Raw genomic sequence first — 72,089 nt, forward strand, 5'->3', positions numbered from 1 at the left:
TTTAAAGGGGTGGAGGGTGGGAGGTTGGGGAACCAGGTGGAGGGTAATGGAGAGGGCACGTATTGCATGGAGCACTGGGTGTGGTGCAAAAACAATGAGTACTGTTACGCTGAAAATATATAAATTAAAACAAACAAACAAAAAGAAATAATGGTAGCAGAAACTGCAATTTTTATCAAAAGCAAAAACACAGGGTATTCAACATTATATTTGTGTTTCTCAGACTGGACTACTAAATTGACAAAAACTGATTTTTACACTGAAAATATAAAGATCTGAGACTAATTGGAAAAATTTTAAAATATGAGTAGTAAGGCACACCAAACATTAAAATATATTATAAAACAAATTAATAAAACATGTTAGTATTGGCTAATAGCCAGATAATCAGAAGACAGAAACAGATCAGAAGATAGAGGCAATAGATATATCAAATATTTATAAAAATATAGTTCAAATACAGCACCATTTTAAATTTATGTAGAATAGATTAATCAAAAACCAGTGTTACAAAAAATGGATAGCCATTTGGAAAAATATAGCCGGATTTCTTCTTCCCTCAATCCTCATACCAAAATAAATTTTAGACTGATTCAGCATTTTAACATAATAAATGAAAACTATCATGTGCTTGAAGAAAACACTAAAGATATTTTTAATACATGCTTAGAGTAAGATGACCCTTCTAAGCAGATAACACAAAATTCAAAAATCATTAAAGAAAAGATCTGATAAATATAACAACACACAAATATAAAGTTTAAAAATGAAAATAAAAATGATTGACAAAAGTGGTTTAAATTAATAAGGAAGTGTTAATTTCTTAATTAGAGTAGTATGTTATGAGTTCACATGCAAATATGTACAAATTCATGAATACATACAAAGACATGTATATCTAGGATTGTAAATGCATAAAAACTTAGTTGAATTTATAAAGGGAACTGGAGTCAGAGTAATATACTTTTCATCATATATCTTTCAAACTTCTATATACTTTTTCATTGTCATCATGGGTTACATTAACTCTTCTGAATAAAATACAATTTATAAAAATAAACGTGTGACCTTCTGGTTCCAGCCATACTAAAATAGCTTGTTTTGGACTAATCCTCCAGCACAAAACATCTATAAAAGCTGGAAAATTTTATAAAGCATGGATTTGAAGGTTTTGGAAAGCATCCAATGTAGAAAGGGCTTGAAGAGCTAATCTCCTTAAGAGAAGGGAATGTATAAAATGTGAGATTCATATTCTCTCTGGCCTTCCTTGTTCACTAGAGTCATTTTCCAGTCTCAGACGAAGAAAATAGAACATAGGCAAGAAGTGCAAGTCTTGCTGCACTGAGCAGAATGACGGCAGATTTTGAGGCTCCCAAACTGCCTGCTATTTAAAAGACAAATACCAGAGGAGAAGAAAACCCCACAGATAGAGTTCAAAAATTAGTATACAAATCTCCCCTAAATCATTGTCTGACTTCTAAACTGCACTCAAAGAGTAAGCCTTAGAAAAATCTTTTTAAGTCTTAGTAGAGACAGCATGTGGGAAGCTGAAATGCTAAAGCAGAGATGTGGGAAGCTGAAATGCTAAAGCAGAGATCACAGCAGCCACATGGTATTGGGAGAATAGCTGGAGTTCAAACCACGCCAAGGTGGGTGGCTTTGGTAAGACCCAAAGCTTTAATCTGAGCCCCCAGAAAGGCAATGCTATAATATTAAGGGCTATACCTTAGGAATAAAGACAAAAATAAAATAGCTCTAACAATGACTAAAACCAAGTTTTAATAGGACCAAGGGAATCCACTAGTCCCCTGGCTGTTTTTCAAAAGAAAATTTAGCCCACCTGGAGGAAGACAACATCATTTTGAATTTCTACAATTTTGATCCAGTTCAAAGTATGAGGCATGCAAAAGGAAAATAAACAAATGACCAAAAATCAAAGAAAAATAAAGAAAAAGAGAAATCTATAGGTGATTTCAGTATTTTAGTTACTTGTTATTAGCTAGGTTGCCAAAAAATAAAGAGAAAGAGAAATTTTTAAGAGCAGCCAAAGAAAATCACACCTTGCTTACAAAGGAGAACCAAAAGAAAAAAAAAAAAATTAAAACTTACAACTTCAGGATCATCATTAGTATGGGAGGTTGAAGACAATGGAATATCTTTAAAGTGATCAAAAAGAAAAAGACAATTCGCCTAGAATTCTAACAAAAATCTTTCAAAAATGAGCAAATACACAACCAGTAGGCTTCACTACAGAATATGATAAGATAGTTCCTCATACTAAATAAATATAACACTATACGGAAACACAGAACATCAGAAGTAATGACAAACATTGGAAAAGATAAATGCAAATGAATATTGACTACTTCAATGAACAACAATAATGTCTTCCAAGGCAGATCACAAGTACAGAAGTAAAATTTACCACAACAGAAGCACAAAAGGCAGGAATGGGGTAAACAGAGTGAAATTGTTTGAAGGTGCTTGCACTGAGAAGTAACAAATGTGCTAATACATAAAAAATGCAAATTATATTCTCTAGAAACTACTTAATGGAAAAGGCAAAAATTGGAACAACGAAAATCAATTTTAAAAAACATTTAGAAAAGAGTCAAGAGCCAGCATGGCACTCTCCTGCCCTACTATTCAACTCCAAACCCAACAGGAAAGTTGCAAGGCCTTATTACTTTAGCTACTACTTCATTACACCAGCAGGAGGAAAAGATTCTTTCCTTCCTCCCACAGCCCAACAAATGAGAGACAGTCCCAGCTCTGTCCATGAAAACCCCCTACTGTATGAACTCCCAGTTTACTACAATGGACTTTTTGTTTATAACAGCCCTCACAATTTCCCCCTTTCTTCTACAAAAGAGTGTTCCGCTCCTTTGATCTGAGGACTTGTCTATGGTTTTGCTGTAGCTTGCTTGTCCCAGATCACAGTTTCTGCTACTTCCAAAATAAACCTTTTTTTCTGGTAAAATAACTGGCAGTTGTATTTATTTATTTTGTCTTTTTTAAAGATTAATCCATTTATTTATTTAGAGAGAGCTGTGGGGAGGGACTGAAGGAGAGGGAGAGAAAGTCTCAAGCAGACACCCTGCTGAGCATAGGACCTTACTTGGGCTCTACCTCACACCCTGAGATCACAACCTGGGCCAAAAAACAAGAAACGGAATCTCAATCAACTGTACCATTCAGGCACCCCAATTGGCAGTTTTATTATTAAGATTAACAGAATAATTAAATTAAACCTGATTCATCCAAGAGTAGACAAGAAAGGAGGAATAAATGAATAAAAAACAGATGAGCAAAAGGAAAATATATACTAACCATAGTGGGTAAATATATTTCAGAGCTGATCAAGGAAAAAATATATAACCACAGATGGAAAGAGCACACACAAACTTTATTAGACAATGAACACTTTGACTTGTTTGCATGTGGGGGAGATAGCCCTCATAACATGAGACTGATCAGAAGCAAACAGGGGAGGAGAAGACAAGGGAACATAAACAAAGGGCCAGGGGAATGCATGAGGGACTTACATGTCTAAGTGATGTCCCTTAGGAGCCCAGTGGGGCATTTGTCTGGTTACTGGAAGCCTCCTGTGCAGTAAATGACTTCTTCAGGGCGTTTGTTTATGACAAAAAATCTTCACACTTCATACTTATTCTGAAAAAAAGATGTTTACATAAAGAGTTTAGACTGTCTATACACCTAACATAAAAGATGCTGGCTATGGGAGGGGAAATAATTATTTAGAGCACAGAATCCAGAACCATATTTAACAGTTTGAATCCTGGCTCCAATATTTATTTTATGGGTGATTTTGAGGAAGTTACTGAACTCCTCTTGGCATCCATAAAATGAACATGATAATAACACTACTCTCCTCACAGGATTATTGTGGAATGTATGAATTTAGGTAAAAACTACTTATGACAATGCTGGCACAAATAAGCACTATGTGAAAAGGGCTATTATTAGTACTATTTTTAAAAAGCATTTGATAGCCTTCTAGTTCATACAGAAATACTCTTTGTCTGGTTGCTTTGTAATGTCTTTGGGAATATATATTTGGTAAAAGATGTATTTTACTTTTTAAAAAAATAAGTTCTCATGCAACAACTAAATATGCTCCTAAACTGACACATTTAAATACCCAATTAGGTTTATTTCTTATTAGTGTGGCACTCACCCTTTCATGTATAGTACTGGATTGCATTGCTATGACTTTTGATATTTTCTGAAGTTTGTGAGCAAGTATTCAAAGTATTTAGGCATCAGGACTCTAACATTTGGTTTGTGCTCTTATTCCTGGCTGTATCTCAGGGAAATATAGAAAATATGATTGGAAATATAAAGAATTTATTTGAAATTAGTCACAGCTCTATGTGACTTTGGCCAAGGTAGTGCATATTCCATTTTTTTTTTCCATCTGCAAACTGAGAGAATAAATGGTAATTAGATGAACTCTAAGACATTCATCTAACACAGCATCAATCTGTAACAAATGTAAATTTTTACACACACATAAACTCAACACACAACACAGGCAGAGGTATTCCAACTATAGTTCTCAATGAAACCTAAGATTTTTTGTTTTGTTTCGATTAAAACCATATCAAAGTTATAGGACAATTTCCAGCACATCTGTTCTGGATAATATTACCATAATTATTTCCTTCCACTGAACATCTCAGCAGTACCGAAGCAATAAGCCAAGTAGGAGCAAAAGTCTTATTATTAGGCAGTAACAACAGTCTCCAATTCTTTTCTTCCTCTAAAGTAAGATACCTGAAGTCAACTAAACACTTCTGGTGGAATTCTTCGAATTAAAATAAAGGTCATTCGTACTTAACAGCTATAAATGAACACTCACCTCTCAGCTAAGCACAAACACAGGATCTGGCTTATTTTTATTACTCAAAGTCCAGTCTGCACCCCATCTGGGTCTGGGCAGTGGAAGATAGAGCAGGCCACAGGCAGGGACTTCTGGGGAACGCACCAAGCTGCCAAGGTCCAGAATGCCCCAAAACAGAGCTGTCTGTTCCCCCGCTGCCAGATCTCACGGGAGCTCCATACTCTCCATCCAGGGCACTATAGGGTATCTGCTGAGGCACCTCGGAGACCTGACTCCCACAACGCCCACAATGCGCCCGCCCGGCACCTCTGGCTCACGTGACCCTCCACACTAGGCATGAGGAACTGAGCAGGAGGAACCATCAGCCCCAGAAGGATGGCTGGCGAGGCTGGGGTGGCCCCTGTTAACCCAGGCCTAGAGTTCCAGGATGCTTAAAGGAAGACGCTGGGACAGTGAACTCTGCACGCGCGGTTCCTGCTGACTTGGCATCCAGCTTCCTGAGATCTTCCAGAATCTGGGTGGCATAGAGCTAGGACAAGCCAAAGGCACGGACTTGTCCAGAACATCCGGAAATACCAGGGTCCTTTCTCCACAACAGAATTGCTAAAGCGCGAAAACCAGATCTCGCGATACCTCAGAGCCAAACCTCCCGCGATCTCAGAAGCCAGGGCGTGCGACTGGGGGTAAAGGAAACAGAAGGCCCCTGTGAATTACACTTGCGGGGTAGGCCTTACGTCAGCAGGACGTTATGGAGTATGATGTAATCACCTTTCCAGACTCAGAATCCACGAGAGAGTGGGCCTCCCCTAGTGCCTTAAAAAAATTCAAAGTGATCTAATTTAGGCTTGCATTCTAACAAGTTAATGAAAGGATCACATTATTTGGCTAAACTATTTTTTCAGCTCCTGAAAATGATGGTGCCCGGGTTGAAATATCACCTCAGATAAGTGTTTTTTAAAAATGTGAACAACGATTCTTTATGCAGTAAATTAGTTTGAGTTTCAAATCTGAAGTTTGGTATGTTTTCAGAAATGAGAGCTGTTTTGTTCACTATATTCTTCGAAGGTTTACAGTTCTTTTAAAAACATTTTAGAAATGCTAGAGAAGACAGTATTTCAAAATGTGATATTGAATAGAAAAGCATACATTATAATGAGCCAATTATCTAACAGATTAGGAGAGAAATCATTTTGGAGCATTCTGCTTTGCTTGAAATAGCCAGATCAGTGTTATTAGATGCAGGACATTAAAGAAATAACACATGGTCTGGTAAACTTTAAAATAATGTTAATACTAAACTTTGAAATGTTAATACTAATACCATTTTATAAGCATTGACCTCTGTTTTATTTATTTATTTTTTTAAGATTTATTTATTTGACAGAGATCACAAGTAGGCAGAGAGGCAGGCAGAGAGAGAGAGAGGAGGAAGCAGGCTCCCCGCTGAGCGGAGAGCCCGATGCAGGGCTCGATCCCAGGACCCTGGGACCATGACCTGAGCCGAAGGCAGAGGCTTTAAACAGCTGAGCCACCCAGGTGCCCTTGACCTCTGTTTTAGATGCACATTTAGAATGTTTATCAATGATGGGGCGCCTGGGTGACTCAGTGGGTTAAGCCTCTGCTCAGGTCATGATCTCAGGGTCCTAGGATGGAGTCCCGCATTTCTCTCAGGAGGGAGCCTGCTTCCCCCTCTCTCTCTGCCTGTCTCTCTGCATATTCATGATCTCTGTCAAATAAACAAAATATTTCATAGAATGTTTATCAATGATCTATCTTCATTAGCTATGGTGTCTTCTGCTGTGATAATATGCAACAATATTCATTTATGTCCTCAAGAAAAAAAATTAATATTAATTATAAATGAATATTTAATGTAATATTCATTCAGCAATACTGACCAACCATTTATAGAATGTAAAAATCATTGAATCTCTCCGGTAAAGAGATAATGTCACAGTTCTCAAGGAGCTTATCCTTAACTTTAAAGAACTAAATATAATACAAGTCAAAAATCTAAAAATTGGTATGGTCAAATTAAAAGGACATATTAGGGAGCATTACTTAATTCTTACCAAGAGAACTGTAGGAAAATTCCTAAAGGATTTCACATTAAGTGCTGATGGATCAGTAGTATAGCATAGCAGATACATAGTTACCCCAAGGTAAGTAACAGAAATGACTATATTAATAATAAGAACATATGTTTACCACAATCTATATGTTTGATGTTAAGCATGTTATATATCTCAGTTCTTAGAGCAATCCCTATGAGTTGTTATTCATCCCATTTTTCAGCTGAGGTAATTAAAGTGTAGAAAGTTAAGAAATTTACTCAAGGCCACACCTTGTGTAGAAAGGATAGGTAAGCAATAGGGAGCAAGACTAAGGAGGTTCATAAATGTTTTTGTAAGATGATTTGGTTTCCTCAAACAATGGAAACTTATGGAAAAGTGTAATTCCAGTGAAAAATTTAAAGATGGATTAAAAAGGAACGGAAAGAAACAAAATGAGACTCCAACTGGGGACATTGTAATAGTACAGGAAATTGATGGTGAGTGTCTAAACTAGGGACAAATATGAGAGTCTTTATACTGACAAGAATAAAACTACTGGGGTGAGGCTAGAAATGGGGAGCCAAAGATGAATCTGAGTAACGTTTTCATTTCAATCATGCTATTTAAGAAGGTATGTGTCTTTTGGGAAAAAAATGTTGCCACAAATCTGATTTAAATTTTGGTATTTTTAATCGACAAATGCTTAAGTTTTGACTACCTATATTTTAAACCACTTAATTTCTGGCCAGTGCATGGTAAGTGGTCATAGTATTATTTTCTTTACCATTTGTTCTCCAGCAATGGTCTATATGAGCCTCTCCTTTATTGCTTTTCTATTATCCAGCTCTCTTGATTTTCCAGATCTCTGGCTATTATTTATCTCCCCTTTATCTGCTCCTAAATACGTAGTCATTTATTTTCTGAAAATATATGAAGTATTTACTGTCTTGTCAATTTTTTATAACTACTTTATATCCTTCAGATTCTATCCTTATTTTATTCAAATTTTCCCTTGATACAATGTTCCCAAATATATGATTGTCTCCTCTTTCATATACAAATACCTACTCAAGTTGACTTTGCAGACTTCTGGTGTTGAGGATGTTATTTGTATTAACGTCGATAACCCAAATATAAAAGACTTAAAATAATTTTGTTAATTTAAAATGATTTCTTGATCAAAATAAGGAAGAAAGGGACTAAAAATAATATTTTGAAACATGATTAATTTTAATATGTTTACAGGGAAAGAGTAAATCCACCAGCAAGAAAAAAAAAGACCATAATTAAAAATAAAATACCATAATCAACATTTTACAGGTTTTTAGTCTCAAAGCACAATACATTTTTCATAGAAACAAATATATCACCATCATAGGTGCCATAATATGGCAACATTTATAAACAAGGCCATTTACCATTAATAAAACCAGTGACAATGGTGATACAATACATTAGTTTATCTTTGTTAAAATTTTTGCTATTATACTTCCTGGCCTGCAGGAGTATTTGCCAGGATACAAAAGAAAAATGTGTGACCTCACTTTGAACAATACATAGAAAGCTCTGGCTGCCTTTGCTTAACCCTATATTTACTATATTATCACTAGGAATGTTTTCATACCACTACTCTACCATGGAACAATAGTTCATTCCACTTACTATTAAAGCCATTCCCAAGGAATCAAATGTTTTAATAGATTCATTTGGAGATTAAGGAATTATTTTATACAAAATAAGAAGTAAAATATCAGGACATAATATTTGATATGCCTAAACTTAACAGAGGAGAAAAATTATACCAGTATTAAGTGGAAAACAATTTCAGATTATTTGGAGTAGGTAATGGCAGAATATTGAACTGGGGAAAAATGTGATAATATGGTTCCTTTCATTTTTTAAGAATTGATTATTTTTAAATGCACCAGATGATTTTCTGAAGTCCATTCACATTCACTGTTTAGATTCATTTTATTAGTGGCATATACAAAGCACCATATAAAATAACATGTGAAATGTAGAACAATCATGACTACGTAATTAACTATAAGAAATAACTGCTAAGAAAATATAGCAATATTTAACACAGGATTTCTAAAACCATTCCATATTCATTACTTTCCCATAGTTAATAATGTCCCATGTTTAATTTTTACAGAATTTATCTATCAAGATTTATAATGCATTTGGCACTTTTTGGGGGGGCTGAAAATAGTTGATATCTTCTGTACAGTAATGTTACAATTTTATACAAACTTCAGAAATATGACATTTGGAATACTCTTTATGATCCTCTTCCGAGTGCTCCATTTCACACAACAGCAAATACTCTGAATGCCTTTCCTCCTGGAGGATTCTGTAAACTGCAAAAAAATACAGAAAGTATATTGATGTCATCTCCACATATAATACTCCAAATAAATCATGTTTATTTATGACAGTCAAGAAAGCGCTCTATGAATCCAGATGGCCAGCTTTCTTAGGCTACTATAATTCATAGTTATTGGAAAGTTGAGTGAGGATGACATAATTCTTTAAATCTTGGTTGTATGATGGGCTGAAAGTTTACTAAAATTTAAGGTGCACAGTGGTAATAATAGTATTTTATATGTAATGTAACAGATTCCAGATCACGTTTTCCTGTGTTACCACCTTTGATTTTAATAAAGCAGAGTTAGGCAGCAGTTATTCCATTTTTGGGGGGGAATATTGAGATCCAGGTTTACAACTGACCAATGTGGTTAAAAGTTAACTGCGAGTTAAGAAGACAGTGATACTTGAAAATAATACTCTAGAGTACTATTATTTTTGAGCACCTACTATGAATTTCCCAGACCTATAACAGACGCTAAATGCCAAGTTATCTTTTTAATGAAAAATGGCACTCATATGGCTATGTGGAAGGCAATCTACCTTACATAGCACCATCACTGGGGTCATTTATAGAAACCTAACTGTACACGTGAAACCTCCATTGGCAATTTTAAAGAACCCGGTAAATGTCTAAAAGTTAGGAACTTTTCTTTATCTATACAATATACATGAGAGTTAATGTTTTTTCCCGAAGTACAAATGATTTGAAAAAATCACTATAGGTTCTTGGCTCTTAACTTTTTTTAATACTTGATAAAGAAAGTCACATTAATTTTCCCAAACCACTAAAATATATACTACTGATGGACTGAATAGTATAAGACCAGAAGACCTTCATTTATGTCATACAAGGTATCCAACTTCTAATCAAAAAGAATTTGTTTTTTTGCGAAAAATCAGACCATTAGCAAATACTTTGTCATATAAAAGGATAAGAGAAATATCCAGTGCCGTTCTCAGCTAGAAATAATTACATATAAAAACAAATATAGAAAATCCAAGAGGATGAAAGAAATTTCCTTATTATAAAATCAATTAACAAAAGAGTGATTCTGACTCATAATGATATTCATGTTGATTTTTATAAGCCTGTAGGAGACAGACATCTCTGGTACTGTAGCTTCTCCCATCCCTGGATGACCAACTAATACAGAGTGCAAAGGAAACACACTGGCACGGCCACGGAACTCCAAACCCATATTAAGGTGAGCTGGTTGTAAAGCAAGTGTAAAGGGGAGTGTGTGTGTGTGTGTGTGTGTGTGCAGAGAAAGAGAGAGGAAGAGACTATAAATATACAAAATACAAAATATATATGTATACATTTTAAAATTTACCTTTCTGAGAAGATTCCATTCTGAAAAGAAGCAGTGTAAGTCTTTCTTTTGTCCACAGGCATGACATCAACATAACCACCGTGGTTTCGAACCACTCCAGCGTGTACAGCTGCTCTGCAGATACTGGACAGCTGAAGGGACAAGGAAAAAACCCATTGTTATTAGGAAATTCCTGCTGAAATTATCCAGTCTACTCTTCTACTGGACTGAAGTCGGTGACACCTGTCTCTATACGGACATTCAGCGGTTACAGGTTGATGGTTTGTTCTTAAAGGAATGTTTCAAAAGTCACAGGTAAAGCCAATTCCGAGTGAGTATGAGGCAGATCTTAAGGGTAGCTAGGACGGTAAAATCCCTTCACCATTAAATCTAACAGACACTTGCCTTTCCAAATAGCAGGCTTTGGCTATAGTGAAGCAATCAGATGCAAATTTACTCCTTTTATCTCTTGAAGGGCCCATTTATCATTCTTAAATTTCAGCTTTTGGCAGTCCTTACTGGAGCCACTCTGACCAAATATTCACAGCTTTATTATCTGTACCTCTCCTATGTTCCATTTTGACTTATAAACAAATCATAGATCTGTATGTCTTTACAGTCCCTTTTCCAAAATACAGGTGTATATTAAATGGGGAGCTTTCTTCTATTAAGTAATGTAATCTACACACAGCAAATTTGTTCAAGAAGAAAAACATAAAGAACAATCATAGCTTCTTTCCTATATTTGCAATGTCTATCACTTTGGTTTGAATGGTCTGACGTGAAGTGCTAGGAAAGTGCTATGATTACATTGTACCAGTTATTTACAGTCTGAACTGAACTGGATTTCTATGGAAGAGAAAATTATTTTCAGGCCCAACACTTTAAAATTATTAACTATGGATTTCTAGAAGTCAGCTCTTTTCCTTTGTCCCCTTAAAGTCTTCTCCAGACTCTGACATTTGCTTTAATCCCAATGTTCTGCCAAAATTTGTCAGTAGCTGCATACAGCCTGAGGAAATCCCACAAAATAAAACACTTGAACTGTTTCAAGATAAAACAATCCCCCTCATATCTGAGGGGTCTTTTCTGATCCCACTGGTGTGTTCTTTTTTTTTTTTAATCTCTATGCACATGTGAGCGACTTAATGTGGTTTTTTAAGTTCACATAAGCATGTGCATCTTACATGACCTTGCTTTATTACTGTGCTCTGAACTTTGTGGCAGCAGTCAGAACTTATTAGATCAGAGAGCCTGAATGCCAAGCTGTTTAATCCTTTTCATGTTTTTGCTATGTCACAAAATACCATATATCCAAAGCTTCGTATCCTTACTCCAAAGAGACATTTTATTCAGTTTAAAGTCCCTCATTGAATTAATGTTTGTATCCAATATGGTTCATAACAGATGAAATTAAAAAATAATTCTGTACACATTTCAGTATTTATCTTGTTCTGTTAAAAGAGTATCATCAGCATTTTCCTCAAGGCAATAAAAGTGCTTAGATATAACATTCACTAAATCCAAGCACTTAATATGTTTTGAAACTATTGTTTTGCCCACAACTATGCAGTCAGCAGGCATTCCTATTTCAGTTCAAAGGTCAGAAGAGATTTTCTTTTTATACCCACGCTTCATAAGAATTAATATATCATGAAATGAAAAATAATTTATCTGTGAAAACAGTGGAATATTTTTAATGGATGCAGAAATTAACTTCATTTGTAACAAATGAGAAAAGTTCAAAGCAATAAAATGTACAAGTTGTAGCTATATAAACAGAAAGAGAGAGACAGAGAGACAGGGAGGGAGGGAGGCAGGAAGAGAAGATATCTTTCCCTATCTTGTATTTAAAGAGATGATGTATTTTGTAAGGGGTGGGAAGACTGGCAGTTAATGCTTAAGTCTCTGACTCTGCACTAACCTCATAATAGTAATCTTTTTATTTCCAACTTACTTTTAAAAGGATCTACAATAATAATACATAATCACCTATATTCATTGCACTAAGGAAGATAAAATGATCTCAGGATATAAGTTCTAATAAAACATTAACTCTAGAAAAATAGATGGCTGATGGATATAGAAATGTATAGGGTATTTTGAAAGATTTTCACCAAACATGACTAAAATGAAAAGTTTTCGTATTTAAACAGATAATCTAAAAAGAATAATTTCTTTTGAAATCTTTGATGATTTTTTTTTTAATTTTTTTTAAGATTTTATTTATTTATGGGGCGACTGGGTGGCTCAGTGGATTAAGCCGCTGCCTTCGGCTCAGGTCATGATCTCAGGGTCCTGGGATCGAGACCCACATCGGGCTCTCTGCTCCGCAGGGAGCCTGCTTCCTCCTCTCTCTCTGCCTGCCTCTCTGCCTACTTGTGATCTCTCTGTCAAATAAATAAATAAAATCTTTAAAAAAAAAAAAAAAGATTTAAGATTTTATTTATTTATTTGACAGACAGAGATCACAAGTAGGCAGAGAGGCAGGCAGGGAGAGGAGAAAGCAGGCTCCCTGCTGAGCAGAGAGCCCAACATGGGGCTCTATCCCAGGACCCTGAGACCATGACCCGAGCCGAAGGCAGAGGCTTTAACCCATTGAGCCACCCAGGTGCCCCGAAATCTTTGATGATTTTAGATAGGCTTATTCATTTACACTTATTTATTTTTTTCAACAAATATTTATGTATAAGATATTTGCTTAATTTCTGATGTCCTGTGTGCTCTACGTTTGTTAAGGCAGGATGTAATTTTGTCTTGTTCACAGGTTGGCACACATCAAATTGTTGATTAAAAAACGATGCATGAATTACCCAGCTCCCACCCTCAAGGAACTTCAAAATAATAAAAGAGGTGGAGAAACAATCCTAACACTAACAGAATCAGCTAACTGCTAAAAGGGGGAAAATTAAAATTATAGGGGCTGAAAGAAGTGTCACATTACACATGTATCAGGAGATCCCCCAATACACTCCACAGGGAAAGTGTTAATAACTTAGGATGTGAAGAATGACCATGATTTTAACAGACAGAAATATAAGAAGATAAGCACAAACATGAGGATCAAAGTTAGGGTACCAGTAAGACATTTAAGCTGTAGCTAAGAATAGTGCAAAGCTGAAGCCTGGGAAGGACTCAGAAGCGGAGAAAATCTCAGAGCTAATGCTGAACTTAAAAGAAACAAAAACAGGGGCGCCTGGGTGGCTCAGTGGGTTAAGCCGCTGCCTTCAGCTCAGGTCATGATCCCAGGGTCCTGGGATCGAGCCCCGCATCTGGCTCTCTGCTCAGCAGGGAGCCTGCTTCCCTCTCTCTCTCTGCCTGCCTCTCTATCTACCTGTGATCTCTCTCTGTCAAATAAATAAATAAAAATCTTTAAAAAAAAAAAAAAGAAACAAAAACAAAAACAAAAAAACCTGGACCTCATTGAACTCACCAATAGAAATAAGCTGATCAATACTATTTCAGACCTCTTTTCACAAGCCTATTTCCATAATATTTTATTGAATATGTGTTTCAAAAGTGTATTATCTGAACTTGTTTTTGCATCTCTCTGGCTTAGAAACTGTCGTGATTTCTAAATGTCTGCCACATAAAATCTGAACTCATCAGCATGCATTCAGACTCTACAAGGACATGTTTTAAGAGCCAGATCCCTCCATCCCTCACACCAAATTGGCTGCAGGCCCTTTGAAATTCAATGCTCACCTGTTCAGAGACAAGCAAACCTATATGTTATGCATGCATCTTACCAGCTGTCACCTCCCCATCTTTGTAGATGCTGTTCATCCCACCTAGATTGTGTCCCTAATCCAATTTATCAACCCACACTTGAAACCTGGCTCAAAGAGCACTTGCCCATATGGAAGCCCTCCCAGCTAATAGTCCTTGTCCAACCCAGTAACGTTGTCCATTATAACATCCCCTCAAGTGGTTTCCTTTTGTAAGTATTTTCATGTACTATCTGTTCTTGATTCTATGATACTTTTTAAATGTTCCTTTGCCAGCAAAAGATATTGTTCATACACCTGATAATTTCTTAATTATCGAGTTTATCGAGTTTACACTATAAAATACTGAAGAACCAAAAGGAAGATTTAAAAAAGAAAAGTCAATTTTCCTTCAAAAGAATGACTCTGGACTACTTCCTAAGTGTCTTATATACAACAAATGGGTAAGACATAAAGAAAAATTTAGTAAAAATAAATTATTATGCATTCATATGTGCATACAGATAGTCATTTTTTAGTGTTATTGCTGACTAGCTTCTCTGAGAATATGTATATCCACATAGAATCTGTTCCCTTATTCTATATATAAATGTACATGCATTAATGTGTGTACAAATATATACATGAATACTGAGAGTTGAATAAATTAAGATACTTACATCAGAATAAACTCGAGTTCCAATTACACGAGCATAATGCGGATTTGCCTGCATACAGTTACGAGGACAATAGACTCTGAAAAATATATATATAATATTAAGTATTTGGTTACTTCAGTCATTCTCACTAATAAGACCACAGACAAGCACACACAACAGTTAACAGCATTCTCAATCCTACTCATCTTTTTTTCTTTTGAAATAGATCAACTGTATAAGCCAGGCAATAGATGCAATTGCTTCTGCTTAATTTACTCACTTCCAGCTTTCGGCACAAATGTGTTCTTTTCTTTCTTAACTTAGCCAAGAAGCTTTCTAAATTTCTGGATTAACCAGAAAGAAACATCAGGGTGCATCCCTGAGTATCTGGGAATTGATACCCAATGTGTCCGTAGAATTTAGTAAACAGATAACTTGAAAAACAAGACTCATTGCCTCACACTTCTCATAGTTTGTTTCTTCTATGTTCACATCTTTGGTATCTCGTCTAATTTCATGGTTTTAATCATGATTATAAATTGTTGATTTCCAAATTTCTATCTCCAGTTAAGACTACTTAATTCCAGGGGCTCAGTGGGTTAAGGCCTCTGCCTTCGGCTCCGGTCATGATCTCAGGGTCCTGGGATCGAGCCCCCGCATCGGGCTCTCTGCTCGGCGGGGAGCCTGCTTCCTCCTCTCTCTCTGCCTGCCTCTCTGCCTACTTGTGATCTCTGTCTGTCAAATAAATAAATAAAATATTAAAAAAAAAAAGACTACTTAATTCCAAATTTTGTATGACCTATTGCTTATTCAAGATCTCCCCTTAACTCTTACAGTTATTTCAAACTTAAGTGGGTTTAAAACCAAATTCCTAATCTCTTCCTCTGGCCCCCAAATCTGTTCTTTCCTACAATAAAGGGTAACTCCTTTACTCCAGGTGCTCAGGCTAAAATCTCTTATTCTAGCTTCGATACCTCTCTTTATCTCACGCCTTACATTCAGTCCCTCAGCAACTTCTCTTGCTCATATGTTACAATCAGAGAATTCCTCAACACCTCAGTTACTATAACCCTAGACTTCACGGTGTCTAGCTATCTGTTCTCCTATGACCTCCCTGTTCCCAACATTGCCCCATCCACTCTTTTGTTCCCCCACTTATATAAAAGCATACAAGTCCAATCATATCATTCCGCTGCTCCAAATACTCCAGTGGCTTTCCATCTCTTTCAGAATAAATGACAAGATCCTGACAATGATCAACAAGCCCTGCATATCTTGTTCCTCCCCACCATTACCTATCTGATCTTATATCCTCCTCTTCTACTTTCTCGCCCAGCTCCAGTCATACTTGCCTCATAGTTATTTCTCAAACATGCAAAAAACATGCTCTTCCTCAGGGCCTTTGCACTTCTCTTTCTCTGTGCCTAGAATATTCTTTCTCCAGATAGCCTATTGCCTTACTCATATATCTGATTGGCCTAGCTCACCTAATAACATATCCAAAAGCCCTTTATTTAAACATCCAATTGTATTTAAAAATACAATTATCACTGTTCAATCAACCATATGTTTAAAAACTCCACTCCAAGAGTTTAAGAAACTTTCAATTGGCACTTTTTTTTTTTTTAAAGCAATGGATTCTTCAATTCACACACATGCACACACACACACACAGACACTTGTGTACTAAAAGGAAATTAAAAACTAAAACTGGAAAAAAATTCATTTTAGTAAATAGTAAATCAGAATCTCAACAAAATGACTATATGAAAATCACTGTCTGATGAAAGAATCAATGATTTTCCTAAAAGTATTCTAAAAAAAACATTTAATTGCTACTACCTTTACCAATTGAAGAAACTCCTTCTTAAAAAAGTTCTTAAGAGATAGCTGCATTTCTTATTTCTGAAATCTATATAACATTGTACACTTTAGAGTATACCTGTGAATTATAACTTCTAAAGTAGAACCATTTAAATATAAATAATAAATGAGTCTGAGTTTTTATAACTTTAAAGAGCTATTTTTATAAAAGATGCCATTGGGGATTTCTAGAGGAGGAAAGTTGTCCCCACTGACTGCGATATTTTCCCCATGTGTTTGAGAACAGTTGGGCATCCACTGCCCATCCTATGGCAGTAAAATCAACTCCTCTACCTTTAGGATCACACTGAAGGCTCTACCTTGACTATATTTAGCACTTGGTTTGTGGAAGACCAAGGTCAGTAGCTCCAGACTGAGTTAGTGTCGACTTAGGCAAGTTCAAGTCAAAGAAAGACTGAAGGAGGTTTTTACTTGCTTGTGTTCTGATCTCTGGTTTTAACACCTTGTTATGTACTACTGAGAATGTAGATTGTGACCCGGTTGGCATTCCTTTATATACAATTTAGTTATAAGCTTTGAATAAAAATGTTGACACATTTTAATGATACCTGCTTTTACATCTTGAACATTCAATTGGTTTCAAAGACTGAGTCATTTGTAGATATATGTAAATTAGGATATGATTTCTGTCCTCCACCTCTGTGGAGGTCAGGAAAAAAAAAAAAAAAGGATTTCTAGTAACTCAAACAAACACATGATATTTACAAGATTATGGAACTAAATAATAGAGACTGCTTATCTGGGACTATTCTGCCTGCTATGGAACCTCTCAATGACACAACGGTACAGGTAAATATTGTTTCTTCACGCTCATCTTGAGCTAATTTCTTTTTATTTATTTGTTCTTGGCATTTTCTCCAGAATAGATTTATGTCTCAACTTATTTAAGTCATATGATATTCTAAAACAGATGTACCACCCACATGGTTCTTTAAAAGTTATAAAGTGTTATATAAATCATACCATTATAGCATAATTTGTGCAACTGTTAAAAAATTGTATGAGAAAAGAAAAGACAACCCTTTGTTTAACTAGTCTAAAAGAAAACTGCAGGGGGAGGTGGTTTCCTGACTACCTAAGGTCAAAATTATGTATAAATCATTACTTCAACCAATTTGTTATGTTGGTAACAGTAAAAGGTAAAATTAATTTTTTAAAAAGATTTTATTTATTTATTTAGAGAAAAGAGACGGAGAGAGTGTGTGCACAAACAGGAGTGGGGAGAGGAAGAGAGAGAATCCCAAGCAGACTTCATGCTGAGTGCAGGGCTGAATCTCAGGACCCTGAGATCATGACCTGAGCTGAAATCAAGAGTTGAATGCTTAACCAAATGCCCACCCAGGTGCCCTGGTTAAATTTAATTTTAAAAATTTCTCTCATGGGGGAGAATTTCCCCTCCCTGGAGTAACCAAAGAAATAGGAAACATTTATTAACATTTCACTTTAGTGATTTTTATTTCTTTTGGAAAAATATTGCTAAATTATTCTGCAGATATTAAAATAACCATTTACCGAGCATCTACTAGAGGGATGCTTTATGCTGGGATGCTCTACAGAAATTATCCTCACTATTTGGTCCTCATAAGCCTAGTCACATGGCTGAGATAGAGCTTAGCATAGTACAGTAAATAGTGAGTATTTAACAGGTATTCATAAATGGATAACTCTAAAATTTTTGTTTTTTCTATCATATGTCATATGATAATGGCAGAATTTACCAGCTTCACCTACCTTAAAAGGTAGCTAATTCTTATATCATCACAGTCTTTTATTACCTTATGAACAACGCATCTCATTCTTTAAGTGAAATACCACTTTAGTTTTAAAAGGTTAAGTGACAAATCTTTTCCAAAACGAACTTTACCATAAAAAGTAAGCTCCCTCAATTTTTAGTAATTACAGTTTGTCAATTACAATTCTATCTCTAAATCTTATTACTGGTTTTTAGAATTAACATGTGATTACTTTGTATTAATGGAGGAAGAGTGGATAGAAATAAGACTGGAAGTCATTTTTCCTATGTGTGGTTATAACTTATGGCCGTAATACTTCTAACAGTTTTCACCTTAGTGTGGTCAAGATAAATGAAGTACTTTTTCATTATTGTATTATAGATAAATTCCATTATAATTTTCAAAAAGATAGTACGCAAAAAATAATAAATAAAAGAAAGGCAGAAGATGGGCTTTTTGACTTAGCAATCACAATTAGATTTATCCAATTTAGAAACTGGATGGCAATGTTTAAAAATACGTTACATCATTATAGTTTTTGTGGTAACAACTTGTTATAGACTAACTGTGTCTCTCCAAATTCATATGTTGAAGCCAGCTCCCAGTGTGACTGTATTTGGAGATGAGCCTTTATGGAGTTAATTAAGGTTAAGTGAGATCATCAGGGTTAAGCCCTGATCCCAGGAAAGGAGAATCTCCTCTCTCTGTCTCTGCCTTTGCCCCTGTCTATCTCTCTCCCCTTCCCTACCTCTCCTGTCTTGTGAGAACACAGAGAAAACGCAGCCATCTGCAACAAGGGGATAGGCTTCAGAAGAAACCAAACCTGTCCACACCTTGATCTTAGTCTTCCATCTTCCAGAATTAGGTGAAAATAAATTTCGACTTTTAACACCATCCAGTCTGTGGTATGTTGTTATAGCACCTGAGCAGACTAAGACAGAAGTCTTCACGGCACATGTGAACACACAGAATTCACCCAGCAGCTCTGGTATATGGAATAGCCAAAAGCACTCTGGGCTTTGGAGAAAGCGCATGAGGAATGCCTAGAGTGCAAGTAGTTTGTCATGACCCACCGCTCCCTTCGGCTTCACAGCGCAAGACCATGTACCTTTCAAAGCCTGCAGACAGCCGAATTCCAGGCAAGAGCAGTTATCACAGAGTAAAAGCCCCCGCCATGTATGTTCACTGGTCAAGAATAATGAGAAAATTCAGAAAACATTACCTTGGGCAATGTGAAGCAGGCTTATGAAATGGACAGAGCTGTTCCACCGTTGTTTCACAAGTGACAGCCTGGACTGAAGAATTAAAACACAACACAATAAGCACATCTTTGGCAACAATGACATGCAACCTAGTCATAACAAAATAAGATTTAAAAAAGTGCCAACCTGTTACTTTGGAGACTGTGAAGGAATTAGCAGACTGATATTTGCTGAAGATAAAAACATAAACACGTCAATCATTTTTTAGATGCATCATCATCAACATAATTCCCAGTACTATTTAGGTCTATGAATACTTTGTTTCCTCTTAATTTGATTCTTATTTAAATATCTAAATAAGTAGTAGTGTAAGAATACATCCTCTATTTTATGTTAAATCCATATTACCTTCAAGTATGAACAAAATCAATACCAATCAAATTAATCATTCTTGATATTGGAAAATGGTCTCTTCTCATGATCAGTCTCAAAATATATAAAACCACACAGATTTATATCTATATATTTGTTTCCTATTAAAATTAAAACTCTAGGGGCACCTGGGTGGCTCAGTGGGTTAAGGCTCTGCCTTCAGCTCAGGTCATGGTCTCAGGGTCCAGGGATCAAGCCCCACATCGGGCTCTCTGCTCAGTGGGGAGCCTGCTTCCCTTCCTCTCTCTGCCTGCCTCTCTGCCTACTTGTGATCTCTCTCTGTCAAATACATAAATAAAATCTTTTAAAAAAAATTGAAACTCTAAATATATTAATCCCCTGTCACCATAGAACCAAACTATTTAAGCTCTCACAACAGTAAATACAAGATAGTATTGTAAAAAGACTATTAAATCATAAGTATGTTAAAGGAATGTGTGTTATTCATTTTTGTCCCCACAACAGTAAATACAAGATAGTATTGTAAAAAGACTATTAAATCATAAGTATGTTAAAGGAATGTATGTTATTCATTTTTGTCCCCCCAAGTATATAGTAAAATGTCTGTAATGAATGAATTCCTCCTTATTATATGCTTCATGCATCATTAAAAAGCAGGAATAGAAGAATAGGTATGCCATTATATATCAAAATTTTAATTGGTTTATTTATACCCAAATTTTCAGAAAAAAACTATTAAAAAAGATAAAGCTTATTTGTGATAGTATTTGAATGACACATCTTCACATTTCAAAAGAGTTTTTGTAATAAACATAATCAAAAACTAAGTTCAAACAGAATAGTAAATAGGATAAATGTTGTTTAATCCAACACCCAGTATTTGGTTTACTAAAGGTAATAACTTCTATTATTCATTTAAGGTAATTAATAAATATCTGCTGAATTACTAAGCTAATCAATACATGCTTCTATACAGCTTTTACTTGAGAGTAATTGCTAATGACTGAAAACTACAGATAAAACCTTTGAACAAAATTATATACAGAGAATGTTATTCTACCAAATTTGCAAAGGTTTTGTGCTCGCTTCGGCAGCACATATACTAAAATTGGAACGATACAGAGAAGATTAGCATGGCCCCTGCGCAAGGATGACACCCAAATTTGCAAAGGTTTTTAATAAATTCTTATCATTATGAATCCTCTACTGTGGAGTTTCATGCAATTCTATTGTTACAAAGAAAAGAAACTATGTCATATATCTTAAGAAGAGGCATTCCGTATGAGGTTTAATTTTTGTTTTTTTTACATAGTAGTAGGACAGTAACAAAGTTATTTCAGGTCACGTTTTTCTAATTTCTATAGAGTATATATCAAAATATATAGTCTTCTAAAATAAAGTTTCATATATTTAATGTGAGAAACATTTCAAAATTTAATGCTTTTATGTTGAGTTAAATTATGTTTAGATGGACAAAAAAAGTACATAATATATTACATATTTAGAGAACTTTTCAAAATGTTCTTTTACCTATTAATTGAATTTGTCTTATTAATGAAGTTACTGTTGCATGAAATAAACCATTTTCCATAAGCAGAGAAGACAGAATATGCAAATCAATTAGACTTCTCTGCGGTATTTTTCTTTTATCGCTGAAAAAAAATCTGTTGCTTCACATCAAGAAAAACTGTAAATTTGTACATTCTCAGTGAAACTCCAGAAAATGTGGAGCTTTAGCACGTTCTTTATAAGTAAAACTGCTCAACTTTGAATTTACATACTTCAGCTCCTTTTTGTCTTCAGAAATTACTGAGTTCAAATGAGCCTTGACAATTACCAACTTCCATATAAATCCTTCTATGCTGGGCTCTGAAAAAATTTGTCAATTTATTATTACAATTTAAAATGATCCCATCCATAAGATCATTTGTGTACTTACCCAATTGTTTGAATACCATTTCTATTGGATTTGATGAAATAATGTTTTCTTCCTTGTCTAGTGATATCTACCCAACCGCCATCATTGTCTATTATGCCATAATGAATTGCAGCTCTACAGATGCTGGATTGCTTGGAGAAAAAAGAAAGGAGAAAAGGATATTAAAATATCAAGAGTTCTCCATAGGATATATCTAATAACTAGTTACATGACTTTAAGTTAAACATATTTGAGCAAAATATCTATATTTATATAAATTGTTATTTTTGCATTTAAAAAAATCAAATATTATGTAAAAAGATCCTATTCCCAAATCATGATATTTATAGTACTTACCATTTCATAATGTACACTGCCAATAACTTTAGCTTTACTATCCAAACAGCCAGCCGGACATTCATATCTAATGAAAGTAATTGAGAACAAAATTCAGTTTCTCTGAATGTCAGTGCAAAATGAAAAAGTCTCCTATTTTTTCAGGTGATTTTGAGAATAATAACAAATATTACCTATTGCAGGTTGTTCCTTTGCACTGATCTCTTAATCTTACTTCACAAGAAACAATTTGGGCTGAAAAAAGAAAAAATACCAAAATAATTTAGATAATGTAAAAGCTGCTATAGTTCATCACATATGCCTAATGTTAAGCTTCTGCCATTCTCAAACTGTCCCAATTAATAAAATAGAGTTGCATATGCCATTTTTGTAAACTTTAAAATTTGTGTAAATTATGCAGAGGTCTTACACATTTGCTGTGTGCTGATCACTTCATTTCTGTTACTATCATCTGCTCTTGTCTGAACATGGGTGTCACGGACTTGTGACTGCTGCCGTTCAATTTCATTTGTTTCTTCTTCTCGAGGACGATAATACCTGTCTGATCCTTCTGTTAGAGGGAATAGATTGAAGAAATATGACCCCACCTTAAATGTACACAAATTATCAAATAATAATAAACCATTAGATGCCTGGGTAACATTTAAAACTAGAAAACTAAAAAAATCTGGCTTAAGGTGGTGATCTTATCTACTGCATTGGAGTAAATAAAATAAATGTATAAGGCTTTGAACTCTTGATTCATTTATGCTTCCATCTGGCTAACATTAAATAGAGTCATTTCTAAACTTGCTTTATATTTGGGAGTGGTATCAGTGATTGCCTTTCATAATGGAACCATGAAGTCTACACTGTGATCTAATGATGTAAGGGCTTAGTGTATTTGAATTTGTTTTCCAAAATGAAATCACATTTTTAAAAGAATCACTTTTAAAATTTTCAAAAGGGTCACATTTAAAATTCTCCCAAAAAGAAATTCAGCTTAAAGAAGGCATGCCATGCCCTTCTAATTTACTACAATGTCAATTTCCATGGAAATGTTTTTCTCTTTTAGAAGGAAATCCAATGTGCAGAAATTTAAACTTAACAATGGAGAATTTAATTTTTTTCCAGGTTGACATATCAAGGGTTTAACAGTGGCATAATTTGGAATGGTGTGTTATTTTCATGTATGTCCAAGAACTCAGAACCTAGAAAAGGAAGTATGAGTTCAGAGGAGAGTCAGTTTTAAATAAAGTAGTGGTCACTGGTGAAGGGGCAAGTAGGTTGGAGGTTTAGAGATGGAGAAAATGGAAAACAGACTCACACACAATGAAAATTGCCTCCAGGAATGGAAAACGGCTCATATAACAGAGTGAAATAAATCGTTACTTCTTGTCTGCTCATTATAGTAATGAGCACTCAGTCATCAGGGAAAAAAGACACATCTCTTTATGAGTACTTAAAAAGAGCTGCATTAATTCATATTTTCTAAAACACTTAGTCTACATTAATCTTCATTCAGTCATCATTAAGAAAAAAAGTACAAGGGAATAGAAATGTTCACTTGGATGCCCCCAAAGAGTAGGATTTTCACAAAGCTTTATCATACAATTTTTCTCTTCATGTGCTATAAGCAAGACATCAAATTTATATGTACATTTTAGCACATCAAGTGCATTTCAGAGCACTACTTTTAAAACAGTCTTACAATACTATGATAGCTTTTATTACTGGTTATTTTGGCATGAGAATTCATATATTCTGCAGTAAGGAGCACAGAATTAGTATATTTCTTTGAGCATCATTTAGTAAGATTCATGGATAGGTATTTTGGCAAAACCCCTTAAAATGTTAAAAATAAACTGTATTAGATTGCTAAATCCTTAAAAAATTAAGACACTTATAAAAGTAATTCTAGTCAATAATATATTAAGGTGGCTTTTAAAAAAAAAAGATTTATTTATTTATTTGACACGGAGATAGAAAGAGAGAGCACAAGTAGGCAGAGCAGCAGGCAGAGGGAGAGGAAGAAGCAGGCTCTCCATTGAGCAGGGAACCCAAAGCGGGGCTCGATCCCAGCACCCTGGGATCATGACCTGAGCTGAAAGCAGCTGCTTAACTGACTAAGCCACTCAGGCACCCCTATTAAGGTGACTTTTTAAAATATAAATGTGTACTTGTCACTCTGAGGTAATTTCAAAGTAGAATTAGAAGTGGTTACCTGAAATACAGATGAAACTTTCCTTTAAATACATATTTGATATAACAGACTTATTAATATTATACTTTTAAAAATATTTATAATGGCTTCAAATATTTTAAATAGAGTTCTGGGAATTTTTAATGTAATAATTAAATATGCTTTTTGCCTTTTAAATACAAATTAATGTAGAAGTTGGATTAAAATATGAAATTGAATATTATGACACAATATCACATACCTTTGTAGCACAGATTTTCTCTACAACCGCCTCCAAAGCTAGGTGGGCAAGCAGAACAGGGCCGTCCATGTTTATAGGGCGCATGACCCCACCAGTTTCCCCTTAAAGAGATGATCCACTCTATTAAGAGGTAGTCTAATACAGTATAATTTATAAGACACTGTAAAATTTGCTATTTTCTAAGTAATTATTCTGGTGTATAGATTTAAAACATTTATCTTTCATCGCAGAGTCCCTTCGGTTACTAGGTTTATATATGAACTGCTGCCTCATTCTTTTGAAAATATTTTAAGTCATTTGTTATGTATATTGTTAAAAATTATAAAATTAAACTGTCATAGAACTACTAAGCTCTGTTATGAGATATTCATCCATATTCCATTTGTTTTAATGAAGAGAGTTTAGAGTTACATTTGTCCCTATGTAAAGTTGTAGTATTTTCAACATAGTTAGTCAGTGGTCTTTACACAGGTGAAAATATATTTCTCAATTACTCTATAGTTTTTCATTTCTAATAGATTTAAATTATTAAAACTACTTATGTAATATAACATAATGAGTAAAACTGAAGACTTAAAAATGTAATTCCTGTCTTCACAATGATCATATTTTCAATTTTCATATTCCTTTTATGCACTGATTTTATTCATCAGGCAACCATAATTGTTGTCATATTAAATAACCGGAGTTAAAACAATATAGTTGATTCAGTAATACCACTGAAAATGAGAAAAAAAATCGGGAATATAAAGTTACTTCATGTTGTTGGGAAAATTTACATATAAAAGTAATGTTTTGTCTACTTACTTTGGGGAGTAATTGCACACCAAGTAGACAGCTTTGGGCCATATCTGTCCCCAGATGTTCATGTTATGACACAAATTAATGGCACAGCCTATTCTGCTACTTGTTGCCCACACCACCTACATTAGAGAAATGAAAAGAAAGGCTCAGAAAAGGTAGGCTGAGACAAAGTAAGACAACAACATATCGCAGAGAGAGATGTATAAAACTGAACTCGATAAATGAACCTTTATCATTCAGGATGAAATAAAGCAATGTCAAAAGGATACTTTTTCTGAGACCATGGGAAGTGCTTAATTCAATTTAAAGAAGAGTGCTACAGGTAAATAACTCTAACTCTAAAATGTAACCATCTTCAAAATATACATTTACTAAATAGTTCAAAAGTTACACCCTCACAAACCAAACCCTGTGTTAATGTGTCTATGAAGAGCCTTACCTAAAAAAGGAATGAAATTTCTCATCTTAAACTGTACTGGAACAAAAATGTAAAGACTCAGATGTCTTATACAATGTGTACTTTCATAGTATGACTGCTTATTAGGGAATTCAGTGCTGATTTGCTCTTGTCACATGCAAAGGCAGACAGAATAATTTGCTCTGTATTCACTAATAATCAGCCATAAAGATTCTAGTAACTCAGATCTGTTGTGAGATTTATCTAGTTGAATTTACCCTTAGCGGTTTGATTTAGAGGTTTACAATTTATCCAATACCAACTGTGGACACTGAATAAAATATATATGATGTATAAGGTGTATATATACATACAATGTATAAAATGTATATACATAAATGCTGCACACATGTAAATATTGAGCATCGTGGTAAATAAAACTATATTTTTATTCTTTGGAAAATAAAAAATGATACCTGACTTTGAAGATGGTAAATTTTTCCATGTGCATTTGCTGGGGCCAGATTAAAAATGTTTCACATATAAAATAACTGAAATAATTTTTTTTAAATTGATGTTTGGACTTTTCCTAGTAATTACTTTTATCATTTATAGAAATTGATGTCTATTCTACATAAATCAATATCTATGTTTTTAAATAATCACACCAAATTATACAAGACACACATTCAGTAGCTTAAATTCTGCCACAGTTACACAAACTCAACTTAGAAAAATGAAGTATAATATACCCAAAACATACCTGTGTATAATGAGTACACACAGGACCAGAACATCTGAATGGACAATATGGGTTGCATTCATGTTCATAAGGGTAGCTGAAGTCTCTCACTTCATCATACCATGCTTGTACATGAAATGTTGGGGGCCTGTATCTATTTGACAGACAATAACCACCAAGAGTAAGTAAAGTGGGAGAAAATGTAAAACCAAATATTGAAAAATAGATTGATAAAGTTTAGTAGAGAGATATTCTTGCATAAGTTGTTAATGTTAAATATTATGCCCATTACATTACTACTAGGTCAATGATTTAAACAAAAAATAAGACTAAAATATTGCTGATATTCTGTTATGACATTTGTTTTTTGTTTTTATTTGTATTGGTGTGATCATTTGTTTTCCTTTTAGGCTCTAACACTTTGAAATTATTCAGTGCTGAATTAATAAGTATTTCAAGCACTTACACTATCAAAAACAAAAGTTACATTTTACACTACCTTCCCCAGTGTGCTCCCAAGTTCTGTCCAATTGATGGAAGCAAACTTGCAGGTCCATGTTCCCACAAACAAGTTTCAGCCCAGGATTCTGCAGATCTTTCCAGCTCTACATCCCATGTCTACAGTTTAAAATGAAAACAACACACAGATACAAACAGGTAATGTATTTGTTTGGTGTTTGGACATTTCTTCAGAATATAGTATGCTTCAGTTCACTTTCTTTCATCCTTACTGCTTTACAAAGTCAGCATCTTAGTCTGGGTTCCCACCATCTCTCACCTAGATTTTTGCACTAGTCTCCTAACTAATCTCCTTGCCCCCATCTCTTATCCCTCCAATCTGCTCCCACAAGTGTTTAGAATTTCCTAAGTGAGTACAAATATGCTTAGGTGATTTCTCTATCCAAACACATCCAACAAATTCCCATACACATGAAGTCCAAGATCCCTGCTCCCGCTATTCCTTATCATAAAACATGCTATTTCTTACTCTTGCTGGCATTGTTTCCTCTGTCTAAAACATCATTCTTCCCAGCTATTTGTCACACAGACCATATTCTTTTTTCACAGTGAAGCTTTAGATAATACATTTTAGACACACTTTTCCATTTCTTTCAGATGTAGGCTATTCTCTCCTTGGAGCTGTTAAAACTTTGTAACATTTCTTCATTTAGCAGCTATTACAATGCAATCTTGGTATTCATCTACAAGTCGGTCTCTTTCACAAGGCTATGAGTTGTTGGGAGGCAATCATTTAATTCACACTGGTATCTTTGGCCCATTTTTGTGTTTTCTGTCTATCATATAGACAAGGTTATTAATAAATGCCTATTGAGTATACAAATGATGAATGAATCTGATTCCTATAAAAATGCATATGTATTTTTAATGCATATAGACATTATAGGCATTATAGACAACATTCAATGAGGGTGATTAATTTGTAATTTTAACATAATTTACAAAGAAATATTTAAAATTACAAAATTATTACTGAAATTGTTTTGTATGTCCTAGGTTTAATGTTCAATTTGTTAAGTTGAAAAACAGGCAGTGTAGTAGGAAATGTGGTACACAGCCTAAGGTGATAACAATGAAGATGGGGAAGAGCAGACAGACTGAAATCATGTTTCAGAATTTAAATTCCTAGAAGTTGACAGATAACTGAAGGTAGGTTGTGAAGGGGAGGGGGAAGATGAAGATGATGAAGGGTACCAAATTGGAAGAAGGAAAATACAGAAAGAGAAATAGATTGTTCCCATGGAAATATGTTTTATGTTTCTCAATGCAAGGTGTGCCAAGGAGACAGTGGAAATAGATGACTGGGGTTCTGGGGAAAGAAATCTGTACTGAAGATAGGAATTTTGATGCTATTCACCCAGAGATGACTTTCTTTAGGAAGGTGATAAGAAAGAGAAGAAGAATGAAAAGAAAATTCTGAGATTATCAACCTTAACTGGGAGAAAAAACAATGAATTAGTAAAATAAACCGGGGAAAATGGGATCAGAAAGGTGAAGGAAAAACTGTAAGAGGATTAAATTATAAAGCAACAGGACAAGGATTCCATGCATAAAGAACAGGCAACAAGATCAAATGCCACAGAGATTTCCAGAAAGACAAGAGCTGCTAAGTGTTAATTCATGATCAAGAACAATTTCAGATCAATGCTAGAGAGAAAATCAGGACACATGGGCACATACTCAACTGGAAGGAGAAAGTGAAGACAGCAAGTGTGTGTTACTTTAAGACTTCAGAAAGGAAAAAGAAATATGTGCAAAAGCTAAAAAAAAAAAAAAAAAAGAAAGAAAGAAAAAAGTAACCTGCCAGGTTCTAGGGAGAATGTGTTTGCTTGCTTTGACTTTTAAAGGGTGGAAGAAACCTAGTTGTGACTGCAGGCCAAAGAAAGCACACTAGGAAAAAAAGAAGCACCAAAAAAATTTAAAAATAATAATAAATTAAATAATGGCTTGAAGTCATTGTGATTTTAAAACAATCTTCCCCACAAAGGTGGAGTTGAACTCCCTCCTCCTTCCCTTCAAATTGAGCTGGATAGTAACTCCCCACCTCTTTTAAAATTATTATATTCAATTAGCCAGTATATAGTAACTCCTTTCTAATACATAGAAGGACACTGTGAGACTTCTCAGGCTAAGTTAGGAAATACAGTCTCTATTCTGTCGTTCTTTCTCTTTTAAGACACACATTTTGGGGCACCGAGGCGGCATAGGCAGTTAAACATTCGACTCTTGGTCAGGGTGGTGATCTCGGGTCCTGCTCTCAGGGTTGTGAGATCCAGCCCCAGGCTCTACGCTTAGTGTGGAGTCTCCTTGGATTTCTCTTTCCCTCTCCCTCTGCCCTACCATACACACAGAGAGCGAGAGGAATTTCAGTTCTGTGGTTTTCCTAGCCCAGGTATGAGGCTGTCAGTTTGCAAGTCCAGGTCACTGCAAACAAACATTTGAGAGATCCAAGTATGAACCACCCAACTAAGCCCTTGAAAAGTGACAATAGGATCCTTATTCAAGGCCAGTCTACTCTTGTTTTATACATGACTCTACAATCTCAAATGTTAGTTTTTCTGATGAAATTGAAGATGGATGCTTTTTTTTTAAGATTTTATTTATTTATTTGACACAGAGAGAGAGATCACAAGTAGGCAGACTGGTAGGCAGAGAGAGAGAGGGAAGCAGCCTCTCCGCTGAGCAGGGAGCCCGTTGCGGGGCTTGATCCCAGGACTCTGAGATCATGACCTGAGCCGAAGACAGAGGCTTTAACCCACTGAGCCACCCAGGACCCTCGAAGATGGATGCTTTTTAAAGAGGGTAAACAATCAGTTCCAAATTCACAAATTCACAAATATGTTATATTGCAAAAGGCTGTTTACATATCTGTTGTATAGAAATTGAAATAAAATAATTTAAAACATATCATTCAAATGCTTTAGGCTAAGTTTTCTTATTTGCGAAATGAGAAACAGAAGATAACTCAGGTCCCTTCAATGGCTAAAAAATTCAATTATTGAATATGTACTATGGATAAGCTGTTTTTTTATGACATGGCAAGTTTTCTAGGTAATGCACTAAAAATGGGGGGGAACCATATCAAATGAACTATAGTAATGCTAAAAGGACACATTATTTTAATATAAGAACTGAAGCAGAGGAGCATGCAACTAAAATTTACTATTAATATTTAATAAATATTAATTAGTGATAATTTTTAAAGAAATTATCTATTTAAAGGATGTAATCAAGAATAGGTGTTTAGGTAAAGTTCAATAATACAAATCAAGAGGGCTTTTTAAAAAAAACTTAATGACAATATAGCTGTTCTAGAATAAATACTGTGAAAACAGCATGGAATGTATATTTGTAATGCCACAACATTATATTACATGTTTTAAGACCACCAATAATTCATACCCATCCCATTTAAATTTAAGTTAGTCTCCACACATTCTATTTTTTTTAATTTATTTATTTTTTCAGCGTAACAGTATTCATTGTTTTTGCACAACACCCAGTGCTCCATGCAATACGCGCCCTCCCTATTACCCACCACCTGTTCCCCCAACCTCCCACCCCTGACCCTTCAAAACCCTCAGGTTGTTTTTCAGAGTCCATAGTCTCTTATGGTTCACCTCCCCTTCCAATTTTTTTTTTTTTTATAAACATATAATGTATTTTTATCCCCAGGGGTACAGGTCTGTGAATCGCCAGGTTTACACACTTCACAGCACTCACGATAGCACATACCTTCCCCAATGTCCATGATCCCCTCCCCCTCTCCCAATCCCACCTCCCCCCAGCAACCCCCAGTTTGTTTTGTGAGATTAAGAGTTATTTATGGTTTGTCTCCCTCCCAATCCCATCTTGTTCATTCCACACATTCTATTTTAAGTTCAAGTTTGTAAATAAAATCAAGATGCCCAGATGGACATTTTTTTCCCTCTCTGAACTATTCACCCAGCACGAATTTAAAGCCAAACCACACTTACAACTACCATTTCTTTATAAAATGGGTACTTGAGGTGTGTAGAAAGAAAACTACTCTATTTTCCAATTTTATCTGTAATTTTATTCCTTCTTAGATGACAGTGAATTGTTGAATGAAGTTTTATTACTAAAAGAAAGATTTAGAATACTACTAAATTCTTTGTCTCCAACATTATTTTTTAAAGCCAGTTCAACAGGGAGGCTTTATGTGTATGTGTGTGACTGTATGAGAAATCCTAAATGTTAACAAAGGACTTTCAAAAGTAAGCCTAGAAATACAAAGTAGTTTCAGTACTAAAATATTATACTGGTAGAAACTAGACATCTAGACATGAACAGAAAACTTCATTGACGGTTATCCTCTGTGAAACATGAGTGAACATATATAATTCATATTACTACCAGAATAGCTGCAATCCTGCTCTAATAATAAGTGATTACAGCTGGAAATCATTCAAGGATGTAGTTTTTACTAGAGTTAATACCGGTAGGTTATGAGTAACTTCTATCACTGTACATTAGGCAAAAGTTGTCATTAGTGATATTACTTTTCCTTTCTCGTTGATACTGAGAATAGTTTTGTCTCTTAAGAATGATTAAGTATTCTCAAATATATCTTCCTGACCACAGTAAATTTACAACTTTTTCCAGATTAAAATTTGAAAATTCATGTCCTGGGAAATGTATCGTGATAGAGTCTACCAAAGAGAACACCTTCGGTGACACTAAAATAAAGTAGTTTTATAGAGTCAGATTCACCAATAAAGAAAATATGTGTAAAGACATTTTAAATTGACCAGACTTTAAATGGTCTGACACCTTTAAATGTACAAGGAAATTATTGACTAGAAACTCACGTAATTTTGTTATTATTAAATATCACTCTAAGTAGGAGGAAATCGGTTTCTAAGATTTTCTAGCATTTTACAAGTCTACCTAAGTGGATTAAACTACAATAGATCTTTTCAAAGACATGCTGAGAAAAATATCTTTAAATAGAGAAGAAAAACTTTTTCCAGAACAACTGGAAAATATAATTAATGTTGTAATTACCTAACAAGTGAAAAGAATATCTCAATATATAGGAATAATGTACTAACTCATTATACTTTTTTGCAAAATTGATACAGTTTTAATGGATTTCCAAGATGAATGCAAAAGACAAAACTGGTCTTTGACTGTCATACTGTTACATAACCTAATCAAATGATATCAGTCCATGATACAATTTGCGATTTAATACGGACTTTTTAAAATCTGTATTGCTTTCTGGCAAAGTAACAATATTATGAAAACACAGTAGTCTGAAAAGGCAATTATGCTGAAAGTCCAGTCTAGGCTAGAGCTCTGGTCTACTCCCTACCATTAAAAACTAGAAATAGCATGATGAAATTATTTTTAAAAACTATCTTAGCATTTGCAATAAATTTTGACAAAAGGAATTTCACAAACATTCTTGTTTTGAGACATATATATATCTCCATTCCTAACCTGAAATACTACCCTTATATCTCCAAACCTATCTCAGTCATGAGCAGTCAATGGTTGTCAGAAATAATAATAGCATGATAATTTTCTTTTTAAGATTTTATTTATTTATTTGACATAGAGATCACAAGTAGGCAGAGAGGCAGGCAGAGAGAGAGAGAGAGAGAGAGAAGGAAGCAGGCTCCCTGCTGAGCAGAGAGCCCAATGCGGGACTCCATCCCAGGAGCCTGAGATCATGACCTGAGCCAAAGGCAGAGGCAAAGGCAGAAACAGACTTAACTGAGCCACCCAGGCGCCCAGCATGATAACTTTCAATGGGATTGAAAACACCCTTTCCCTAGTGCTTTTGGACATATGTAAATAAGGTCATTACATTAGTCATAAATTTTCCTCTCATTTTCTTACATAGACAGACTAAAAATAAGCTTGCATTTGCTCAAAGTATTTCAATGGGTAATTAAAATACATGATATACCCTGGAAGAGTTTTCTTTCTTATTTAAATTATGAACTTGTAAATTTGTCTCTTGATGATGTCAAGTTTGGTTTCTATTTCCTTATCTGTAACAATAGGAAGATAGAGTAAGTCTCTTCAATTTCTTTCAGCTTTAAAAGCCTATTATTTTGCACTTACACTCTCTTATAGAATGCTTCATATTATTTATAGAATCCCGCAAGAGCTTAGAAACTGTAAAATAATCTTTCTGATGACAATTAAGGGCATTTCTAACTAAAAAACAAAAGCTGTTTTGTGATTAAAAGATGGGCAGAGGACTTGAATATGCCTTTTTCCAAAGAAGACATATGGATGGCAGCAGAGACATGAAAAAATGCTCAACATCACTAATCATCAGGGAATGCATATTGAACAACAATGAGATAACACTCACACCAATCAGAATGGTTAGCACAAAAAAAAAAAAAGAAAGAAAGAAAAGAAATAACAAATGTTGGAGAGGATGTGGAAAAGAAGGAACCCTCCTGCACTGTCGGTGGGAATACAAATTGGTGCAACCACTGTGAAAAACAGTAATGCGTTTCCTCAAAAAAATTAAAATAGAAATACCATATAATCCAGTAATTCCACTACTGAGTATTTAGCCAAAGAAAACAAAAGCATGAATTCAAAAAGATATATCTACCCCTATGTTCACTGCAGCATTATTTACAATATTCAAGATATAGAAACAACCCAAATGTCTATCAATAAATGAATAAAGAAAATATGTTTCTAATGCTACAATGGAATATTACTCATTCATAAAAAAGAATGAGATCTTTTCATTTGCAATAACATGGATGATTATGCTAAGTGAAATAACCCAAATAAAGAAAAATACCATAAGATTTCATGTATATGTGGAATCTAAACAAACAAAAACAGACTGAAAGGCAGAGGAAAAACTAGTAGTTGCCAGAGGGAAAGAAGGTGGGGCAGAGGGATGGACAAATAGCTGAAAGGATTAAGATACAAACTTCCAGTTATAAATAAGCAAGTTACAGAGATGCAAAGTACAGCATAGAGAATGCACTTAATAAAACCATAATAACATTGTGTAGTAACAGAGGGTAACTATACTTATATCCTAAGCACTGCCTAACATATAGAATTGTCAAATGGCTGTTGTGCACCTGAAACTTATATAACATTGTATGCCAACACACTTAAATTTAAAAAAGAATTAAAGCTGTACTGTGACTTACAAGATTGCAAAATCAAAAAGGTTTCAGATCTTCCAATTATGAGTCTACAGAAGAGCTCAATTATTTCTGAATCATCTCTATTAAAGGAAGTTTTAATATTGTCCAAAACAGATAAACTGAAACTTAATTGAATATGATAAGGGTATATTCTCCATAAGAAGTTAAAACCAGGCTCCCTTCAGCTTAATCCCAAAAACACAATGATAAAACATTTGAAATAATATACAGACTTCTAAATATATATATATATATATATAGACTTCTACATGTAATTCTTCTGCACCTCCAAAAGGAAAGGGAATTTTCAGCCAGCTAACACATTTTTGTAAAACTGATATAGTTTTATGGACTTCTAAAATTTAATGTACATGTAACATACATGTAACTTTTCTGCACAGCTAAAAGGAACAAGGATTTTTAGCCAGCTCATGAATGTAGAAGTTGTTGAAGAAAACCAAAGACATAAAGAATTATGTCTTTCTAAATACCATGTATAAAAGATAATTCTTGCTGTGCCTTCACTTCTGGAAAAGACAGGTTTATAAATTATCCATCATGTGTCAAAACTAAATCCTTCCCCAAATCACTGCTGTATCCTCCTATTTGAATCAGAATGTGCAATCCAAAATCCTGACAGGATAAGTTGTCAACATGATCCTCTCCACAGCAATAAGCTGACCTTCAAAACAGAATCTGTTATTCTATGCAAGTCACACATTTGACAGTTCATGATATTTCAGAATTAAATTCCAAATAATGCTTCAACATAAATTTTTTAAGCTACCTTCTCTGCTCCCTGTAGGTGGTATTATTCAGAATTACAATGAAGAAACTGACATCAGTGAAATAAATAATAAGCAAGTCGATCAATGCTGAAAGAACGTATGATGTTTTTTGTGATAAAGTCATCTGGTATAAAAAGCACTATGGAAATCTGCAGTAACACATTCCTTACAACTTGGAAATTACCTCAGGTGTTTAACTACTGTGCTTCACCTGTCTTGAAAAGACTTTGTAGTGACAGAGAAAATGTACAAGGCTCAGATTTCAAAGGGAACACCTGTGTTACTGTGCACAGAGGCCTGGTACTGAGAAAGCAGCATTAGCTCTGAGCACTTCTGAGAGTCTCCTGGAAGTTACAGAGATAGGAGACAGATGGGGCAGTATTCTACTTAAAACACTTTAAAACAAGGCCTTAAAACCTTAAAAAAGTAGCAACCTGCAATTTAGAGAACTGTCTCTTCATTTCCTTAAAACTGAAATATTTTTGAAATGGAAATTTAATGTGTGGATAAACACACAAGATGATTTCAATAAACCCATAGTTTCAATATTCAATATATTCAGGATAGATATGTTAAATGCATGATGTGGGGAAGATTTTCCTTGTGAGACATCAGAGCCACTCATTCAACACCATCCTTACATAGAAATGTCTACTGATTCATCTCATCTCACTGCCAACGACCTTCCAAGTCTGGTCATAACTTAATTAGCTCACTTATATCCCACCCCTATTCAACAGGGACCCTCAACAGCAGACTTTCTGAAATTTTAAAGAGTTTATAAATCACCAGATCTTTTTTAAAATGCAGCTTCTGGGGGAACCTGGATGGTTCAATCAGTTAAGCAGCCTAAGACACAGGACCTAAGTTCTCTGCCTCAAACATACAAGTATGATGCAAAATCAAATTGACAGGTATTCATAATGTACCTATGCTAAACAGAAGGTAAGCCTCTAAAAAGCTGAACCTGGATTATTTTTGGAAATGTGATACCTTTGTATTAACTTAGTGATTAATCCAAGATGATGATGCCTTCCTTACTTTTATTAGGAGTAGTTAATAATCTTCAAGACTATGTTCTAGATGTTTGAGGAGACTTCAGTATTTAAGGAAATCCTTTAGTAACTTGAAAAGTACCATCAATCAGGGGTGCTTGGGTGCCTCAGCTGGTGAAGCATCTGCCTTTGGTTTAGGTCATGATCCCAGGGTCCCGGGATCAAGCCCCACGTCAGACTCCCTGCTAAGCAGGGAGTCTGTTTCTCCTCCATCTTTCTCTTTCTCTCTCTAAATAAAATCTATTAAAAAAAAGAAGTACCATCTATTAGTTAGTTCTTTAAGTCTCTATTTATAGCATTAGGCCAATTTATAAGTGTTAACACCTGTGTTTTAACTTATCTATAGTTCATGAAGTTTAGATAGTCAAACCTAGAAAAATATATGATAGGAAAGATAAACTCTCATAATAAATCACTCTACAGTATCTACTTATGCATTAGTTTATATTTTATATTTCAATTATTTCAATATAACTTGGGTTTGGAAAGTAAATATTTCTTATTATTTTAAGATTTTATTTATTTCTTTATTTGAGAAAGAGAGAATATGAAAGAGAGAGCTCATGGGTAGGCGGGAGGGGTAGAGGGGTAGAGCTGAGCAGGGAGTCTGATGTGGGACTGAATCCCAGAACCCTGGGATCATGATATGAGCCGAAGGCAGACCTTTAACTGACTGAGCCACCCAGGCACCTCGAAAGTAAATGAAATATTAATTGCTTTTATTTATTGTACTTAGGGATGCTTTTCTAGTTTTCAGAAAGAAAGACATGGGTTAACAAATGAACAACTTCTTCTAGGCAAATTAGTAAAAGAAAAAGTTGATGGACACATACAAACCAAAACTTATAATTTAGCATGGTAACTTCAATTTAAACCAAATGCTAACACCAGAAACATTTAAATGATTATGTTTACATAGTTTTAATGAAACTGCTATAGTAAGTTGCTCATTGTTCTTATAGTGAGAATTCTGTGTTAACTTTTTTTTAAGAGTGTATTTTTATTTATTTGACAGAGAGATCACAAGTAGGCAGAGAGGCAGACAGAGAGGGGGAGGGAAGCAGGCTCCCTGCTGAGCAGAGAGCCCGATGTGGGGCTTGATCCCAGGACCCTGGGATCATGACCTGAGCCGAAGGCAGAGGTCTTAACCCACTGAGCCACCCAGGTGCCCCCCCCTTTTTTTTTAATTTTTTAATTTTTTTATGTGTTAACTTTTCACTAAGAAGTCCTATTGCGGGGCGCCTGGGTGGCTCAGTGCATTAAGCGTCTGCTTTCAGCTAGGGTCATGATCCCAGGGTCCTGGGATCAAGCCCTGCATCAGTCTCCCTGCTCAGCAGGGAGCCTGCTTCCCCCCTCTCCCTCTGCCTGCTGCTCTGCTTACTTGTGCTATCTCTCGTCGAAAAAATAAATAAAATCTTAAAAAACAAAAAAGAAGTCCTATTGCAAAAATGATAAATTGTTTTCCTTCCCAGCAGTCAACAGGAGCAACATAAACATGGTTTCTCACCTTCCTTAGCTGTTAAGGAAACTAGAGCTAGTTCAATAACGACAGCAATCAGGTTTTTAGGTGTCCTTTAGGAATGTCTTCAGCTTTTTCTTCTTCAATAATTAAACAATGACTAAGATGATGATTTTAAGAAATATGGTTTTCAAAAGTCCTTATCTGAAAATCTGAGAAAGAATACCATATTTAATATTCTTCATTTGTTTCCACAAAGCCATTTTCGGTCCCTAAGTGCTAGTCTATGTCTCAAAAGGCACAATCCTACATACTAATTTACTTCAGGCTCTCTTGGGCCCTGGATTTTTGCTAATGGGAGACACAAACAGAAAGTCATAGGGTGTGAGGTGAATTTAAGTCTGTAGCACCAACTCTATTCATCCCCTTTGAATCCTCTGCCTCACTGTGATAATGACAGTGCCCTATCACACGGCCCTACTTCCAGGCAATAGTCCTCACCAGGCTGTGCCTTCACCATTCAAGCCTGGGTGCACTCCATCCTTTATGGCTCACTTCAGCCCTGTCCAACTCTGCATGCAGACCACCTTTTTTTTCCCCTGGTGAACTCTTGTTACTGAAGCATTTGTTTCCTGCTAAAAAATAATTTTTGAGAATAAAAATAGCTCACAGAATTTATATTAGCAAACCGCCTAACATATTACCTGATACCTATTAGCTCTTAATAAATGTTCTCTTATTTCCCTGTTCCTTCAAGAATCTGCTTAATCTGCTGTGATTTGCATAGCCTTGTAATGGAACGCTGCTGATATCCATGTGACTAAGGAAGAAATTCAAATCCAAGATTTTGAATGATTGAAACATGAGATAATCAATTGTCGCCATCTCAAATCCCGATGGAAAAGTAAATAATCCCCTACAATTCATATTTAACACAATATTAACTATACAAAGTTTAGAGTAAGTTATTCCTAGCTTTGCTTTGAGTCTATTAACAATAAACTTTCAAACCTAAAGATCTTTTTTCCTATTAAATTTCTTTTTTTTTTTAAAGATTTTATTTACTTATTTGACAGAGAGAGAGATCACAAGCAGGCAGAGAGGCAGACAGAGAGAGAGGAGGAAGCAGGCTCCCCACTGAGCAGAGAGCCTTTGCAGGGCTTGATCCCAGGACCCTGAGATCATGACCTGAGCCGAAAAGACAGTGGCTTAGCCCACTGAGCCACCCAGGTGCCCCTCCTATTAAATTTCTAAGATAGTATTTCCACTGAAGCTCCCAACTACCTCCAAAGCTTAAGAATATGTATGTATGTATGTGTGTGTGTGTCGATATATATAGATAGATAGATATATCTATAGATATAGATATATCATATCTATATCTATATTGATATATCTGTATCTATATAGATAGATAGATCTATATCTATATCTATATCTATATCATATCTATATCTATATATATATCATATCTATATCTATATATCGATATATCATATCTATGTCTATAACGATATAGATATATGTAGAAAAAATACATCCCCAAATATCTCCATTTAAGAAGCTTGGATCACTTTTTTTTTTTTTTTTTTTTTCTAATTAAATTAGCCAACATATAGTACATCATTAGTTTCTGATGTAGTGTTCAATGATTCATCAATTGCACATAACACCCAGTGCTCATCACATCATGTGCCTTCCTTAATGCCCATCACCCAGTTACCACATCCTTCTACCCACCCCCCACCTTCTGCAACCCTCAAATTGTACAGACCATGGCTGCCATGTCCTTGCCTTCAAATCAACTATTCACATATTCTCATATCAACCCCCTTACTAAGAAGGTTCTCATCAGCCAAATGCTCTCTTCTAGATTCCCCACCATACAAGGACTAGAACTTCTTCCAAACACTATTTCAAAACATACCTCTTCTATGAAGCCTTTCCTGATTACGGCTTTATTCTGAAATTCTTTCAGGTTTATGTATACTTTAAAATATATTAATTTGTACTTATTACCATACTGTGATTTACATCTCAAAAACATCTCTTTTTGCTCTTTTGCAAAAGTTTTCGCACTCTGATCCCTGTATCTCCTGAAAGAGTATCCCTATTTGCTGAGGGGTATAGCCATCCTCACTTCATGAGACAGAGTTGTCCATAAACCAATGGAACTCTCAAAGTCACTGAAATCCAATGCCAATTTAGTCACCTATTATGCTTATTTAAGAATGATTTTTAAAAAATGATTTTAATTAACCAAAGTGCAACTGCACTTAAAATTATAAAATAAAGTAAAACATAAATACAATACTTCATTACAATGTTTTTATAATTTTAAAGAGCATTTTCTTGTTAGAACAGAATTAACCAAATCCTTTTGCATCCTACCCATTTTAAAACTGTTGTTGAAACCTAATCATCTTTTCACTTTTTATTTATTCATCCCATTTTTTCCCACTCTAACTAGCATGAATTGAGCACGGAGTATCTATCAGCCACTCAGCTGGGAAATGCAAAAATTACTAAAGCACAGGCCCTTCCCATAAAGGAACGGAAGGTTTGAGAAAGAGACAAGATGCAAATATCTGGGGCAGAGGCAGATGTGAAATGCTATAGGAGCCAGCGAAGTATGTGGGGGTGCACCTAACTCTGTATGCAAGGGTTTAGATACAAGCAGATCCTTAAGGAAGAGAAGAAATTCATTAGAGAGAAAACACGGAGGGCATAAGGCATTCTAACATGTGCAAAGTTCATCAGTCTTGGCAAGATCTGTACAGCATCAAAAAACCCAAGGTATATGGAACCATGGCATAGATATACCTGTGGAAGAGCGATGCTTTTTATTTGTTTAGTTTTCTGTGTTCACTTATCTCTTGGTGAACAGACCTCTCTACTCTCTCTTTCTAGACAGAAGTTCTGATGCCTTTAGTCCATCTCAGTCTAGAGTCACGGCCCCTCAATACGTCTAGGGCTTTGGCTTCCCTACTCTGGACAACATCTGATCTCACCATATACAGTCAATCATTCAGCATTTCAGATATGGACCTACCATGTCTTGAGAAAATATAAAACAGAGTTAGTTGTATGTTTTACTCTCAGTACCTTTATGGGATTGCCTCTTTTGCAGGATTAGCTTTATATTGTCTGAGGTACAACAACATACATGGGAAAGTCTATGAATGGGAATTCTTGTGCTCATTTCTGGGTCTTATCTAATAATTGCTCATTATCCTTTTATCTAGTTGCCCCTCTATACTTGCCCTATTTGAAATTCCATTTCCTCGGGGCGCCTGGGTGGCTCAGTGGGTTAAGCCCCTGCCTTCGGCTCAGGTCATGATCTCAGGTCATGATCTTGGATCGAGTCCCGCATCGGGCTCTCTGCTCAGCAGGGAGCCTGCTTCCCTCTCTCTCTCTCTCTCTGCCTGCCTCTCTACTTGTGATCTCTCTCTCTGTCAAATAAATAAATAAATAAATAAATAAATAAATAAAATGAAATTCCACTTCCTCCATCCTCACTCATATGCCCTTTATTGTTTATCCTATCATGGACTACACCTCTCTTGTCACTATCCTGCAGAACTGTGCCATTACCTAATTTTAAGGTTTCATTTTCCATTTCTCCTCCAATTAGACTGATATAAACATTAGGTAAAAAGGAAGAAGGTGAATGTCATAGTTTAGGAGGCGAAAAAGAAACAATCTGAATTCCAGAGTCAGTGTTTCACATCCTTCATGGGGCCTAGAGTCTATTCAAACTGGGGTTCCCAGATAGTGCTGCCACAGCACTTGGGAGCTTGCAGAATATTGAAGCCCATGTAGACTTACTGAGTCAAAATCTGTATTTTAACAAGATTCCCAGAGGATTCATATGCACTTACAAGTTTGAGCAGTGCTGGACTACAGCACCCTATTCCCCAAATCATACCTAATGTCTTTTCTAATGAAAAACACTTGTTATCCTTCATTTCCTGATGACTGATCTCCAAATGTTCTTTGATTAAAAACTTAAAATATAAAGCAGCATAGCCTACTAAATAGATTATGTCCATATTCATATTTTGCTTCTGAGGTTGATAAGCTGCCAATAGAGAAAATATGCTGCTATAAACTGGAGGTTAGTTGACTTAACCACACCTTATTGATTCTGTGAACTACTTAAAAGAAAAAAAGTAAGGTTCACCAGATCATCATTACAGGTTCTTATCTTCGGTAAGTTTTAGTAACCCACTATTCCAAGTAACATATTTGGATTGGTTCCGTAATTTAATTTTTGGAATTCCCATACAATTATCTGTATTTAGCATTCAGTTGGCAATATGAACCCCAAACATACTTTTGGTCTGTATCTGTACTTCATCAGTATTACACAGTAGCTGAATACTTTAAAATTCAAACCCCACTAACATGCCTTTAATCATGTCTGTTTCATCTCTGGAAGTTGCCTAGTCAAATGTCCTCACAGGTCAAGCAGGTGACATCACACAAAGTGGCTGGAAAAGAGTGATGTGACCTATGGCAAGTCAGAGCAGGAATCAACACTTTTAATCTCCATGTTTTTTGGAAACACCTTGGCATACTACATAGTAAACCTCCTCTATATCTACTGGATATTTAAACTTAAAGCATTATGAACCAAATGAGCTAAAAACATCTCAAGACCTCCCATACATTTGATTCAACATGGATCTATATGCAGTATGTCTGAAATTACCAGCTCATAATGTCTTACCCGCACGCCCTTCATTCCTGCCCTCTCAATCTCTGTTGATGGCTTTGCTTTATAATTTCACTGGGAAAAAAAATGGAAGCATCCACATGAAAATTCTCTTCTCTTTTTTTCATTGAATACCCCAAACTGTCTGCTTCTGCACCTACAGCCTCAGTGTTTCCTATTACAATAAATGAAGTGACATTGTAGCTATATTTTCTCCCTCCCATTGTCAAGTGCTTTCTCAACTTTTTTATTAACCTACAAACATACTCTGAAAAAAAAAATGGAAAAAAACCCACATTCTCCTTTAGCAATAGCTAGTTTCCTTTCTCTGATTTCCCTCATAGAAACATCAACTTAAAGAGTTACTTGAGGTAACTTCTCCTTCTCTACTACCTCTCCTCCCATTCTCTTCTTCCCACTCCAGTAAGACTTCCAGTCAACGCCCCCCCCCATCGAAATTAATCTTATCGAGGTCGTCAACAAAGTCCATGTTAACAAAACCATTGTTGGCTTTTATTCTTCATTTTACTCAGCCTCTCAGCAATATTGAAACACTGAGTTGTCCCTTGTTGAACTTTCTTCTGGCTTCTGAGATACCAGTCTATCCTGTCTTTTCCTCCAATCTTGCTGACCATATTTTCTCAGCTTTCTTTGTTAGCTGCTCCTCTCTATTCAACCCCTACATACTGCGGGACCCCAAGGCTCAATACAAGGCCTTCAACTCTTGTCCATAAAAATCTTCTCATTGGATGATTTTGTTTGGTCAGTTAAGATGCTTCCTAATAACATCTACATAATTTCCACATTCTTATCTCTAGTTCCACCTCCCCAGCGACCATCAAAACCCAAGGGAAGATGACATTTTGGCATCACAATGAAGCTGAGCCAAAAAGAAATTTCTGATTTCATCCTCACCTGTTCCAGTCTGCCTCTTAGAAAATGTTTCAGCTCTCTACCAATATGCTTAAGCAAAACTTATGAACATCCCAGATTTCTCTTTATCCTTCATGCTTCACATTAAAGCTATTAACCAAAACATCGGCAATGCCATCAAATCATCCCTTGAGCCACCCACCTCTCTCCATATTTACCGCTATCATCCTGGTCCCAGTCACCATCCTCTCACACCCAAAATATAGCAATGGCTTCCCAACTATCTCTCTGTTTTCAGCCTTAGCTCTCCTTCAGACCACTCTCCATAATGTAGTCAGAATAATTTTTGAAATGGAAATCGACCAAGTCAATCCCTTGCAAGAAATTTTCCAATGGATTTCCATTTCACTCAGGATAAAATCCAAATTTCTCTTCACCTATAACCCAAAAGGACTTCTGGCCCATGCTTCTAAGTCTACCTCATTTTCTAACACTTCCCTCATTACTGAATAAAGTTCAATCACACCAGCCTTCTTTGTGACCCCTGAAAATCTCCACTTCGTTTCTGACTTGGAGACTTTGTGTCCAGTATTCCTTCTGCCCAGATCTTTGTATTTTTGTTTAGCTGATTCCTTCTTATAACTTAGCTCTCAGGTCAAGAGCCACCAACTCAGAAAAGCCTTCCCTATCTACTCAACAAGATTAGCTCCAACTCTATTCTTCTTTATCATCTCATTCTCCTTATTTTCATTAATTTGTTAAACTTTTTATACAATGATGTACTCTCCAGCATCAAGAACATTGCCCGACACAAGAATGCTCTATCAGGACTTGTTGAATTAAATGCTTTCTCAAACACAATTTCATCAATAACAAATTGGTTTAATCAATATAAAAGTTTTTCTGCAACTTCTTAAAATTCTGAAGGCAACAGATATATAGGAAAATAAGGAAAGCGTTACTTAGACATACTCTAATACTTGAACTAGACAATTCATTACCACTTGAATTTGTACTTTTTCTTCCAATGAACTAGATAGTATATGTATATATGTATATATAGTACATGATAATATATAAAAAATATAAGTCAGTTTTATAAATCTTTGGCTTTAATTGAATTAGCAAAAATCATTAAAAATATGAGAATTTAAATTTTAAATCATGTATAATTATTTGGTTGTATAAACTAAAAAGACTGTAAGAGGACACAGCTAAACAATAGCAAAGGATGTTCTTGAACTAAACATCATTCAATTATGATTATAAATCATTATAAATGGTTATTTTATTTTTAATGAAGGCATTCAGTAAAGGTAAAAAAATAAATACTCAATAATTACTCAATAATTGCATTTTCCTCTTGACTGTTATTATAAATGTGGGATATGTTTCCTAATTGTTACGTCTTCTAAAACCACATTGAAAATTCAAGAAAAGAGTTAATGCAGATACCACCTGGCCCACAGAAAATGAAACACATATATTTGATGAATGAGTGAATGAACTTGCATGCTCATTTTTTTTCATCCCATTCTGCCCATCTACCCTTGGACCACTAAGACTTTACCTAAATGGTCAGCTCTTCAGTGTGGCCTCCATATTGTTAAATTCAAGACTCTTCATTTTACTTAATCTATTTATAAGCTATGTTAGGCATCTAACATAGCTGACCACCATTTCTGCCTCTGTTCATTTAGCTTCTAGAACATCATGCTCCCAGGTTTTTTGCTGTTGTTATTGCTTTTTTTCCCCCTAATTTTCAATTTTCTTTGCTGTTTCTCCCCACCTCTCTATCTCTACACCATAAAGTGTGTTAAGGGCTCACTTCTCAAACATCTCTATCTATACTTCTAGTTCCTCAGGCAAAAACTACACATCCATACACCATACCCAAAATCTGTTAACCCCAAAATAAAATAAGATCCTAATGATATACCTCATGATAAAGAAACTCATGGTTACTGGGCAAGAACTAGGCCACTATTCTGTTCTGCTTCTCATGCCAAAGGTCTCATCTTCTGTTGTTAATGGAGGGAGTGAGACAGTGGACTGGCTTTTTGGAAGAGAGAAAACCATGTGGGGAAACAGAAGGCATCCTTATTCTGGGAAGTGAGGAGGTAAAGGTTGATTCCACCTCCTTTAATCTCTTGGAATTTGGTTGGCAAAATGGATATCAAGTTATGAGGAATTTGAGAAACAAGAAAGAGGATCATAGGGGAAGGGAGGGAAAAATGAAACAAGACGAAACCAGAGAGGGAGACAAACCATAAGAAACTCTTAATCTCACAAAACACACTGAGGGTTGCTAGAGGGGAGGGGGGGAGGCATAGGGTGGCTGAGGGATGGACACTGGGGAGGGTATGTGCTAGGGTGAGTACTGTGAATTGTGTAGGACGGATGATTCACAGACCTTTACTCCTGAAACAAATAATACATTATATGTTTTAAAAAAATGTAAAAAAAAAAAGTGTGTCAAGTAACTGGGTGACTTCTGGAATCTCTGTAACCATTTAGGAAGTCACTACAATTGAAAGACACAGAATCTTCACCATTGGCATTACGCTAGAATAGAAACACCATCCATTTTCAAAAAATATGCAGCCAGGAATTGATTTCATCCTGCATCAAATGCAGAGACTCCCAGCCTACTGGCTGCCTGGCTCACCAAAGCAATTTCATTAGTCTTGCAATAGGCTCCCTTGAAATTTTCAAGACTAATGTTACGATTACAGAGGGGTTTTAGTATTCACACTCTTGCCACTTCTCACCACCTTCATGGCTACCAGTCATCAGTGTTAGATGGATTATTGCAATAGCTTTGCCTCCCTGCTCACACTTTTGCCCCACCTCGTACCACCTAACTTCTGTTCTCAACAAACCCAGGTGATGCTGTATAAGTACAAAATCATACTATTCCTCTGTTCACACAGTTCAAATGGTTTCTTACCGCTCAGACTGAAAGTGAGTTTTTTTTTTTTTCAAGATTTTCTTTATTTATCTGACAGAGGGATAGAAAGCACAAACAGTGGGAGAAACAGGCAGAGAGAGGGGGAGAAGCAGGCTCCCCATAGAGCAGGGAGCCTGATGTGGGAATCAATCCCAGGACCTGGAGATCATGACCTGAGCTGAAAGCTGAAGGCAGACACTTAACTGACTGAGCCACCCAGGCGGCCCTGAAAGTGAGTTTCTACAATGATCTAAATCTGTCCTTCTCAGTTAAATTTCTGATCTCATTTTCTACCTTACTTCCCACGTTCGCTCTGTATAAGGGCCCTTTGCTGAGTATGGTGATTCAGGATCTTCACACCTATTCCAGACAAGGAAGAATATTTGTTGTGTTTACTTCTGGGTCCTAGTGGTACCCACCATATAGTAAACCTCTAATACCTGCTGAATGAAGGAGCAAATAACAATAACAACTTCAAAATCTTATGGCATTTTCTGGCTTTGAGTGCTCCGTTCTCCTCCTTAAACTACTTCTCTCCTCTTTCCTTTCTAAGACCCTAGATTTGCTGTTTACATTTAAGGAGATATCTTTAATCTCCGAAAAGTCCAGGGTAATAACTAGATTATGTAAAACTGCACTGTTATGTCGCTTTCTTCCTATGGGTATTGCCATTTACAATGCAACTTCTGAAAAAAATATATTAATTGTAAGTGCCATTGTCTTTAAAAAACAATAACCATTTATTCAAATTATGGTTTTGAAATTTTTTAAATTGTGTTGACCGAGACACTGAGAACCATATATAACTTCATTATATCTGTACTATACTATTAAGATAAAATGCTTTAGCAAAATTAAAGAAGCTATTTTAAATACAGAATAAAAAGCCTTAATAACTTAAATAATGATAATATTCTTTGAATCAAGAAATATTTCTGTACCTTTAAGTGAATGAATATATTATATATCAATAAAAGATGTAAACATTTAATTTTTGAAAATTACTAAGTAGGCACCAACATACACAGGGAAAACAATTTCTTTTGGAATCAAGACTTGTAACAAAACCTTAGCTGATGTGAATTCCTGCCACTTTTAACAAGATAAAAAATGTGTAAACATGGAGCTTTGGGTAAAGGAGTTATAAAGTCATCATTTCATCACCTGGATTTACTCTGGATTTATGTAAAAGGTGGCAAATAATGTCAGAAAATATAGATTGGGGGTATAGCTCAGTAGTAGAGCATCTGACTGCAGAAAATATAGATTAATGAGAGTAAACAGAGCAACTCACAAGACAAAGATCACTCCTTCAGGTCTGGATTTAGGCTAGACAGAAATAGGGCAGAACCCAGACTAGCTTCACCCTGTTTAGCAAACTAGGTTGTCTCATGTCGTTTCTAGGATTATCTGCTATACTGAAGTACAGGAAAAAACAAGACCAATAACACCTTGACTTCCCATGTTAAATGTGGCCTTAGAAAAAATCTAAGTGACAAACTGGAACCAAGTTATTACAACACGCACCATGGACCAAAGGTACCTCTGGTTGTTTGGCTCAGAGCCTCCAGTTTCCTAGCAAAAGCAGAGGTATCCAGATGTATTTTGTTCTACATTTGGAAAAGTGCTATGCCAAGGTTCTGCCTATAGTTTTGCCTACATGTGAGGTGAGAACAAGCAGGCACAGCTATCAACCCACCCAGCAGACTGTCTGTCAACAGTTCCTTAAAAGACATGGAAATAGCTGTAATACCAGAAAATGGCTTATATAATTGGCCCATGTGTTCTTTTTTAGGTAAAGCAGTCTGGCTGCTAAAGCACATTCTAGACTTAGGTACACTTTGCATCACAGTGAACCACTTGGGATCAGTCACTCTACAGTGTTTTAGAAGCTCTATGTTAAAAATTTGTAGCAAGAGGTAAATATCCATGACTCATTTTAGTATTTGAATTCCAGACCATTTGAATATATTTATTATTATCTCAGTAGCTCCATATTACAGGATAACTTTTAATGTACTACCAATATTTTAAATATCGAATTATTTGAAACATTCATTCCTTCATCTCTAGCATTTCCAATTTCTATGTCAGTATCTCCAGTGTTACTGATGTCCTACCTTCCAGAACTTTTATTATTTTAACTCCTCTTTCTTACCTGTCCTGTCCTCACATTTATCTCACATATAATCTCCTCTGTTTTTCCACCCATCCTTTCATTCAACAGATTTGTTGAACCACCAACAATATTCAATCAACAAATATTTACTGAGCACTTCTATGCATCAGGCATAGGGTTATAAACATTAATAAGGTAGGATGCTTACCCTTCCAGAAATTTAAAGTCTTGGAAGGGAAAACAGACATGTAACTATTTAATTGCAACAAAACTGTTATACTTTCAATAGGTTTGAACAAAATACTTTAGGAAGCCAGAAGTAGTAGGACAGAGGGATGGGTGTACCAGAGAAAATTTTGCAGAAAGACAACATTTGAGGTTAGTCTTGAATAAGAGATTATGTGGAGGAGACAGGAAACACAGACATTCGGGGGCAGAGATGAAACTGATGAGCAAAGAGACATGAGGAAGCACAAGCGCCTTTAATAACAGTGAAAATAGTTCGATGTGAACACAGATTGGGATATACAAAATGGAATTGAGGGCCATGGGCAGAATTGACAAGATGTGTCTCCTTAATTATACATCAATCAAAGTGGGCTTCGACTTGAGAGCATCCAGAAGTTAAGAGAAGTTTTGAACAGCTGAGTAACCACCACAGATTTGTCTGAAGAAAAAGACAGATTTAGTAACAATGAGGAAAGTGGACTAAAGTAAAAACTAAAGTAGGAACAGACTGGTATAGTCTTTTGGGTGAGGAGCTGTGGTACCAATCTTGAGGTGAGATAATGAACAAAGGTTAGGATGAATTGGAAGAGATGAATTCAAAAGACATTTCTGAGACAGAATCTACAGCATTCTGCACGTAGCTGTGTATTTATGTTTGCGTGCATGTTATATGAAAGTGGGAAGAAAGAATGACAGCATGGCAAGAGCTGGGGGGATGGGACCAGTTTTCTGTTCTGTGGGGTGTTTTGTTTTTTTTGCTGCTTACAGAAAACTGAGCTGATGGTGATGAGATCCACTAAGAATCCAGGAAAAGAAGTAGGATCACAGACAAGGGTAGAGGGAAAAGGGTAAGGCATTCATTTTCTTTTCAGACATCTTAAGGTTGAAGTAACTGTGGAGTCATATCACACAGAGATGACCCAGTAGTCATTTGGAAATCTGAAAATGAAGCTCAAAGAGATGACAGTTACATGGAGATACAGACTAGGTATGGACGATATACCATCAATACACAGATCGTATTTAAAGTCAAAGGAGTAGATAATATCTTAAAGGAATGGAGAAGGCCAAAAGGAAAAACCTAAGAAACAAAGTCTTACAAGAAAAAGAACGCATTGATGAAATAACTAGAAAAATAAAACAACCAAACAATAAGGTGAAAAGCCTGTGGAAAGGAAAGACCTGAAAAAAGAGCATATGTGCAACAATATCAAATGTCTTATCTCCTTTCAGCTTGTGGTTTTATTCTTTACACCAATTTTAACCACTGAGAAAAGCAGTGCCCTGAAGGGTTGCTGACTGTCAGAGGTCACATACCAGTAAGCGGCACAGGCAAATGTGAACCTGCTGCTATTGAGAGCCAAAGCTAGTGTTTTTTCTTTTAAAAATCCATTGCCTCTTCCAGCAACAGTTTCCTTGGGTAATGGAAGAGCTCTAGTTTCTCAGCTTACCCAGAAGTAAAAGTGGGTAACTTCTCTCTTTAAAGTGCTTGTCTGAAGTAAAAACTTGTAGGACTTTTTCATTCATGAGCTTTCAAAAAGAAAGCCAGCTAGGGGGCCTTTCCAAGCATCACCGGTTTCAATAATGAATAACTCATTTCTCCCCTTCCTGATTCTGCCCCAGGTCTGTGATTTCCTCAACCTACTCTTCTAGAAGTTTCCATGGAAACACCACCTGCCTGTCTCTCTTCCTCTAGGTGAGCTATGTCCTCCAATTCAGGATCCCGACCACTTTCCAGGAACACCATAAACCCTACCTTTCCCACTGATTAACTCTCACCGTTAGGAATATTCCATTATTCTGTGCTCCCTTGGCATTATTCACACACCTCAGCAGAGAATTTTATGCCCTTGTTTGCTCTAACATTTTCGAATGTTTCTGTTCTTTCTTCTCAATCAACCTATAAGCTCTTCAAGGGAAGATGTGGCATTCCAGAGTCAATTTTTAACTCTATTAGTTAAGTGAGGATAAGAGTAGTGATAGAGGGGTGCCTAGGTGGCTCAGTGGGTTAAAGCCTCTGCCTTCAACTCCTGGTCATGATCCCAGAGTCCTGGGATCAAACCCTACTTCGGGCTCCCTGCTCAGCAGGGAGGCTTCTTCCCTCTCTCTCTGCCTGCTGCTCTGCCTACTTGTGATCTCTGTCTGTCAAATAAATAAATAAAATCTTAAAAAAAAAAAAAAAAAGGAGTAGGTATAGGGATGTGATGTTAGTAAATGTGGATGTGGTTTGGTTGTCATAGGTTCAAGTACAACGAGTACACTAACATGAACGCCAGGCGTAAATAAGGTTACTGGCTGTTCACATTTTTAATGTGATGTGACATCTAGCATACAAGTAGACAAAGTGGTGGCACCTCTAGGGTATGGCAGACTTTACAGGAAATAGCTCTTGAAGCCAAATTTTAATTTTGCTTTCTCAGAATAAGTACACTTTCAAATAATTATGTGGATAAATAACATTTTCACAAGGTTGATCAACATCTGTACTTCTATTACTATGTAATACATAAGTCAACAATATTTCACATAAAACAGTATTGTTCTTTTAGGCTTTCCCCTTAAATGCGTATTCTAGAAAATGTGTTCCAGTACAGCTGGGCAATGAAGTTCTTTGCAGCCGATTAATGGCCAAGACACCGTTCCAGTGCTAATAGTATCTAAGGGCAACACAACATAAACCCTGGCTGGTTTCTAAATCTACATTTCAAGGATAGAATGAAACCAGTGAAACTAAAAAGAAACTCATATAAACACCCCAGACTAGACATCATACAATAGGCAGTTATTTTCTTTGGAAGTCAGACATGAAAACGAATCACAGAACCGTTCTTTCATTATTTCCATATTACTTAAAACACACACAAATATTCTCAGGTTTCTTTTTGTGGGTTCAAACTCCCAAGTTCTTCCTTATTTTAAATAAAGCAATGGAATGTCTATCCACATGGAATAAGCATAAAGTGGCCTACTTGGAAAGGCTCCATAATTGGCTCTTGCTGTTCGAAAGCTTACAAATGAAGAAGTCATAGAATATTTTACTTTGGATAAACGCTTTAAAATATGCAAAAAGTCAAAAAAATATGCAAAAAGTAGAAATATGAGACATTACAGATGTCACGGCCCGCGCAGAATTTTGAAAAGAGCTAACGATTTCCTCAGGTATTTTATTTAAATACTATGGGGAGACATAAAATTAACTCTCAGTCATAGTCACATTTACTGAGACCTTACAACATACATGATGAGCTAAATTTTACATAGGTTATCTCATTCAATCCCCACAACAACCCTCTGCAGTGAGTATACATGCTAGACACGAGGGAACAGAAGTAGAAAGAAATTAATTTGCTCTAAGTAACACAGCTAGTGGGTATCAGTGCCAGAATTTAAACCCAGACCACCTGATTGCCAGGCCCTGATTTTTAACCTCTGATGAGTTCTATTGAGTGCTACCTACTTTCTTCAGGGTAATTTTTTTTTTTTTTTCCTAATGAAAGTTAAAATAATATGCTATATTTTGTAATGGGTAATGTGAACTTAGAACTTCCATATATCATCAAAGTTGCCTAGAGAATATCCATCAGCACTAATGTAAATGAAGAAAGAAGAAAACTAGAATGCATTAAAATTAATTATACCCTACAATGTATCCAAAGGAGAAATGTAATTCCAAATTTTCACTGTATAAGCATTGCTATCACCAATAATTACTTACCAGTTTTTGCTAGTACATTCCTAATTTTAGTTTAATAGATATTTGAAAATGTTTTACATATTTAAGATATAAAGTAATACATGCATTAGTAAGTAATATCCCAATAGCCTTTAAAAAGTAAGTTTGTGGGGTGCCTGGGTGGCTCAGTCAATTAAGTGTCCCACCCCTGATTTCCACCCTGGTCATAATCTCAGAGTCGTGAGATCGAGCCCCACGTGCAGCTCCGCTCTGGGCAAGGAGCCCACTTAAGATTCTCTCACTCCCTCTCCCTTGGCTCCTCCCCCCCTAAATAATAATAAATAATAATACTGTAATTTTGTTTCCCAAACTTGCTGTTTTACTCTAAAAATAAATACAACGTTATTGGGGCGCCTGGGTGGCTCAGTGGATTAAGCCGCTGCCTTTGGCTCAGGTCATGGGCGGGATCCTGGGATCGAGCCCCGCCTGGGATCGAGCCCCGCATAGGGCTCTCTGCTCCGCGGGGAGCCTGCTTCCTCCTCTCTCTCTGCCTGCCTCTCTGCCTACTTGTGATCTCTTTCTCTGTCAAATAAATAAATAAAATCTTTAAAAAAAAAAATACAACGTTATTATGGATAAACCACATTTTTTTTTAAATATTTGTCCAGGCTTGTTTTCACATGTCAAAGTGCACAAATATACCTACAAGAAAAAAAAGCAATTGCCAAAGGACTGCTTCCCATAAAGAACCACAGAAACATACCCTTTACAATGGGTCATTTACATATTGGTAAGAAGCAAGGACCCATTGGAAAGTTATCAATAATCCAGAAAATTGCTTTAAGTTATTGGTCCCTGATTTAACAGATCCACCATTCATAAGTTCCATCAGTTAGGAATTAGGAAGCAATTGTTCTACTAAGTCACTTAAAAGCAAATGCGTCAGCTGTTCAGCATTTTCAGTATAGGAGTCTTCCTGGTAAGAGTAGAATTTAAAGCTTTTAGTAGGAACATTGCATCTGAAGGTATTTAATTCTACTCTGAAATTCAAAGAGCTCTTAGGATAAAGGGAACACTGATAAAAGAATATGCAGATGAAGACAGTCCCCAAGAATATCTGCTTTTTTTTTTTCTAATTTCATACAGGACAAATGGTAATGATTAAATAATAGCATGAGAGAATTTAACCAGGAAGACTAAAAGCATTAATAAACATTTTTTGTACATACCATTTGAAAAATGTCCTTACCATATACTGCATATTAGACGCTGTTGGATACACCTGACTTCGTAATTTATTATGAAGGTCCAAGATACTCTGCATGTCATTGTCTGTGATGGCCCTTTTCCCTCTCTGCTTGGCCATCCACCACTCACCATCCTCATCCATGTACTTTTCCAAAAGTTTCTCCAATAAAGTAGCATTAGGAACTACCATGGCTGGAATTGCTCTAGCCATGAATAGCACTGTGGTTACTCTGAGCCACTCCTGCGCGGTACACTTCATAATGAATGATCTCAGGATTTCCCCGGGAAAATCTCCAAGACAGGTTCTTCCTCTCTTTTTGGCTATAACGACATGCGGTGTGATTAAGGTGAAAATAGAGGCAGATATTAATTTTCTAATAACAAAAGTAAAATAAGTTACAAAGGAAGTGTGCCAGTTTGATTTGTTTATATAATGCCAACAAAAGGACATGCATTTTTTGGAATAACTATCTCCAATCCATTTTTCTCTAGAGGATTTTTCACAATGCATTATTTTCACAAAATAAACAATTATACGTACCAAGATAACATGCATGAGGCGAAAATAAATGGAAAAATTAGCCCGAAGGGTCCAACCTTGAAATCAGTTTCTGAATTGAAAGGCTTTATTTAAATGGCTATATAATGCATACAGCCTGGAAAGGGTATTATCTATCTACAGTGTTTTCTACCAGTCTAGCGGTCCACGTTTCTGTGTCTTAAGGTATCATTTTATATCAGTGTCCCATCTCCAGTTCTCAGACTCTCAGACACATGTCTACAACATGCTGAAACGGAGGTGAATGTTTTAAAGTACACAATGTCATTCATACATATATCCTCGGGTACATCTAGAAGGTCCATGAAACTAATGCCAAAGAATGGCTGGGGGGAATCTCCTCTTACCAGGCGCTGGGCAAGAAGAATTCAATCATTATTTCCTGGAAAGTGTGTGCCCAATCTGTGGCCCGCATCCGATAAAGCTAATAGTTCACCAGCAACTTCAGCCTTTCCTCCCACACGCCGCAGGCGCGCTCTTCACTTAACCCAAACGGAAAGCGCGCGACAGGAGGAGGGGAAGGTGAAACCCACAGTCACTTGGAAGCACAAGCGCCCGCAGATCTCCGTCGCTGCAGCTTTGCAAGCAGCCCCCTCACTCTCCGTGTCCGCTCACTCTCTACAAGTTGGTTTTTTCCTTTTCTTTTTTTAAAGACGGGTTTTAGAAGAAAAAGGTATATAGGAAAATGTGGGAGCCTGACGACTCGGCGATGCGTTTTAGAAATGCCCTTACCTCTCCAGCGTGAAGTTCCGTAAGAGCGCGGAGCCGAGCACCACGTCCGGCCTCCCACAGCCCCCCCAGCCTGTGCACGCGACCGCGCACACAGAGTCAGGTCTGGAAGGACCGGGACGCGGGGCGTCCTGGAGCGACGAGGGCGCTGATAGAGGGTGGCCGCGAGCCTGGGCCTCCGCGGCTCCGTCAGGACCTGCAGCAGGCGACGCGCTCCAAAGTTAGAGCCTGAAATTCGGGCCGAAAGGGAGCTGCCCCCCTAAGCTACGGTGGGCGCCAAAGCTCCCCCGAGCGCTCTCCGCAGGAGCAAGGGGCGGGGACAGGAGCCGGGCGGGGAGGCAAAGGCTGGCGGCGGCTTCGCGCTCCCGCTCGGAGAAGCCGCTGTGCGCAGAGCCAGGAGCCGAGCGCTTCCGCCGGTCCCCCAAGCTCCGGGGCATTTATTGCGGTCCCAGCGCGCGCACGTGACGTGAGCGCCCCTCCTCGCCCACCCCCACCTCTACCCTGTCTGGCCGGCTGCCTGCTGCGGAGCGGGGAGCAGCCGCCCTGCTTTTCCCCTGGCCCAGCGAAGCCTGGGCGCTTGGCCTTTGTGGGCGTACTTTGGGCTTCAGAGGCCCGGCGTACCGATCAGGACCCGTAGGAGACGTATGCAAGGACGGCCCCAACTCCTCCCGCCCCTCACAGCTCCTTGGCTTCCAGAGGTCTTCTTCCTAGTTACTTCCTGAGATGCTCCAATGATTTTAACAACCCTTACAGAAAAGGAGGCGCCCCAGAGACCATGCAGTAGGAGTGGGATGGGTTAACACCTCAGATCCTGGAGATGCAGAATGTTGGGGAGGGGGGGGATGGGGAAGGAAAGGCTTTTTATTTTATTTTCTTCAGGAAATCACTTCTGTTTCCAGGACCCAGTGTCTAGAATTGAGTTGTTCTTTTTGGCTCCTTTAAACCTTTATGATGACCAGATGGACAAGGGGTTTCACAGAATGATGTAATGATCTGTCATTTGGGATTGTCTGACAGTTGAGAGTCTCACTTCATCTATAAAATATGTGGCATTCGCTTCCCAAGGTGACCAGAGCAGGTTTGTTTGTTTGTTTGTTTTTTCATTTATAATGATGTAGTTATTTTTGGAGTTGGTATATAAAGGGCCCCCTACATTAATTCATCAGTGCTATATTAACAGGAATTCAAAACCCAGCCCTAGACTTGATAGTGAAATGAGTGCCAGTTTCTCTGTTTTCCATGTGATAACTTAGAGTACGAAAATAACTAGTTTTTTTAATTAGTAAGCATTATTTAATTCATTTACCTTTGCTTCCCTTCTGTAGTAAGCCATAATTTTAATTCTTTATTTCTAAATGCTATAGTATATAGCATATGATCAAATGAAGTAAAACATTTTGATAGTAACTCCCAGATCATCCCAAGCTGCTACCTGTCTCTTTCCACAATACAATTACACTTAATGAAACCTAAAAACTGACATTTAAGCTTCAAGCTTGAGACCTTGATTCCTCTCACAATAAAGAAAAGGGAAGCATCACCTATCAGAAGGGCACAGAAGGTGAAAAATTTTGGTGCACATATGACTTTCATAGGTGTAATTTTTGCAACTTCATAGCAGTTTAAGCATAAAAAGACTGGTTGCCTTATACTTTTCAAACAGTTATTTGTAACTCTTCTGCACAGGGTTCAGAAAATTGGCTTTTCCTCCTGGAAACTACAATTTTGAGGTAGCATTGCAAAGTATGCTGAGTATCAAATTTAAAAAAATCTTAAAAATCAATAACAGCACTTGAAACGTTTTCAAAGTGAATTTGAACTGAGAAGAAGGGAAGTAAGATGATAAGGACCCAAAGTTAAATGCACTGACTCTTGAATGTTTCTATCATAAGTCTTTCCACACAATATACAAATCAGACACCTAAAGGCTTATATTAAAGAAAATAAGAATTGGTTTTATTTCCAAACTCTCCAGACCAAAAAAAAAAAAAAAAAAAAAAAAAAAATTATCCCTTGGCTCAGCATTTACATTGGCTTCCAATTTGGTACTTCAGGTCATATTTTTATGTAAAAGAATGATTCAAACATTCATTATATTAAATATCAACATTTTGATAACACAGCTTATCATATCTGATTTAATATATATGCCTGAAATGTTCTGAAGAGAAGTGACAGTATTCTTGAATACTCAAAGATGATACTCTTCACGTTGTTATTTGTGGCTGAAAAATCTGTATGTAGACAGAGCGAACATCTTCTCCACACTGAATTCATGTAAAAATGGCACTTTGGTTTGTGGCTAAGGATGTTACTTATAAAGCCATGGTTGTTTTTAGCATTACTACTTTCTTGTGGCAGACGCTGTTGATTGCCTAACCAACAACCAGGCTTCCACCCCTTTCTTCCAAGCCTGCAGTTTACTGAGGGTGGTCACACTCTCACATCCTGTCCAGCTGGCATCTTTAAGAGATGAATTTGATTAACTAAAGCCAGTCATCACAATTTAACCCCGCTGGCAGTGATTGATTTTGCATGGACGTGCCATACAATCCTGGCTACTGAACAGATGGAAGAAATTGTCTTAGGTATGAGGAGAAGGGTTGGCAAGATTTTCTTCTGTAATAAAAAGAGGTACAAAAGGCAAAAATGTTCCTGCAGGTACTGATAAGTTTGTAAAATTTAAAGATAAAGCTGTTACTGTACAAAGAAGAGGGGCAAGCCTGAGAGCAGAGACCTATCAGCTTGGCTGAATGGATGGACGGATAGTGTTGTTGTCTCTTTGCCATTGGCCAGTCATTGAACACCTGCCTACAAGAGAGATGATAAATGCATTGTTTAGGCCACATTGACTTGGGTGCTCAGTTACTTGCTGCTCAAAGTATTCTAAGAGACATATTACGCAAAGAAGATACCTTCTTCTGCCAATGTCATTTTGTCCATGCTGCTATCATTTTCTGCTAATGCACATACTTAGATACTATCTTTAAATACAGTCCTATGCGTTTTTCTGTCCCTGCTCTTGCAAAAGTAGGTATGGGCATACCTCAGAGATGTGGTTTCATTTCCAGACCATTGCAATAAAGCAAGTAACATAAAAAAGCAAGTCAAATGAGGTTTTTTTTCTTTGTTTCCCAGTGCATATACAAGCTATGTTTATACTATACTGTAGTCTATTAACTGTGCAATAGCTATGTCTAAAAAACAATGTATATCTTAATTTAAAAATATTTCTAAAACATGCCTAGGGTCAACTGAGCCTTTAGTGAGTCATAATCTTTTTGCTGGTGGAGGGATTTACCTCAGTGTTGCTGGCTGCTGACACATCCAGGGGGTGGTTACCAAAAGCTGGGGAGGCTGTGGTAATTTTTTAAACAACAATGAAGTGTGCCACATTGATTGAGTCTTTCATTCACAAATGATTTCTCTGTAGCTTGTGATGCTGTTTGAGAGCATTTGCCCTCAGCAGAATTTCTTTCAAAATTGAGAAATTCCTCTCAAACCCTGCTTCTGCCTTAACAACTAAGTTTATGTGATATTCTAAATCCTTTACTGTCATTTAAAAAATCTCCACAGCGTCTTCACCAGGAGTAGATACCATCTCAAGAACCACTTTCTTTGCTCATCCTTAAGAAGCAAGTTTTATCGTGATGTTGCAGCAATTCAGTCACATCTTCAGGCTCCACTACTAGTTGTGGTTCTCGCGCTATTTCCACCACATTTGCAATGACTTCCTCCACTGAAGTCCTGAACCCCTCAAAGTCATTGATGAGGATTGGAATCAATCAGTTTCTTCCAAACTCCTATTGATGTTGATATTTTGACCTTTTCCTATGAAGGACACATGTTCTTGAGGGCATCTAGAATAGCTAAATCTTTCCAGAGGTTTTCAATTTGCTTTGCCCAAATCCTTCAGAGAAATCATTATCTATGGCAGCTATAACCTCATGAAATATATTTTTTAAATAACAAGATTTGTAAGCCAAAATTGCTCTTTAATCTCTAAGTGGCAGAATGAATGTTGTGTTAGTGGGCATGAAAACAATATTAATCTCATTGTACATCTCCACCAGAGTGCTTGGGTGACCAGAAGCTTGTCAATGAGCAATAATTTTTGTAAGGAAGATTTTTCTCTCAGCAATAGGTCGTAACAGTGGGCTGAAAGTATTCAGTGAACCATGTTTATACAGATGTGCTGTGATAGCACAAGCAAAGTAGATTTAGCATCATTCTTAAGAGCCCTAGGATTTTCAGAATGGGAAATGAGCAGAGGCTTTGACTTAAAGTCATCAGTTGCTTTAGCCCCTAACTAGAAAGTGAGCCTGTGTATGAAGCTTTAAAACCAGGCATTGACTTCTCCTCTCTAGTTATGAAAGTCCTAGATGGCATCTTTTTTCTATTAGAAGGCTGTTCTGTCTACATAGAAAATCTGTTGTTTCCTGGAGCCACACTCATTAATTATCTTAGCTGGATGTTCTGGAGAACTTGGGGCAGCTTCTACATCAGCACTTGCTGCTTTACTTTGGACTTTGATGTTACGGAGATGGCTTCTTCCCTAAAACTCATAAACCAATTTCTTCTAGCTTCAATTTTTTTTTTTTTTTTCTGCAGCTTCCTGACCTCTCTCAGCCTTCAGAATTTAGGAGAGTCAGGGCCCTGCTCTGCAGGAGGCTTATGCTTAACAGAGTGTTGTGGCTTATCTGACCCCCTATTCAGAACATTAAAACATTCTGTGTATCAGCAACAAGGCTGTTTTTGCTTTCTTATCATTTGTGTATTCACTGAAATGGCACTTCTAATTTCCTTTAAGACCTCTTCTTTTACATTCACAATTTGGCTAATTGGTGCAAAAGGCCTAGCTTTATCTATCTCTGTTTTCAGCATACCTTCCTCACTAAGCTTTATTATTTCTGTTTTTTTTTTTTAATTTAAAGTAAGAGGTGGTGATTATTCTTTCACTTGAACACTTAGAAACCACTATAGGATTATTAATTAGCTTAATTTTAACATTGTTGTTCTTCAGGAATTAGGGAGACCCGATAAAAGGGAAAGAGACCAAGCAATGGCCGGTCAGTAGAGCAGAGTACACACAACATTTATTAAGTTCACAGATTTGCAGGGGCGTGGTTCATAGCACCCTAAAAGAACTATAGTAGTACCATGAAAGATCACTGATCATAGATAATCATAACCAAACCACAACAAAGAAAAAATTTGAAATATTTTGGGAATTACCAAAAAGTGACACAGAGACAAGAAGTGAGCAAATTCTTCTGGAAAAATGGCATGATAGCCTTGCTTGACACAGGGTTGCTGAAAACGTCAATTTGTAAAAATTGCATTATCTGCAAAGTGCAACGAAACAAAACACAATAAAATGAGTTTTGCCTGTATATATTTATCTGTATATATTCCCCTGTAGGCATTGTATCCACTGTATGGTTTCATGACCCTCAAACCTGGACCTCAAGCTGAAGCACTGGCTGTTTTGGTAGTATACCATTGATAAACCCATCCTCCACTAGGGGATATAAGAAGAGAATTTCTGTCCTGTTTTAAGAGGTGGACTCAGTATAGTGCAATGTTTTGAAGTGTGGAATTTTAAATTAAGATGCTGAAGTTAGCTCCATGAACTGTTACTAGTTATGGGATCTTGATTATGTTTCTTGGCCACTGTGAGTCCCTAACCTTCCTCTTTAAGAGGAAATAATAATAGTAGCTATCTTAACCCTTGTCACTTTGTGTACTAAGATGACTTAATGGAGTACCTGGGTGGCACAGTTGGTTAAGCATCAGACTCTTGGTTTTGGCTGGGTTTTGGCTGGGTTTTGGGGTCATGATCTTGGGTCATGAGATCCACCCGGCATTGGGTTCCACACTCAGTACAGAGTCTGCTTGAGACTCTCTCTCCCTCTCCACCATGCACTCTCTCTCTAAAATAAATAGGTGGATCTTTGAAAAGAGAGAAAGAGAGAGCGTTAATGCATGGAAACACTTAAAACAGAAAAAAAGTTCTCAACAAGAGTTAAATCTTATTGTAAGAACTAAAGTAGAGACTTTATATATGTTATTTTATAAACTCAATGGGATTTAATCAAAGTACTATGCAGTTTAGAAGTTTAACTTTTAAATCAAAGACAAGTCACTGACTATAGACATGATGAAAACAATCTATAATATTTCTGGCAATGTGTAGTCAATTTTCTTCTCATTGTTTTTATGGTATTTAATTCATCTTACCATAGGAAACAGTCTCCACTCTTACTCAAAGCAGCCCTTTGTCTCTGCTCAACATCTGAAATATATATGTATATATCTTTAATGTATATGTATGCCAGATTTTAATGAATGCCATGCATAGTTTTTCTACTCTAACTGCAAACATGCAATCAGTTATCAAACCTTGATTATTGAACTGTAATATATATACATTAAAATGCAGAAATCTTAAATGTGCAGCTTGATGAAATTTTGCAAAGTTTCACACCTGTGTGAAAACCACTCAGATCCAGATAGAGAATATAATCATCCCCTCAAAGCCTATTTTGTGCCTGTTTCCTGATATGTCCTTCCTAAAGGTAACTAATACTCTTACTTTTTATCTACAATTAGCTTTGCCTATTTTTAATTTATACATAAATGGAATCATACAACAGATTCTTCCATTATCTGACTTCTTTTGCCTCTTATTTCTTTCAGATCCAGTATGTCTTCAAGAGTCATCCATGTTGTTGTATATGGCAATAATTTGTTCTTTTTCTTTGGTGAAATTACCACAATTTATTTATCCATTCTGTTGTTCAATATTAGAGTTGTTTCCAGTTTAGGAGTGTAAAAATAATCCTGCTAGGAACATTCCTGTACATATCTTTTGGCACACATATTTACACTTTTTTAATTGGCTTACAGCTAGGAGTAGAACTACTGAGTCCTAATGTATATTTATGTACAATTTCAGTAGATAATACTGAATTGTATAGTTCTTTCTTAGTGATTTGCGGGAATCTTTTGTAAGTGTCGGTGGTGTCTTTTTTAGATACAAAATATTCATTTCTTATTTCTCTCCTTTCATTGCCTTTTCTTTCTTGTAATCATGTCTCTTGATGAACACAATGTCTTAATTTTAATGAAGTTCATTTTATCAATCCTTTTTCTTTCGGTAAATGATGTGTGTGAACTGTTAGAGAAATATTTGCCTATCCCAAAGTCATGAAGAAAGTTCTCCTATGTTATCTTCTGCCTCTGTCATTTTACACTTTACAATCAGGTCTTTGATCCACCCAGAATGGATTTTTGTGTTATGCTATGTCAAAGGAATAACTGATTTTTTAAAGAAAGATTGAAATGATTATATTGAAATTTGCATTTCTTGTAGACATTGCTATAAAACTATGAATTTGTTGTGGGAAAAAAGGTAATTTTCAGAATGGAAAGATACAAAAATGTCATTGTGCTTGAAATTTAGAGTCACTATGATGCTTGTTCAGATTATTTAAAACATAAATGCTGAGATTCATATTGATACCATAACCTGCCAACTCTTTAACCTTTAACTTCTTCCTGAAGTCTAGGAAAGTAATTATTTTAAGCTTATTATTAGATTTTTGGAGAACCTATTTTGTCATCTATTTGAAATCTGACCATCTACATTCACTAAGTGCAGTGATTCATTTTAAAGATATTTTCTTTTACCACCAGTACTGTCCTACATTATCTGAAAAAAACAAAATTTCAATAATTTCCATAAATATTTCTGATCCTTTGTTGATCCTGTTCTCACTGCTTGGAGTCTCCTCCATTTATTCTTCTTTGAGTACCCAATCTCTAACCATTCTTCTCCACAAAGATTTTTTGTTTGTTTGTTTTCATTTTATTTATTTTTTCAGCGTAACAGTATTCATTGTTTTTGCACAACACCCAGTGCTCCATGCAAAACATGCCCTCCCTATTACCCACCACCTGTTCCCCCAACCTCCCACCCCTGATCCAGTCAACCATTATCTCTGTTATTTCATTTTCCTTTCTTATCAATATCTATTGTGTAAATGATAGCTATTGATGTACTTATCTTATCTCCAACAATGTTAAGAGCTCCTAGAGAAGGGAGATCATGTTTATGTGACTTTGTATTACTTACACTTTATGTTAAATAAACAAATGAATTTGGATTTTTAGAATATTCAGTATTTCTCAGAATGGTATACATATATCCCTGGATATACAAGCTGTTATCAGGAGAACTAGAATTCACAAAACAAAGTACATTATACTAGAGATGACTTTCACTTGGAGCTCTTTTTTTTTTTTTTTGAGGGAAAACACAGTGAAACAAATGTTTATGTCATAAATGAATTACAAAACAGGTGGGCAATTCAGATTGATTTTAAAATGAAAACCAAGCATGGCATTAACTTAAAAAAAAATGCACGTTTAAGCCATGCATTCTTTTCAATATATCATTTCTAAACATTCATAGGAAAATGATGTTTGCTAAGGTAAAGAGAAGCAAGTCAAATATTTATTAAAAATTATATTTCAGGGGTGCCTGGGTGGCTCAGTGGGTTAAAGCCTCTGCCTTCGGCTCAGGTCATGATCCCAGGGTCCCGGGATCGAGCCCCGCATCGGGCTCTCTGCTCCGCAGGGAGCCTGCTTCCTCCTCTCTCTCTGCCTGCCTCTCTGCCTAGTTGTGATTTCTCTGTCAAATAAATAAAATATTTAAAAAAAAAGTGAAAAGATAAGCCACAGACTGGGAATGACAAAGAACTTAAAAAAAATTATATTTCAGAATGGTACATTACTTAATGATGTCCTACTATGTATGTTTCACCTATTGATGGAGTGCTTCTATTTCCATAGGTCTCTTTACAGCTTATATGAAGACCTGGCACCTGTGTATTGTTAGCATTTGCAACATTGTAAATTACAGCAAGAGCCATAGATGTGAAACTGAAAGACCTATTCATTGATATAAAACTGTCCACCCTGGTTGAAATATTATATTTTCATTTCTTTAAATTAGAATATCCATAACAGCTAAAAACCTTTAAAAATAAAGAAGTGTCTCTGAGGTGCATTTAGCCTAAGAAATCATGCTGCAGCTTCATCTTTTATTTTAAGCTTTTATTTTAATTCCAGTAGTTAACATACAATGTTATATTAGTTTCAGGTGTACAACATAGTGATTCAACACTTCCTTCCAAAACCCACTGCTCATCACAACAAGTGAACTCCTTAATCCCCATCACCTATTTTGCCCATCCCGCCACCCACCACCCTTCTCATAACCATCATTTTGTTCTCTATAGTTTAGAGTCTGTTTCCTGGTTTGCCTCCCTCTCTCTCTCTTTTTTCTCTCTTTGCTCATTTGTTTTGTCTCTGAAATTCCACATTTGAGTGATATCATTTGGTATTTCTCTTTCTCTGACTTATTTCACTTAGCATAATACTCTCTAGCTCCATCCATGCCATTGCCAATGATAAGATTTCATTCTTTTTATGGTTGAGTAATATTCTGGTATATATATATATATATATATATATATATATATATATATATAATGGATAAAGAAGAGAAATAGATAGATAGATATCTTCTTTATCCATTCTTCAGTCAATAGATACTTGGGTTGTTTCCATATAGATAGATAGATAGATAGATAGATAGATAGATAGGTCTTCTTTATCCATTCTTCAGTCAATAGATACTTGGGTTGTTTCCATAGTTTGGCCATTGTAGAACTAGCCTATGATACAGCAAGTGCACTACTAGGTAGTTACCCAAAGAATACAAAAACAGTAATTGAAAGGGATTCAGTTTCATCTTTTAATAATCATGTTATTTCTAGATCTACAGAAGTGCTTCACTATGTTCCTGGGCTAGAGGCTGTATTTCAGGTTTATCAGGAAGGCATGTTGAAAGATGAGCATTATATAAAAAAAGTATTCACACTTTCATCTACAGAATTAATGTCGAAGACAGGTTTTTCATCCTAACATAAGGAAAATGAAAATGTTCTCCACTATCATTAGCTAACAAAAACCTGCAGTCCACTTTTAAAGAATCACATTGAACAAAAGTGAAACAATTGAAATATCTAGTGTTTTCTGCAAAAAAATTATATATATGATTATGAAATACAAAAATTACATATATAAAGTGTGTATACATATATGTATGAATATATAACATCTGAATGTTAAGTACATTATTTTGCTAGATAATGGAAGAAATGAAGAAAATTTAATTTTAAGTAGATAAGTTGTAAGGGGAAACACTAGAAATATGGAAGAAAATGTGCAACTTTTCATCTGCTGTGTGTTACCTCTGGCTATTCTCCTGAGTGCAAACCCAAGAATTAGCATAGATTTTACAGATGCTTCAATCTAAAACAATTGAAATAACAACAAACTAAAGGCTTTGATAAATAATAACTGTATACCAAATAAACAGCACATGGGCAAACAAAAAATATGTTTAAATAAATAGCTTTCAAGAACAAATGTGAAGCATTCGTAACCTCAATATTGTGTAACTGCATTTACACAAAGTGACTTTTGCTTCTGCTCCTCTCTGGCGTCATGCTGTACCCTTAACTTGGGTACCCATTCTTAGTTCTCACCGCCTCCTAAATATTACTGCCTTCATGCCCTTTGCCCAAATTCTTCCCCAGATTATAACATTACTCTCAATTGCTGCATGAATATCTCTGTCCTTCTTTCAAGGTTTTGTTTCCAATCTTGATTCTTCCAAGAAATTGACCTAAGTGTCCTCATATAAAAGTTATCTTACTCTAAAATCTCTGTATATCTGAAAACATGAAAGGAAAGTCTGTGTTAATAGTAAAAACATGCTTTTTTAGACCTGAAAAAGCCAACTTTTTTAAGTGGAAGTGTTCATTACACTGGTGATCCAGATATTAGAATCTTAAAATATAAACTTTTTATTTAAAAGAAATACTTAGAAATCTGAAGACAGAATAAACTCAAACTAAGCAAAATGAAATTTGGTTTGTACTTGCTAGAATTTAGGTGAAAATGTCACATTTTAGGTATAAAATGGCTTTTTAAGGAAGCATCTTTCATTTTTTTTTTTAAAGCATTCATTGAAAACCTAACATACTTTAGCTGGTGTTAGAATTATTTGCCTACAAATATTTTTCTTGCCATTGACTTTGGTCTGGTCCATATTGCTTTGCTCAGTAAAATGCAGGTGGAAGCTAAGACTTGGAGGCTTGGTAATTTCTACCCACCCTTTTGGAGCTTCTGCCTTCTGTCTTGAGAAGGGCATCCCCAGGCAGCTGTTGCTTTTTTAGTTCCTAAACTTTGGAGTCCAACCTAGTCCAAGTAAGGTCAGCCAAGACCAGAGCCAACCTGTCAGATTCATTTAGAAGTAAATATTTCTAAAGCTCCTTGGGTTTTGTTGTGTGCTGCACAGCAAAAAACTGATGAGTAAATACTTTTATAGTTAGTGTATCCACATTATAACAATTCTGTGAAATATACATTATTGAGGTTCAGAAAGATTAAGTGATTTGCACAGAATGATGGTAAATCTTTTCCTCAAGACAAATGTGCTCACTACAACCTCCCTCTTGCTGTCAACACTTCTGCCCCAACCCCCCTGTTCCTTTCTTTTTCAAGTACAAGTAAAGAAACCTTGGAAAATGCAAAAAATCAGTAGTAGGGAACAGGAGATAAAGAGTGGCAAACTAATAGAGAATATCTGTGCCAAACATTTTGTTTTGAAGTTTGTAAATCTTGTGCATGGCTAAATACCCTCGTATGTGACATTTAACACATGAGAATGTTTTTGTGAACCTTGGCAAAATGCTGACTGACATATCTTAACAAAATCACACTATGTATAAGTAGTGCTATAGATGTGATCTAAGGGATCAGAGTAACCGGAAGAGGGTGGGTGAAAGGACATATCATGAAACTCCACAATTTTCAAGGCTTTGAGATTGCTTCTCTTTTACAGAACTGTATTACTTCCCTAAAGAATTTCTTGATTTAAAAATTTAGGGGCACCTGGGTGGCTCAATGGGTTAAAGTCTCTGCCTTCGGCTTGGGTCCTTTTCCCGGGGTCCTGGGATCGAGCTCCACGTCATGCTCTCTCCTGGGTGGGGAGCCTGCTTCCCCCTTTCTATCTGCCTGCCTCTCTGCCTACTTGTGATCTCTGTCTGTCAAATAAATAGGTAAAATCTTAAAAAAAAATTTTAGGCAAATTTTTGTTTTAGTCAATCCTAGGATAATGTTATATTTTAAGAAACAATGGTGCTACATTTTTTTCTACATTGTATAAAAACAGCTTTGGGAGACTGGTTCGATCCTGAGCAGGACTGTTGAGTTTAGAAGGGTCTGATGGTGCAAAGAAGTATATTCAATTAACTGAAGAAATGAACAACAGGAAGTGTATAGGCTTGAATCCAAGGCAAGACATATTTCTTGATATTGGAAAAGGGAAAATGAAGTACAAAGGTTCTCTGCCCTTAACAATATTATATAAAGGAAGTTATGTTCTGAAAAGTCAGGTCATGCTGGTGCCAGGCAGGAAGAGGTAGGTGTGCGTGTTTTGAGATGTGAAGAATGGCTGTTATCCAGATGGCAGACAGGCCGACTGAAGGAGGAATCAGAAGAATTCAAGACACGTTTCTCGTTTTGCCAAAGCAGCAGACTATCCAAGTTTACTCAAGATTTAATACTTTAAATTTGAGGTGAAACTTTAATTATACATTTGGAATATTTGAAAATTATGATTGCCTGTAGTTATAAAAAGAACATCTGGAAAAGAATATGTAAGAAAAACCATTACTTCTGCAAATCCCTTAAGACAAATTCAACTTCTATTTCAAATTAACAGCTTATCTGTTAGTAACAATTCAGCTCACAGACCATCTATTAACAAGATGAAGCACTTCTCCCACATGTTGAACAAATTGCCTTCGTTTTATCAAACCAGGTTTCCTGTTCCACTTCTGGCTTTTCAGAATTTGTTTAAAGTCTGCCCTTGGCTTACTTTGTTGGACCAAGGATAGGAATAGAATTAAAAGAATGCAAACACAAAGAAAATGAATTCCAAGTTATACAATATACTCTTTCTTTTTTTTTTTTTTAAAGATTTTTATTTATTTATTTGACAGAGAGAGATCACAAGTAGGCAGAGAGGCAAGCAGAGAGAGTGAGAGGGAAGCAGGCTCCCTGCTGAGCAGAGAGCCCGATGCGGGACTCGATCCCAGGACCCTGAGATCATGACCTGAGCCGAAGGCAGTGGCCTAAACCACTGAGCCACCCAGGCGCCCCCAATATACTCTTTCTTTCACTGTTTCCCTTTTTTACTATTCTATCTGCTATTCCCCTTTCCCTCTTTTAAAATACAACTCATTTTTGTATCATTCTATTTTACTTTTAATATTAATGTATTTATAATTTAAACATGCATTTAACTAAGAATCATTTCTGCCTTTTAAAGCTATTTAATTTGGTAAATAATTCCTTGCTATTGATCTTCAGTCTGTGGCATAACCCTGGCTTCCCTTACTACTGTGGCCATCTAAGAGAGATTATAATACCTTTAAACAGAAGTAGCTCTGTCTTGGCATTTCTTGAATACTCAGTAATTATGACTTACTGATTCATAAGTCTACATGACTTTGGTTGCTTTCCATTGGCAATCAACACCATGAAAATACCTACAGAGGGCTTCAATAAACCTCTGGAAATGTATTTTATTTGTTACTTTAGTTTTTACTTACCTATTTTATAATAACATGATAAATACCTTCACATACAGAAATGAATAACTTCCAATTATTATAGGTGTAATGATATTTTAAAAAGCATGTTATAAAGAATTTTCTTTATTCATGTTTATTGAAAAGTAAGCTCAAGTGAAAAAGATAACCATTCATCATTCTTTATGCATATGCGTTTAGTCTGCCAACTCATTTGCAAAGCATTGCTAATTTTTAAAAATTAAAACTTCACTGCCTTAGAGAGTTTTATATTGGGAAAATGCCATAATTTGCTTTGACTTGGTCTGTTTTCAGATGTAAGAATCATGTCTTTCATGACTATGAGAAAAAGTGAAATGAGCTAGACTTCAGATTTAGCCATAGAAAATACTATCTCAGAAGACAAAAGTGTCCCAGATATCAATCTCACTTTCATATACATTTAATTAATTATGACAATCTCAAAGGCTATCATGTCTGCCAAGGGAAACTAAAAACATTGATTCCATATTCTGAGATAACATTTCCACCTATTTTGCCAGCTTTACCAAGACTATTTTCTTTTTGATTCATAGCTATTTCCAGATTTCCAGTCTAAGAAACAACCTTTGTTTCTGGACTCAAGTCTGACAGAATCATAATTTAACCAATAAAATTGAATAAATTCAAAAGGATGGAAGACTCAAGACGTGAACATTTTCTACAGCCCTTCTTATTTTTTACAGACAAGGTATACCTTTTCTAAATTGATTTTCTAAATTTTCTAAATTTCTAAATCTAAATTTCTAATAAAATCCAATCAATCAGCTTTTGTATTTATTCTGTCTAAAATAGAGCTCTAGTCAATGTACCTTCTCCTTGATGGAGCTTCTAGTGGAATTATTACTTTGCTTTGTAGAAAATTTGAGATTAGTATTAGTCCTAAAAGATGTATTAGAAGAGGTTCTCAGGCATACCTTGACAGTGTAATGTCCTTTTGCCTACTATCAGGAAGACACCTCACCTGCCACAGGTGCTCATACTATAAACAGAAGTGAGAGAAACATCACTGGGGAAATGAAGTTTTGATGAGCTTAATGTGTGAACTGTCTGATTATAAAACTCGTCCATTGGGTTCCACTCCGTTACACTATTTGGGTGGCATGTTTTCAGAGATATTGCAATTGTTTTTTTACTAAGCCCAGTTTATGGAAATGAAAATTCCATAAATGTATGAGGATTTCAATTCCTTCCATATAGCAAAGTCATATTCTTTTTAACTTCTTATCTCAAAGCAAGTAAAATATATCTACAAAGATGTCAACTCTCCTAAGAACAAACCTTGAAGAAATGGAATGATTCTAGCTACAAATTCAGTTGATTTTGGAAATGTGTGCTTTGGGGAAAAGTAGAAAACAATTCCAGTCATGATTCAAAAGAGGCAACTTAAATGAGCCAAAAGAGGCAACTTAAATGAGCCCTTCTCTTCTGGTCAGGACAGTTATAAAAAGAGTACATATTGGAAAAAGCGATGCTTGCTACGACAAGTTGAAGTAGCATGGTTGGCAAAGTTTGATGGAATTTGTTTAACACTTCCAGTAGATTTTCTAGGATTCTGTCTCTGCAAGTTCATACTTTTTTTTTTTTTTTCAGGAATCAAATCTAGAAGTGAACACTATGATCACCGATTTGGAAGCTCAGCTGGATTCTTGTCATGTGTTTTTCCCAAGGCTTTTAATAACCATTAAAGTGGTCAGCAAGTCAAGAATTCTGCACTAAGTTGGCAAGGAGCCACTTGGTGTTTAGATAGCATCCCATGTTGATTTCTGCACAATTGCAGTGAGGTTGCTAAAGATCTCTAAGTATGACCTGAAGGAAAAATAGTCAATGCTAGCCATTTGTTTGACTGCAGAACTTCTTGTTAATTACAGTCTATTAACAAAGTACTTTCTACCTGTCATTAACTATGCTCACTTGTTCAGGTATTAACTATTTGAACCAATGAGTCAGAACACTATAAGCCAAGGCATATTTGGAAACTTGGTATATAACCAGTATGGCATTAAATATAAAGAAGTGGGGCTGGATCACTCAATACATGATCCTATGATTATGGAAAGGAAATTCTGTAGTGATTTCACATCACAAATAAAAACAATATCAGTTTTATTAGAGACATCTGTTGGGGAGCTTGAAGCTTATAGACTAGATATAGGTAGAATAGTTTTTTAATACTAGGTAAGGAAAAAAAATTTTTTTAAAGATTTTATTTATTTATTTGGCAGACAGAGATCACAAGTAGGCAGAGAGAGAGGAAGGGAAGCAAGCTCCCTGCCAAGCAGAGAGCCCAGTGTGGGGCTTGATCCCAGGACCCTGGAACCATGACCTGAGCCGAAGGCAGAGGCTTTAACCCACTGAGCCACCCTGGTGCCCCAGGAAAAAATTTTTTATCAGATAGAGAAATCACAATATCCAAAAGAAAACTTGACCTACTTAGCTATAATAAAAATTAATAGCTTTTGTATAATAAAAGAACCATTAAAAGAGTTAAAAGACAAATCACAGATTAAAAGTAGGTAATTCTCACATATAACTGATAGATCTGTAATCAGAGCAAGCAAAGAAACTCAAAAATTATTAAGAAAATCACAAATGACCCAATCAGAGAAAATGATCTAAGAATAGAAGAATAAAATTGAATAGCTAACAAATTTATGAACTGTATTACCCCATTATTAAGGAGGGAAATGCAAATTAAAATAATCAATACAATTTTAAATAATTGCATTGGCAATATCAATATTTGACCAGGCCACAGAAAAAGAGAGACCCATACTAACATAATATTTATTATACTTACTATACATCAGAGTCTCTGCTAAGCACAAACCACTACTAACACAAATTTACATATGGATAAATTATGAAACATGTAAATACTATTCAGTCATAAAAAGAATGAAATCTTGCCTCCTGCAACAATGTGGATGGAGCGAAAGAGTATTATGCTAAGTAAAATAAGTCGGTCAGAGAAAGACAAATACCATGTGATTTCACTCATGTGGGAATTTAAGAAACAAAACAAACAAGCAAAGGGAAAAAATAAGAGAGAGAGAAATCAAGAAACAGACTCTTTATAATTACAGAGAACAAACTGATGATTACCAGAAGGGAGATGGGCAGGGGAGAATGGGTCAAATAGGTGATGGGGATTAAGGAGAGTACTTGTCCTGATGAGCACCAGGTGATGTATGGAAATGTTGATTCACTATGTTGTACACCTGAAACTAATATTACACTCTGTGTTAACTGGAATTAAAATAAAAACTTTAAAAAAGTATAAAGCATGCATGGGAATGATATATAACAGCTTAGAGTAGAGATTGCCCTTACGCATAATGATAGAGGAATCTAATCAGGAAATACAGTTCCAAAAAAGGTATATCTGCATTTTTCTGTTACCTTTTAAATTGA

At 36.0% G+C, this 72,089-nt stretch overlaps 1 protein-coding gene and 1 non-coding gene across 4 annotated transcripts; one reads left to right on the top strand and one right to left on the bottom strand.

Moving 5' to 3' along the window:
* Positions 1 to 8,185: 8,185 nt before the first annotated feature.
* On the bottom strand, positions 8,186 to 55,280 carry CRISPLD1 (cysteine rich secretory protein LCCL domain containing 1). Of its 3 annotated transcripts, none has more exons than XM_046016115.1 (15): positions 54,907 to 55,280; positions 53,617 to 53,936; positions 27,323 to 27,441; positions 26,845 to 26,977; positions 25,688 to 25,803; positions 24,881 to 24,981; positions 22,867 to 23,007; positions 22,631 to 22,691; positions 22,458 to 22,524; positions 22,122 to 22,252; positions 19,976 to 20,019; positions 19,810 to 19,882; positions 14,992 to 15,067; positions 10,626 to 10,756; positions 8,186 to 9,281 (listed from the first exon to the last, which is right to left on the bottom strand). In XM_046016115.1, the coding sequence occupies exons 2-15, from the start codon at positions 53,872 to 53,874 to the stop codon at positions 9,230 to 9,232; spliced, it is 1,503 nt and encodes a 500-aa protein (XP_045872071.1). In that variant the 5' UTR covers positions 53,875 to 53,936; positions 54,907 to 55,280; the 3' UTR covers positions 8,186 to 9,229. The 3 variants fall into 3 exon arrangements, with proteins under 3 accessions (XP_045872071.1, XP_045872080.1, XP_045872089.1); XM_046016124.1 differs by lacking the exon at positions 54,907 to 55,280 and adding an exon at positions 54,522 to 54,556; XM_046016133.1 differs by lacking the exons at positions 25,688 to 25,803; positions 27,323 to 27,441; positions 53,617 to 53,936; positions 54,907 to 55,280 and having other exon boundaries at positions 26,845 to 26,912.
* Positions 21,261 to 21,370, top strand: LOC123928080. The gene has a single exon (XR_006815601.1). It is a non-coding gene; the product is annotated as a U6 spliceosomal RNA (small nuclear RNA).
* Positions 55,281 to 72,089: the final 16,809 nt, after the last annotated feature.

The sequence above is a fragment of the Meles meles genome, chromosome 1, assembly GCF_922984935.1.
Source record: "Meles meles chromosome 1, mMelMel3.1 paternal haplotype, whole genome shotgun sequence".
NCBI classification, from domain to species: domain Eukaryota; kingdom Metazoa; phylum Chordata; class Mammalia; order Carnivora; family Mustelidae; genus Meles; species Meles meles.

What these genes read in the sequence shown, in the direction of transcription:
- CRISPLD1 (XM_046016115.1), bottom strand. Translation starts at nt 53,874, where the DNA reads ATGAAGTGTACCGCGCAGGAGTGGCTCAGAGTAACCACAGTGCTATTC. An exon ending in AAAGGAACAACCTGCAATAG is followed by an intron (nt 22,525 to 22,630) that starts GTAATATTTGTT and finishes TACTTTCATTAG; the next exon opens with ATATGAATGTCCGGCTGGCT. An exon ending in AATGGTATTCAAACAATTGG is followed by an intron (nt 20,020 to 22,121) that starts GTAAGTACACAA and finishes TTTTATCTTCAG; the next exon opens with CAAATATCAGTCTGCTAATT.